This window comes from Primulina eburnea, chromosome 5 (assembly GCF_022965805.1).
Source record: "Primulina eburnea isolate SZY01 chromosome 5, ASM2296580v1, whole genome shotgun sequence".
Lineage (NCBI taxonomy): Eukaryota > Viridiplantae > Streptophyta > Magnoliopsida > Lamiales > Gesneriaceae > Primulina > Primulina eburnea.
In genome coordinates this window covers 12,870,137-12,942,225 of record NC_133105.1, presented here as the reverse complement: position 1 = coordinate 12,942,225, position 72,089 = coordinate 12,870,137, and the positions used below count along the sequence as shown (strand labels likewise).

Genomic DNA, 72,089 nt, shown 5'->3' with positions numbered 1-72,089 from the left:
ACGCACATCCAGTCCTGCCGACTCAGAGTTTTGCACCTCCAGTCCCTTCAAAAACATGCTCACCTGCATCACACACGCCTAGTGAGTCTAAAGACTCAACACACCTGTCCCAGAAATAAAAGTACGTATACATAGCACACAGCAGTGAAAACATACTGTAATCAACATATCTTTCATGCATTTAAAAAAGCGTAAATGTAGACATGCCATATGAAATCATTACATGTCAAAACAGCTCATCATTATCATCATTCATCATTACACATAATTTTATATGGCTGAATTCAGTTAATTAGTTGTGACTGCCATACATCATTCATCATTTACGACGATGGATCCATCATACATAGAACCGCGGTACCCGACGACTGTCGGACATCAGTGACAGTATTACCCACCCACTGTGCCTAGGCCTCATCATCATCATTTACATATACGTCTTAAGCATTTACATATACTTCGATAGCAACAACTAATTCACTTCTTTCAAAAAATCATCATTTTCATCACTTATCAAAATCATGCACATGCGTAACTTTTCTTAAAACCAAGCATGCAACGCATTTTTCATACATTCAGAAAAATCATGATAATGATGCATAAAAATTTTAAAAAAAAAACAAGATAAATTGTTCTCAGGGCGCTGCTAGTAGGGATGTAAACGTTCCAAACCAAACCAAACAGTATCAGGCTTGAGCTTGGTTTGTTTAAGATTGTTTGATGCTCAAGCTCGATTCGAGCTTCTATTATCAGGCTCGAGCTCGGTTTGTATTGAAATTACTGAGCTCGAATCGTTAAAAGCTCGTTAAGCATGTTAATCAGGCCATACTCGAGCTTGATTCATTAATAGCTCGTTTAGCATGTTTAACAAGCCTGGCTTGAGCTCGTCTCGTTTTCGAGCTCGATAAGCATTGAATTGAGCTCGAGTTTGAGTTTGAATCGAGCTTGTTAAAAATTAAATATATCTATAAACTAATTTTAAATCAGGCATAAAAATGTAAATTCATTTATAAATAACCAAAACGACATAAATAAGAGCTAAAAAACATAAAACAGTATATTATTGAACATTCCAAAATCTTGTTTGCGAGCCACCTAAACGAGCCGAGCTCGAGCTCGAGTACGAGCCACCTAAACGAGTCGAGCTCCAACTCTAGCTCGCGAGCCTATTATCAAACATGTTTGCGAGCTCACGAGCCGAATATCCTTAGGCTTGAGCTTGGTTTGATTAAATTTTCGAGCTCAAAATCGAGATTGAGTTTGGTTTGATATGATTAACAAACAAACTCAAACGAGCTTTTTATCGAGCTGAGCTTCGAATAGCTCGCAAACAGTTTGGTTCATTTACATCCCTAGCTGCCAGGACAAATATCTCGACTCGGGTGCAAAATGACCTTTTTGCCCCTGGAAACCCAAAAAGACCATTTTACCCCCGGACCTCTAAATTTCGACTCAAAGCTTACCATACTCTTTAAATCATCCCAAAATTTTTTAAAAAAATGTTTCTTAGACGTAAACTAGAGCCCGTTCCAAAACTTAAACGATTCATTTTAAAATTTGGACCGGGGTCCCTGTTTTAATCCGAATCAACCCGAATCTTAACCCAATTTTTCCCAACTCAACTCATATCTTAAATCTACTAGATCAGCCCCCAAAACCTCAATTTTAGACCTCGCAAGAACCCCCAAATCCTTGCTGAAAGTTGCTGGAAAATTTGCAAGTCTACCACTCGAAACCCTAGACGCACAACTTCCCGTATTTTCAATCCTAGCCTTCACCTAACGGGACCAGCCCCTAACCAACCTAACTTAACCACCCTAGGCTCCATCTGGACCTGCTGAACCCACGGCTACACTCCCATGCAAGCAGCAACTCGCCCCCAATCACTAATCCCCAATAGAACTCAACCGGCAGCCAACCCCATAGATCACGATCGATCGGCTTCAGGGGTGACTCTAGTAACGTTCGAGCCCTCCTCATCCTTGTCTCAAACCCATCATGGTCTGATCTAAGCCTTGGATTGGCCCTTGCATTGTCGGCTCCACTCCCTTCACTCGATCTCCTCAAAACCGAGATAAGCACAACCCTACCCTCATTGCTTCAAGCGTACAACACCACAACTCAACTCCAGCCTATTGACATCTTACCTGTAGAGCCCAAAATCAGTACACGTAAAACCCATGCATTTATTTATATTGTTACTTATTTAATTAATTTTAAAATGATTTTTAGTGACGCGTGATTTATGAAATTACATTATTTTGAATTATTACAAGTTTATGTGATGCGTGTTAAAATATTTTTTCGAGTTTCATGTTTCATGCGAATATTCGATGCGGAATCGAGGAAAGGAGACCGGCGATGATTTAGAAGATTTGTAAAATGTGGTGTTTTATTTCAAGTCAAGAAAGTGTCATTTTAAATGATTTATGAAGTTTTAAGTATTTTAAAGCCTAATTTAATCATTATATGATTTTTAAGATTTAAAGTTTCAAAGTATTCACTTGAGTATTTTATTCTAAATTATGGGATTTTTAGTAAAAATTAATATTGGGTTAGTATTCTTAATTAACAAGTTAATTAGTTATTAAACCCTTAATACCCCACTAACCCACCAACCATTAACACACACACACACGTTACACACACACATGCACTACACACACACACACACACATCTCTTGCACCATTTCATTTTTTTTAGAGAGAATTTGAGGGTTCTTAGGCTCTTTCTTCAGCAGCCCCATCTCCACCTTTCTCCTTCAAAATTTCAGCAACCACACGTAGAATTTAGTAGAAAAATCGTGCCTCAAGTCGCCCGGATCGCTTCCCGCACCGCGTCGTTTCGTTATTCGCCGTATCGTGAGTTTTAAAGATCAAAGGCATGTATATTCTTTTGTTTTTACATTGATCTTGTCATAGTAATTATTTTAATGTATATCGTATGAAAAACATATTCATGTTATGCAAAAGTTTGTGCAAAAATGTTTGAAACGATTTTGGATCAAAATTTTGGATCTCAAAAACCGAGTCTTCTGTATTTTCGAATACTGGGAATTTTAGGTCGATTTTATGGAAAAACGTTCAACATATAAAATGTTTGACTTTGTGATACCTTTAATTTGACAGTAAATTCGTAATTTTTGGATAAGAAAAAAGTGAGTTATGATTATTTTCGTGGGACTGCACAAGCTGTGAAATTTCTGTGTCATAAAATATGTCACCCTATGTTATTTCTAATTCTGCGACTTATATGGTGGTTTTCTGGAAATTTTTCAACATATAATTTGTAGTACATCGTGTTATCTTCGATTTGTCAGTAAATTCGTATTTTTCTGTTAAGAAATGAGGGAGATATGATTTTTACCGTGGCATCGCTCAAGCTACGAAAATTTGTGCATGTTCTTCTCGTTTTCTCAAGTTTTGGTTGCAGGCTTCATTGGGATCTTCTGAATCTTTGCTGCTTTAGTTAGGGCAACATGTCCAGGGCATTACAACGAAGCCATCGACGTTTTTAAGTATGTTCTACGTGCAAAAGAAAATGTTTACCATCGATGTTTTTAAGTCTGTTCGACGTGAAAAAGAAAATGTTTTATTTTTGAGGTATGCTAAATGACTTGTGACCAAATATGAACGGGTTGGAAATCGGTGAACTTCGCCGAGGACCTCTCCCCCCCCCCCCCCCCCCCCCCCCGGTAAAGTATGACCAGGTTTGATCAGGATTAGATGCGGTAAATTATGACCAGGGACCAATCCACCCTGTAAAGTATGACCGGGGATCTTATGTATGTGGTAGTGGACATCCCTGCCAGCCCAGTACTGTGATTTAGTCCGATCAGGCGCATTTGTATTTGAGTCACTTGCTTTGAAACATATATGTACGCAAAATGATGTTAGTTGGTCTTCAACTGAACTGACAAAGTTTTCAACTGGTCATTCAGTTGCTGATCTAACTGATCTTCTCCGATAAGTTAACTAATAAATCGAATAATATTCTATATTAAATGATGTGACTGTTTGTCGAATCACTAATTGATGTCTTTCAAAGAATAGTATTTTGGAACGTGGATCCACGTAATCCATAAATACTCTACACACATTTTTACCGCATGTACACACGTTTTAATTCAAATTTTCTTGGACTGACACATGTCCAATAATTTGAAGAGTTACTTACATTAGTATTATACCTGCTCCAATTCAGTTCTTCTCCTTACGCTTACCTCAAATTTACAAACAAATTCAAGTTTTCTTTCTCACAGAAAAACATTCATTCAAATGGCAAATCCGATCCCAACTCATTTCATGAACGCAATGCAATCAATTTTGACTCAGTTATGACTGTATCAGATGAAGTTGTGAAGAACATCTTCATCAAACTGGAATCAGCTAGATTGAAACAATTTTTGGGATTATCTTCCCAAGAAATCTATACTAAAGAGATTCAGGAACTCTATGCCAATAGCTATTTCACTACAACTGGCAGTATTGCATCTACTGTAAATGGTCAGCTGATGATCATTAACGAGGAGTTCTTCTGCAACCTACTTCAACTTCTTACTGATGGGCTAGTTAATCTCTCTGAAGTAAAAGCATCTGATGTTGAGGAGATGCAAACCATTCTATCTGCTGATGGTCGGAAAATCAAAGTTTCCGATCTCAAGAAGGAGCTGAAGCTAGAGGTGTAACTGCTGGCAGATATAGTAGCCAAAGAGCTTTTAACAAAGGCTGGATCCTTTGCTGCACTTACTCTTGAAAAATTTCAGGCTATGACTGCTATCATGGCTGGTCGGAAACTAAACTGGAAGAACATAATTTTCAACATTCTGAGGAAAATATTTCAATCGTCCAAGTAATCAAATGGTTATGCAGTGCAGCTCAGCTATTTGCTGAAAGTCAAAGAACTGGTGACTGATGATTCTGAAAAATCATCAAAAATGAAAATCTTCAATGAGAAGAATTTCCAGCCACCGAAGAAGAAACTGGACATATCTCCTGAGCAGTTCTTGAAGGTAAAGAAGGAGATTGGGACACAAGAGGCTCCCAAGACAGTTCAGAAAAATAAGACTCTTCAGAAAAAGACAATCAAGCGCAAGTTGATTGTTAGTGAAACTGCTCTGAGAAGACTCCAGCTCCCAAGGTCATCAAGAAGCCAAGAACCTTGAAGACAAAACCTGATGCTGAAGTTAGGACCATCCCAACTGAAAGACTGATGCAGTTGGGGGCTCAACAGCCTACCAAGGCTATCCCTCTGAAAGCTATTCCAACTGAATCCTCAACTGAGTATCAGTTACCTCTGTCTGCTGTTCTACCAAAGAAGAAGGTCACCGAATCAGGTGAAAAGAAGAAACTTGCTGGAGATAAGGCTCCATTGATCACTATCTCTGGCTATACCTCTCTACCTCTTGCCAGACCAAAGGGGTTAGTGATCAGAGAACAAATTGATGCGACTACTTCAGGGTTGAGCATCCCTTATGTCCCTGACTGACTCAAAAGGCAAGGGCAAAATGCAAGAAGACCCCAGGCCAACCAATGCAATTCAAACGCACATTGATCTCATTTGGCAGGAGATCAATGAATTTTCAGAAAACAAGCTCAAGGATTATAATGAATGGGTAAAATATCAGAAAAAGTCAAAACTGAAGAAATTTGTTGATTTGGAGAACATTGTTATGAAGGTAGTCAAGGCATCAACCATTGTTCAAGCTCTAGAGCAAAAAAACTATTTCTTCAATCAACTGAGAGCAAAGAAGCTACAACAGATAGTTACTCAACTTCAACTGAACTATGATCCTACCAGTCCAACTGCATACAATGATTCGTTCATGACCAGCTGGACACGGATCTTCTGTCGTTGCAAATGGAGATCAAAAATTGGGAAATGGATCAAGATCTGATCATTCCAGCAACCTCCCAAGATTTTTCATCAGAAGAGCCAGCTGAACAATCAGTTCAAGAGCCTTCCACATTAGTTGCTCAACCACCTCCCTCTTCAACTGCTGATCCAAAGTTTTATTCTGAAGCTGAATTATCATTGGCCAATCTTGATGAGGTCATAAAATCAGTCACTTCTGATATTCAGCTGGAAACATCAAAATCAGTTGAAGATGTTGTCTTGACTGAGGAACCAGCAGATCAGCCTATCGATACTGTAGAACCAATAGATCCTATTGAAAAACCAGCTGATCAAGCTGTTATTTTTGAAAAACCAGCCGAAAAGGCTATTTTTAGACAAACTAAAGAGCCAATTCAGTCAGTTGTTATGACTGAATAAGCAGTTTTTGAACAAACTAAAGAGGCTCAGCTGCACTCAGTTACAACTGAAGAAGTGTCAGCTGAAGAGCCAGTTAATCAACCAACTGAAGAATCAGTTTTGGAATCAACTGAAGAACTTTATACTACTTTTGTTCTTCCAACTGTCTCTTCTCCTCCCCATCCTCAACAGGAACTTACAACTGAAAATATTTCAGAAATAATGACGCATTAAACCGAAGCAACTGATGGCACTATGGTTGTCTTTACTCAACAGAAAAGGGTGCAGATTCCAGAAACTTCTGGAGCCATGTCTCCTGGTATTTGAGATACCGATGCCCTATTTGAAGAAATTCAGACTGTTCAGTCCAACCTCATCAGTATGATGAATGCTATTTCTGAAATACAGTCAACCCAGCTTGCACACTCATTGAAGCTTAACTCTAACAATGAGTTTAATTCGAACAAACTAAATCAAATCAATCAGAGAGTGACTTCTCTCTTTCTCTAGATGGAATAAATCAAGAAATATAGATTGTCGACTGAATCTCATTTCCAAACTCAAGCATTAGTCCGGCAGACGCTTTTATTTTCTTGAGAGTACAGTCAGCAAAAGGATTGATATGCTGCAAAACATTGTGATAAATGTTGTATCAGATATCACAGCAGATGTTCGAATTTTATCCAAGAAAGTTGATGTGCTTAACAAAAAGGGGAAAATTAGAGAGATAGAAGAGTTAAAAGAAGACAAAGGAAAGAAGAAGAAATGAAGATCAACTGACTTTAGTTATTGGTTGAAGACTATGGCAGAAAATCTTTAATATTTTATTCTTTGTACGAATCTGTACATATATTAGTTCCCACTTTTCTTTCTTTGTGCGAATATGTACATTAAAAGAATTATTTTATCTACAATGAGTTTGAAGAATATTTTTGAGTTCAGTTGATCAGTTCATACTTTACAAGTTTTGTCAAACATCAAAAAATGGCAAATTGTTGGAAACTTAATTTCGGTTGTTTTACAAACTAAGTGTTTAATTTATTGGACTAAACTGATCAAGTAGCTTGAAGTAACTGAACTACATAAATCAAATGACAGTTGCCTAACTGGATATTAATGCGCAGTTTATCAAAGGCAATTGAAACCAACTAAATTGAACTTACGAAGACAACTGACTGATCAGTTGATATATTCAGTTGTGAGCCTACCAGCAATTGCTTATCAGCTGATCATTCAGCTGTACACGTCATCAGTTGTCGAAAAGGACATTCAACCGACAACAATACAAAGCAGATTGCAACTCATAGTGGAACGTCGCATTTCATAACTTATAGTGTACGAATGTCAGAGGAATATTGACATGGAAATCAATGGGTATAAAGATTCAAATTATATTTAATGTTACCGTTGAATAGAAGCCTATAAATAGTTGAGAAGAGCAGTTGAGGAAAATATCGATCTATCTATTCTCTTAAGCTTGTTTTTACCCTGCTGAAATTATCGCTCTTACTCAAGAATCAAAAAGCTCACACTTATCAGATTTATTTGTAGCATTTGAGGTTACTTTTCGAGCATATAAGAAAAAACTATTTTGTTCTTCATTGGAGCTTTAACTAGATCAGTTGTACTAAGTTCAGTCGAAGAACTATGAGATATTTTGTAAACTAAGAGTTTCAGTTTTGGCAGTGTTAAGTTCAAACTGAAGTGGGTCTATACAAGTTTTGTATCGATCAAAGTCTTTTAGTGCATATCATATCCTTATATATAATGGGTGACGTAGGAGTAATTAAAATCTCTGAACATCCATAAATCTTTGTGTGTTCTTACTTCAGTTATTTATTCTATCTTTCAGTCAGTTTATTTTTGCAACTGTTCTCAGTTAAACTGATTGTCATTGACTGACAAGATTCCTAGTTTCATTTTGTCACAAAACTGACAGTTTATTCGAAAAGATTCTAATATCGTGAGTATTTATTCAACCCCCATTTCTAAACACATCTCAACCAATCAACCGATCCTAACAGAAATTTTTGAAATTCATTAAGAAACTTGGGATTAAGTGGATATGTGTGTTGGAATTATGTTATCTAAGACTATTGTGTAAATTTGAATTACAAGTTTATGATATAAGTGTTTATATGAAAAATTTTGGGTAAAATAAAAACAAAAAGAAATTAGTTGTGTTCGACATAGGTTACCAATGAACAGTTATGAAGATTTTTATCGAGTAAGTAATCTAAAATCTTGATATGTGGGTTTTAGAATTCTACGGATTATAAGTGAAGTCGAATTATTAGAGCTAGTCTAACATTAACATGGGATAACTTATTAATTTTTATAAGCTAGTGTAATTAAGCATCAAGGATACGCCAGAATACGATGGCCGTTCCATTGAGTAAAGTCCAAGTGTCTTAGATATCTACTAAATTGTAACTGGGAAGAAAATAGTTTAAGCATGTTATCAATGCTAGAAGTGGGTTTTATTATATAGATAGAAGATCGATATTGGATATTTTGGGTTTATGGATTTACTCGAAATTTAAGATTTGCAACAATTTTATATTTGGTATGCACTTGTAAATAGTTAAATTACTTTAGTTTGGTGCCGTGAGATAAATGTTCGATTCAAGGATCTTAGACTAATATTATTATGCGGTTGAGATAAGGTTTAATTATTAAGCGTATTACCCAGAATAGAAGTCGATTAGTAAATTCTAACACTGAGATCTCTTAAGTCGAACTGCATAAATGCTAATATGATATGACGATGAACATATTGGGTATAGTATAAGGAAAGTAAGATACGATAAGGTTGGATCTCCATTTCAAACACTAGGAATTGTGAGAAAAGTTATATTTCAAGGTCATAGTAAAATAGAACAAATCATCATAGGTCGTTTTAAGTTGTGATTCGCAAAAGAGGATTTTGAAGGCAAATATAATTAGGAATTATGAGACATAAGGACAGCCTAAAACTTAGGTTATCATATGGCGCAACGGAAACGTGGATTAATGAGACACTAGAATTAAGAGTCTAAACTTTTTTATTATCGAGGTTAAGCGAATTTTGGGGACAAAATTCAATTTAAAAGGGATAGATTGTAACGTCTCGAAAATTTGAAGGTTCATGTGAACCACATGCATGCAAGGTATCAAATTTCTTATGTATTTTAAATAATTTATTTTAATTGCATTAATTAAATATGGTTGGCATGTTAAGGGTGTCTAAGGGCCACAGTTAAGGGCTGCACATGTAGGGCAAAATATTGAACAAAAATTGAGTTTTAAATAAACTAAGGTTTTCAAATTTGGGTGCTAGAAGGGCAAGGCTGTGTGCTCCAGATGGGTCGCATCTAGAAGCCTTAGGAGGAGTGTATGATGGTCCTAGAGGGGTTAAAGGGGTGCTGATGCAAGGGAGAGGGTGTGGGCATGAGGTTTTGGGGGGCTGTGGATTTTAGGCGTCTCAAGATCGGTCCAGTAGGGTCTCTATGGGTCAGTCATGGTCCTAGGATGGTCAGCTAGGGTTTGGACATGGTGATTAGGGGATCGAGTCGAAGGGACTAAGGGTTGTTGCAAACTAGGACTTGGTTCGAATGAGCAGAGTTTTCCAGCAGCTTCCTAGGCTGTTATATGGGTTTTAATTGGCTTGATTCGGGATGAAAAAAATTAGTTATGTTTTAAAAGCTATGGTTCAAGTTTGGTTAAGTTTCGAGTCTATACAGGTTAAAACCGATATGTACGTCTAAGATTTAAAAACGAATTGGAAAATTAGTGGAGAAGCTTAAGTTTACATCTAATAAATATTTATGGGTGTATTTTAAGGTGTCATGTTAAGTTTGGATGGATTTGGGTCGCCGTTTTAAGTTCTAAGGATAAATTGAGAAAGTTAGGGTTTTAAGGGCAAAACGATCATTTTAAACATTAAAAAGGTTAGACATCCCAGCATTGCCTTGAATATTGTAATAAATGTTATTTTCAAATGTTTATGGAATTTTATGATGAAACGTTAATAGTAAAAAACATGTTGCATGCTTGGTTTAAAATAAATATTATATATAAATGCATGAACTTCTATAAGTGATGGAAATATGAAAAGTAGAATGAGGTTAATTAATTGTGATTAATATGATGATACGATGATATGTAAGGTTAAGGCTCAGTTGATGGGTGAGATTGTCGTTGATGTCCTTTTTGCCCGGTACCGTGGTTATAGGTATATGGATCCATCGGCCTACAGCTGAAACGAAAGTCACAATTAAGGATCTGAATTCAATAGAAATGGAATCGTATACGTATATGATGAAAGGAAATGTTTATCATGAAATGTTTAAAGTTACGCATATTCATTAAAATCTATTTTGATTAAAATTATTTTCACTGTTGCTTGTGAATATATACGTATTACTTGCTATCATAGTTAAGGTTTGCTGAGTCAATAGACTAAGTGTGATTGATGCAGGTGAACATGATTTTTATAGAGGACTTGATGGTTGAACTAGCTGGACTGAAGGTGAACACAACCCGAGGAACGTCGCTATTTTTCCACAATTATTTTTATGATTTACGTTTACTTTAAGGATTTTATGATTTATGATGCTTTTGAGAGGTTTTTGAGATATTAAAATGCTTATGCTTTATTTTGAAAAATGCTAAATTTAGGTTTGGTTGACGATTTACGTTTACATGTTTTGAAATGTGTTTTTGGGGATTTTCAAATAATTAGTTGGTGAGTTTATTTTTAAGCGGTGCAAAATAATTCTATATATATGTGTGTGGTTCGGCCAAATGAGTTAGGAAAAAAAATTAGTATATTTTAAAAAAAAAACGAGTAATTCAAAATTACTCGAGAGTCACATACGTGTGTGATATGTCAATGTTCATTTTTCCAATCGAATGCTCAAATAGATTCACAACACCTACTTGCCTTATAAACTCAAGAAATATTCAGCTCAGTTCAACCCACACTTTATTAAGATAAAAATTCACTTACCCAGACCACAAAAGACTTTCATGGTGATTATTTGGCTCATAGGATATTCAACACAAGTACACAAAAAATTTTGATGTCAAACAATGAGATGCTTACATGCAAATGATTAAAACCTATATTTGCTAACCATATTTCGCAAGTATCCATAAACTTGATTTGAACAACTTTTCTCCACTAGTATGTTGGATAAATGAGACACGGTTAATAGGTCTTGTAGGCTTATAACATTAGGCTACGACTTATGGCTACTATAAAGGGTATGAAAATTAAAATCTGAAAGAAATATTTGAATTTCATTATTTTCACTCATTTTCACTCTCATTTCATTTACCATCCACTTATTGTTTTCTCAGTATTCACTTCTTGCATTTCCCATTTTTTTTTCTTTCTTCACCACTTTTGATTCATTCTTTTCATTGTTTTTCTTCTTTTTGTTTCTTTTTCAACTCCTTTATACACATTTATTTTTTTCTTTTTCAAGGAGTGGTTGAATCATTTCAACACCAATAAACTTATTTCTCTCAAATTTAGGTTGGATAGTAATTGTATAATCTTCATTTGGTAGTTGTTGTGGGTATATAATAGATACAAGTGGGCGCTAATTGTATGTCATTGACGCACTCCACTTGATTTTTAGTTTGCTCAAAATGGGATACTAAGGATATTCATCTTCGTTTGGTAGGCTCGAAGGTTCAAACGGTTAAAAAGATTGCTAAATCATTCATATGTCACGTATTATCTGTATTTCGACTCAAAAAGTGCTCAAGCAAGTTCTAGATTACCCTCCATCCATTAGTTATCTAATACAAACCAATCACATGCAATGTTCAACCAAAATGGTATCTGATGTAGATATACACAAAAAATCAAGCATCTCACACAACTTGAGACTCAATTGGCTAAAAATCGATAATAGATAATGAAAACAAGTCCAAAGATATTGAAAAAATTGCCTATATCATCTTTGTGTTTGCAAAAGTGTTAGTCAATGTCATGCGAGCATCACTAAAAATCAAGATCTCCATTTTCTATTTAGCATCACATGTATGTAAATTGTCTCTAAGCATCGATAGCATCAACAAACATGATAGTGCAAAAGATGTGACTCACAAGTTATCATGAACATGTATATGCTTCAGAACCACAACTTCATTCTCATTATCGGCCACACAATGATTTATCCATGAATATTGTCTAACAAATCTGGCATGCAAGCATTAAAATGACTTTTTTTCTTTTTCCTTCTCTTTTTTTTACCAACACGACTCGACTAACTCTCTACGAAATTAAAATACTTTAACTATTGTGCAGGAAATAACTAATCATGTAGTCCTCAAAACGAATTTTAACTCAAACAAGCAACGCAAATTCACAATCCCACAAACTTAAGTACATGCATCGTCCCCAATGTACAATAATAAACTAAGAAAAACATGGGATCACGTACCTCGTACAACGAGCATCAGGACTCGCTATCCTCGCCTGACAACTTGACCTCCTCATCCTCATCATACTCGTCATCATCCTCGATGGATCGATGTGAAAAATCTTGCAGAGTACGGAATGGCTCGTCGGAGGTGCTAGTCGCAAGGAATCACTGTGCAAGCACATGAGTGAAATCGTGCATATAATCCATGTGCTCGCGAGTGATCCGCCAATGTATCCATATCATGCACTCTAGATCATCAAGACGCTCGTGCGTTGTCTGTCCCCTCTCTGTACCTGTCTGTCGTGTATGTGGTGCCCGTGGGGCGGGCTGCAGCTATGCTCCACTCCCTGAAGCCTCGCCCGGACCACTAGCAATCTGCCTCCGTCTCTTGTCTCTCGGGAGGTCTTCAACCAATAAGATATTACCTTTAGTCCGCAACACTCCCTCACTCTCATCACATATAACCCCCTCTAGGTGACAGAGATCCATGATGGTCGAAGAATGGGGCATGCTAACTGTGAAAGTGCCTGGGCAGCCTGCAATATCGAACTCATAATCACTCGACCCACATCCACTGTCTTGCCGGTAGTGATATAGTAAACCAACGCTACATTAGTCGTTGTCACATCCGAAACATGACCGGATGGCATCAACCGTGAGGCTCAAAATGATATCAGTTATATGCCTCGCTCTTCATGGATGTCACTGAGAATGTGACCCGGACTCGTTCATTATTGAGCTTCCAAACTATGCCCGACTCACAAAGTGTAGTACTGATCGCCTCATTGGGGTAGGCCTCTCTCATAAACGTCATGTACTTGTCGGTGAAATAGTTTGGCATCGAGTACAACGAGTTGATCGTCTCACTGTCGAAGGCAACCATTCACCCCCTGATCTTCACATAATAGTCCTCTTGCTTTACCTTCAAATTTGCGTAGAATTCCCAAACAGGGGACATCACAACATCTGCAGGTGGCTTCACAAATGCGTCCCAATCCAACTGATGGGCAAGAACCAATGTGTCACAATTTGGGTAGCTCTGATCTATTCCCCTCTCCCGCTGCATATTATTTTCTTGCAATTTCGTATAATTCTCGGCGACAACAGCATCCCAGAACCGTCGTCTATCAAAACTACCCGAAGACGACTCACCATCCCAGATTCACCACGTTTACTCTTCTTGTTCGGCGGCTTGCTTCAACTCAAACAACAACTCCACTCGATAACAATTGTCCCTACAACCACGCCTCACAACAATGATGTATCAACAATATAGCACCACAATATCAAAATATTCTATCGAGCACTAGTTCCTCCACAATATGCAATCTCCAGTCCAACAATCCTCAAGAACAAACTCACTTAGGCAAATTATCAAATATCTAATATGCATAAACCTAAGAACCCAATTCCATTGAATTCAAACATGAAATTCGAGGTTCAAAACACCAAAATCGATTACCTTGTTGTAGCGGACAAAAATTTGCGTCCGGGGTTGACTCATTTTTAAAACTCTCGTTGAAATTATTAGGCACAAGGAAGCCTTGAAAATGAGATATGAAGATGAATTTGGCTTGAGAGTGATTTGTGTTGTGTATCGTGTTTTTTTGAAGAGTAAAATTGTGAAGGAAGAGGGATTTTTTGGTGGTGGAGAAGCGACTGCCGCAGCCCTGCTGTTAGGTTTATGGTAGAAGTGTTTCTCGAAGCCCTCTTTTTATTTTATATAAGTACCGAACTAGTGCCGCGGTGCTAGTTAAGTAGCGCTGCGGCGCTTGCTCTTCGACCCTAGGAGCGCCACGTTACTTAATTTCCAGTGCCTAGGCGTTGAGTCCTGCGCATGGTTTGCGCCGCGACACTTCATGTATGGCTCCTAGGCTCTTGGTCTTCGCAAAAATGGAGCCGAGGCGCTGATTGATGGTGCCTAGGCACTTGTACGTCCGAGAATACGAATACTCAAGCTCCTTTCCACACCTCGTTTCAACTATTATCTACATAATAAAACACGTATCGATTTCTAATATTTACATGCATAATCCATTAACATGAAAATTCAAAACAATTAAACTATTGAAAATAAATAAAAAAACAAAAGAATTAAAATACACTGATTTGGTTACCTCCCTATAAGCATTTGGTTTAACGTCTTCAGCCTGACTATCACCAGCTTGTTCAAGTTGGGTCATGTGATCTCTTGGATGCCTTGATTTCTACCATTTTTCCTTCAACCTCCATGGTCGAACTTCCTTGTTTCAAGTCAATGACTTCTCTAGCAGTAGCCAAGAATGGTCGTCCTTGAATGATACGAACGTTTTGACTATTCTCCATGTCAAGCAAAATGAAATCTGTTGGAAGCCTCAGTTTATCGATTAGAACTTCAACATCTTCCACAAAACCCAACGGTACCTTGACAGATTCATCCCCCACCTGGAAGATTAGTTTTGTGGGCTTTATCCTGCTTAGTCCAAGTTTCTCGTAAAGAGAACTTGGCATTACATCCACGCTCACTCCTGAATCATATATAGTGTAACGTACCGTACTTTTACTACTCAAAATTTTGCGGAAAAATTAAAAATTTTCTTAAATAAACGTGAACATTCAAAATTTGATAAAAGAAATAAACTGTATGTCTCACAAGTTGTTGCAACAACAGCTCTGAAATTTTAAAATTTGACAAAAGTCTTCAATAATTTCATAAAACTTAAAACATGGCGGTCCTCGGGTTTAGCCTCCCGCTCATTCCAAGCATGCTCATCGGTCCCCACCTTCAGTCTCCTCATAAACATCGTCACCTACATCGATCAAGTATAGTGATTCTAAAGACTCAACACGTATAAACTGGAAGTAACGAGTAGTACGTAATAAAATCACATGCAACTTCAAAATAGCGAGTACATACTTGAAACTTGAACTTGTCATTTACTTTAACATACATACATAACATAGACATGCCATAACATGAAACTTTTCTTAAACATGCTTGCATACTTGTACATACTTGAACATACATAAACTTCATAATTTTGCGTAGAGGCATGTTTCAAAGCAAGTGACCCATAACATAAATCACCTGATCAGACTAAACCACAGTACTAGACTGACAGGGAAGAATTCACTGCCACATACATGAGATCCCCATTAATGCTTTAACGGGTGGATTGGTCACCGTTCATGCTTTAATGCTTTCCAATCCTGATCTAAACCCATTCATGATTTAACGGGGTCGATTGGTCCACGTTCATGCTTTAACGCTTTCCAATCTCATACATAAATTTGGTCACAAGACATTTAGCATACCTCAAAAACTTGAAATATTTTCTTTGTACGTCAACATACTTACTTGGTGCTGAGAGATTCATTGGATCTCACTTGAGGCCGCTACTACACATACTAACATGAATTTAAATACTTGACTTGCATGTCTTAGACGTAGGTACTCGAGCTCACCACCAAAGTGAATAAGTAGCTTATGACATTCTAGTTCGCTCCGGACTTGACCTCGTTTAATAATCGTATTAAACCATGACATAAAACCCCAAAACAAATCCTATATTTTTACATAATTAAATTTTAACCATCGTATTAAACCATGATATAGAACCCCAAAGTAAATCTTAAAAAAAAAATCATTTTTTTACGGGTCCAGGTAGGCACTGGAATTTAGTAATTTTGAAGGAAAAAGGACACGCACTCCGTGCCGGGGTCCCGGTACCGTCTGTAGTTGTAAATTAACGAAAATTCACTAACTTAATCATTCACCCTTTCAATCCAAGCCTAAGGACCATGAACCAACGCCTCGAGACTCATCCTAGGATGTTATTACATTGATTCAAACTCGTACAAACACCCCAAACGTCCCTAAGCATCGACAAGTAAATTCAATACAACAATAACCCGTAATTCGGCATCGTTTTGCGCGATTTCTATTACATCCCAAGCCAATCTCGACCCAAACGAACCACCAAATAACACCTAAATACCTTCCACAACATATCTAAATGCAGTAGCACAAGCCCGACGATGCCCAACGAAGCCTGCAACAAATAACTTCAAGAACACATTTTCATAAAATTCGCAGTTTGAGCAGTCCCACAAAAACAATCATAACTCATTCATTTCTTATCCAAATATTTCAAATTTACTGTCAAATCAAGGTAACAAAAGTTCTACAATTTTCATGTTGAAAGTTTTCTCAAAATCACGACCGAAAAATCTCAGTTTTAAAAATGACAGCAAAATCGAGATTTGTGATCTAAAAATTTCTTCAAAACACATCCAATGAATTTTCTGCTCAAACGACTACATAACATACTCATGTTTTCACTCAAATACATTAAATTACTACTATGACAAGATCGACGCAAGAAAAACAGAATATACGTGCCTTTAAATCTTTAACGTTACCAAAACGACGATACCGAAGCAGGGAAAGATGCGAGGTTGATCCGAGACGAACGTGACACTATTTTCTTTGAAGAAAACACAACAAAACCTTGCTGAAAAATCAGAGGGATAGGGGCGGCTGCTGAAAGTGGAAGAGTCCTAGGCTTTGCTCTCTCAAAAATAAAAATCTGAATTGAAAATATGTGTGTGTGTTGTGTCGATGATTAGTGTGTGTAGAAGTGTGTGTGTGTGAGTTAGGTAGTAATTTAGGGAGTGAAAATTGCTTAATTAAAATTTAACCACTAATTTAAAGTTAATCAAACACTAACTCATTCAATTTCCTTAATTGAAATAAAATATACACTAATTTTATAACATTCTCCTTTAATAAAATAAAATCCACAAAATTGCTAATTTTAAAAGTTTTAAACTCTTAAATCCACTAAATAAATAAGTGAGGATTTTAAATGCTAAACTTAATAATTATTTAAAAATGCCCCAACCTCAACTTAAAATAAAACACCACAATTTAGATTACCAAAACCGTCACCGGTCTTTTCCTCGATCCCGCTTCAAATAATCGCCTGAAACATGAAACTCGAAAAACATTTTAACGTGCATCACACAGGCATAGTTAATTTAGAATACTGTATTTAAATAAATCATGCACCACTAAGACTCATTTTAAAATTAAATAAATACTTTAATAATTAAATAAATGCATGGGTTATACGTGTACTGACTTTGGGCACTACAAATAGCTTTTCCTACTATTTGGCATCATATGGCACATGGTACAACGAATTCCCCAAGGTCTTGCAGCTTCTATGAAAGATTTCTTTGTATCCCCTGATCGCATCTGTAAAGGCCCTATAAAAACTTCTTGCTTGAAAATTTGCGGAAAATTAAAAATTTTCTTTTTAAAAGAACTTAAATGGCCTCATTCATAAAATCACTGATGAATCAGTTTAATGTTTCCAAAATATTGCAGCGGAAGAAAATAAAGTTGCCAAAAATAACAATTTTAAAATTTATCCAACGACTGATAAAATGTTTGCGGAATAAAATAACAACTGCTGCACTGAGGTCCTCGGGTGCCACTACTGCCGACCCAAGCTGGCTCACTGGTCCCCGTCCTCGGCCCTGGCCTCATCAGTACCTACAACAATCAAGTCTAGTGAGCCTAAAGACTCAGCATGCATATATCGCAGGTAACGAGTAAAATCTGAAGTAAAATATGCATGGGATAAAATTTCATGTCATGAGACATACTGAAAATAATCTGTACTAAGCAATTATAATACGTGCATAACTGAACTGATAATCACAGTAAAAATATTTGCTCCTTGGAGCCCTGTACTGAAATAACTGATAAAATTTTCTGTTGAGATTATGTTTTACGCCTGTGGCCACTGCACTAAGCTGAAACTGATCGGTAACTGGCTACCGGGGAGGCTGAAACTGAACTAATCTGGCCGGTCACTGGCGACCGTATAAAATAACACTCCCACATAGTGAATGAACCACAAGCCATATCGCATAAATCTCAAAAATAATCATTTTCTGTTTTCATGCACGTAATATAATTTAACTGGCATAATTAAAAATCCTGTGTATTTTACCAACTGGATTGGATTGGATCGTCCCCAGGCTCGCTGCAACCTAACTGTGCCATGAAAAATATTCAATAGCCTAAACTTGACCAACTATGCAATTTACGTTCAAAAGATGCGACTATGATGCCTAATGACTTCGTATTTAATCATGACTCCGAGCCAACCTGAACCGACACTGAACCGACATATAGTCATGATTAAAATACGCTGAAAAATCATAAAATAATGCTCCTAAAATGATAGGGTCGAAATCTAGGTGCAATGGAGGCCAAAACATGAAACGCTCTTTCGAGAGTTAATTTGGCACATCACACCGTAAATTCTCGTACGACCTCAAAAATGATCCGAATAACGAACGGTCAAAAACACAACCTTCCCAACTCAAAGGGGCACTGTCCAGTCCGAGGCCATAGGCTAAAAACCAACCAAGAACTCAAACGAGCCTTCTAAACGACACAGCAACCTGCTGTAATTTCCAGCAGCTGCGCAACTACAAGACTTGCGTTGGTTTTGAGCCTATCGGCCATTAGGGGCGTGAACCACCAACCAGAGACTCTTACCAACATCCCAAAGAGTGATTTGAACCATGGCTAAGGGCTTTTGGCCAGCCACAATTCGAACCATACCAGAAACAAAACCGAAACTCCAACCGAGAACCAACGTGCATGCGTGTGTAGTGTTTAGCTTTGATCGATGTTTTGCGTCGTTCCAGTGGCCATTTGATTGACCATGGCACGATCTAAACATCTAGGGGCATGGTATGAACCGTGGCTAAGGGCCATAGGCCAAACAAGATCCACACAAAACCAACCAAACCCGAAGCACAAGTGCTGTCCAACCGAAGGGGCGAGAAGGGGAGGGGGCTGTTTTGATGTTTTGCGTAAAAACCGATGAGCCATGGACCAAGCCACAAAAAGGGCAACTTGGTCACGTCTTAGACATGCTAGGGAAGTGATCTAACTATGGCTATAAGCCCTTGGGGCAGCCAAGATCAGATCCTTTCTCCTTGACATACAAACTGAAATTTTCGAACACAAAAGGGGCGAGGGGGAAGGTTGCTGTCAAAATTGAATTCTATCATGAATGGGGCTTGTTTGAATGGACCATCACGGTCTTGACACACCCTACTATGTGTCTAGATGTTGCCTTGGGAGCCTGGAGTCGAGCCATCCACATGAAACCACAACACAAAAAAAAAGGAAACCGTAACTGCACAAGAAAGGCCGAAATCTGCACTTGTTTCTTTCCTGAAAATTTTATGTATTTCGGTTCTTGCTCATTAAAAACATGATCATGCACTGAAAAATAATTGGTAATATGACTTGATTGAGGTTTTGAAAGAAATAAATACATGCCTGGATTCGTTTGAAATAGAAACGAAAAGAAGAGACGAGACGGCGCGGAGGAGAGGAACGTTTCTCTTGATTCTTGCTCTCGGTTTCTCTCTACTCCTAGGCTACGAACTCACGACTTCTACACTGAAAATGGATCTGAATGATGAGGTTATTCGGTGGTGAGGGAGGGGAGATAAGTGGTTATGGGAGTGAGGAGGATAGGTGCAAGATATTAGGATCATATCAAGACCAAGTCTTCATGCATTTGAATTTTGAATTCTAGTTTACTATCAGCCCTTTGTTGGATGCTTCTAGGAGGGGTGGCCGATTATTCCCTTGATTTTTAGGCTAGGATAAGTCCATTAATTAATTAAATGGTGCTCCCAAAATTCTAGAATTATCCTACAACTTACATGCAAAGAAATGGTCAAAAGGTTGATGAGTTGGCAATTGAATTGCCTAGCAACTATGGGGGCCGAAATTTAATAATAAAAGGTAGGGGAATTATTTCCTAACTAGTAAATTTATAATCCTTAAAAGCTTTACTTATCCCTTAATTAATTTAGTGAATAAAATCCTTAATTAAGTAACTTAAATGAACTAATTTTCTACTCACCTCAAATAATTAAAATAAATCCTCAAACCTCCTTTTTAACTTAAATTAACTTATTTGCTAGCTAAATTAAATCCTGGAAATATTTTCTGAAATCTTAAATTTATCTCTAAACTCCAACTCCGGTCCGGCCTCACTGAAATAACTGAAATGCTAAAAATCAAACTACTGAACTGAAATAATAAAATAATTAACTTCAAGAAATGCATTTAAAATAATCATGTAATGAAGTCAATTTAAATTTAAAAATCTAGAATTATGCATGGCTTATACGTAGACTGATTTACGGGTTCTACAGCATCCTTTGGTGAGTGCCACTTCCTCCTGATCTGCAGACTGAATTTTAATGTGTTGGTTCTTGAGATCTTCAAGATCTTTTTTCTTTTGAAACTCAGCATTCAATTGTATAAATTTTTGGGTGTATGGAAGTAAAGAAATATCAATGCACTAATCCAAATCGTAACTCTTACCTTTCTTACCTCGGATTCCTTTGCTTGGTGTTGACTTTTCTTCCCGAATGGGTGCGAGATCAATTTTTTTTTATCTTTCCATCTACCATTCCGATCTCTTCATGCTGTATGAAAATTGCGTTCACATCTCTTAGATTTTGGTTTGCAGTCTTTGGTACTGCGCCTGACAGTTGAGATATGAGTTGCCTCGTTATCTGCCCAACTTGTGACTCGAGGATTTTTAAAGAAGCACTAATATTCGCCATACGTGTCTCTAGGTTGTCAAGCCTAGACTCATTCCTGACTATCTTCTTACCAGGTTCAACAACAAATGTCCCAATGTGATTATTTGCATATGAAAAATATCTTATTTTTCAAAAAATAAGATGTGAGGGTTATGGAATACATTCTTATTATTTTCATATGAAAAATTTATTATGGTTTCTTAAACCAAGATGATAAGTATTAGAGGAGGGTTACCTCGATATCCTCTATAGCCACAAAAATTCTTGTTGTTGATGTATTGAGCTTCTTCTTGAAGATGTGATTCTTCAACAAGAACCGGTGCACCTTCACCCTCTGCTGTGCTCACCCTATTCATAGCTACAATATGCGTAGTCAATGCTGAAACTTGGGCAGTGAGTGATGTAATAGGATCCACAGCATAAACTCCAGCTGTCCTCTTTACTCCTGACCTCTCAGACGGCCACTGGTAGCTATTAATAGTCATATGTTCAAGCAAATCATATGATTGATCAGGTGATTTGGCAAAGATCGTGCCACCAGTCGCTGCATCCATAGTTCTCATGTCTGCCCATTCAGACCATTGTAGAATAATTTAATATGCACCCAGTCTTCAAAACCATGGTTTGGGCACCTCCTTAGCAATTCTTTATACCGTTCACACGCCTCTTACAACTGCTCAAAGTCAGCATGCCTAAAAGTACTAATCTCAATCTGCAACTATGCAGACTTCACTGGGGGAAATACATAGCAAGGAACTTCATTGACAGCTCCTGCCATGTCGTGATACTCCCCAAGGGAAGCGACTAAAGCCATCCTCTTGCATGGTCCCTGAGAGAAAACGAAAACAAACACAGTCTAATAATATCATTAGGTACATTAATAATCTTTGTCGTGTCTGTGATATCCGAGATAGTTCTCAAATGAACGTGAGGATCTGAAGTGGCAGTTCCTGCAAATTGGTAAATGCTGAATCATATTTATCAGTACAGGCTTCATCAAGAAATTGTTTGCATTTATGGTCCCCCGATCATTACCAAAATAATGTGTGTTGATCACTGATCTGAAGTGATCTCTGATAGGTATAGCTTCCGGCGGGTTACGCTAGTGTTTTCAATCATTGCTTGGATCTTTTCTCTTCTCGCTTTCCTTAATCTTCGTGTAGTTCTTTCGATATCAGGATCAAAGATAATCAAGTCAAGACTTTGCGATCTTTGCATGCACTGTCAAACAGAGAAAATGAATATATCAGTTATTATAAAATAAATTAAAAACAACTCTAAATTAAAATCTAGAATAATTGGTAACAATACGGATATAAATTTAAATTTGACACTCCCCAGCAATGGCTTCAAAAACTTATTGCGTATTTTCTGCTCCCAAGCATACGGTTGTCAAGTTTTAATATAAAAGAGTAAAGTATCGTTACCACTAGACGTGTATAAATAAAAGTTTATCAGTGTCTGTAATTAAAATAGTCGTGACTTTATATAGAATAGTCAATAAAAGGTTTGGTTTACTGAAAATGAATTAATTGCAAATAAATATTAATCTAATCATCGAATTGAGAAAATTTCAAGGAGAGAAAATATCTAGATAAGTGATTTCACTTAGTTTCCATTATAACTATTCCCGGTTGCTTTTATATTCATGAATTCCAGTCGTTTAATGGCCAAGAACACTTAATTATTTTATTCTACATTTCCCAAGTGACGAATAAATTGTATCATTCAGACTTCGATTCAAACATTCCTAGTAAGAATCTGAGTTCAAATGATATATGCAAACGATGATCTTACCTAGGCCCGGCTAAATTTATACGCCTTCCGAACAATATAAATATTTAACAATGTGTTTCTAATGATCCATAACTCTAATTCCTCTCCCGAGTTGTAGGATTAATAAGATAACAAACAATTTATGGCCAATAAATTGAAAGCGATAAGAATTAGAAAAAAAAATTAAACCAAAAGATGATTCAATCATATAAACCAGATAGTCAAAATTATTGTGTCAACAAAGCTACGTCATCTTCTAGAATGTAAAAGTTCACGATGAAATCTAAAAAAAACAACACATGTTTGAAGGTTTAAACATATCAGGACAAGAAATAAAAAATGAAAGATTAAATAGAAAATCAGAAGTGGCATTTTTGTCCCCAGATTCTTCGTTCTTCATCATTGCGATCAATCCTTGCACTCCAGATCGTATCAAAGCATGTGCTCTCGTCTCTCACGTTTTTCCTCTACAAAAACAGATGCCCTTCATCAGAAACACTATTCCTTTTTTTTTTTTTTTCATCTAGGCCTGTGAGTTGAAGCCCATTTGTTGATCATACAGGCACTAGCGCCGCGGTGCTGCTTGGGCAGTACCTAGGTGCCCGTTGGTTCGAGAGATAGCATCGTGGCGCCGACAGTGTAGGCCTAGGCGCTTGTTGCTCAGTGATCCAGGCGTCATGGCTGTAGAACCCGTAACTTAAACTACGTATAAGCCATGCATAATCTAGTATTTAAATTTAAAATGATTTTATTACATGAGTATTTAAATTTAATTATTTTATTATCTCATGCAACAGTTTGATTTTATCATTTCAGTTATTTCAGTGAGGCCGGACTGGAATTGGAGTTTAGAGATAAAAATTAAGATTTAGAAAACACTTCCAGAATTTATTTTAGCTAGCAAGTAAGTGATTTAAGTTAAAAAGGAAGTTTAAGGAATTATTTAAGTTACTTGATGTGACTAGAAAATAAGTTCATTTAAGTTCCATTAATTAAAGGATTAATTCACTAAATTAATTAAAGGATTAGTGAGGCTTTTAAGTGTTATTAATTTACTAGATAATCAACATTCCTCCCTTCATTTTTTTTTTTTGAGGAATTCGGCCACCCCTCTTGGTATCTAGCCAATTCCTTGCCAACTCATCACCCTTTGACCCATTCTTTGTTAAAGTTTAGCATGCAAGCCTTTTTAATTATTAACCATCCTTAATTAATTAATTAATTCATAACCATTATCCTAGTCTAGATAGCATGAGGGTTCGGTCACTACATTCTAGAATCACCCAACAAATCATTTGATGTCCAACAAGAATTCAAATTCAAAATGAGGGAGACTTGGTCTTGATTTGTCCCTTATATTTTGCACCATTCTCCTCACTCTTTTAACCACTATCATCCCCTCCCGATGTCCGAAAATTAGAGAGCATTTCAGTGATAAAATTGTGGGTTTCATAGCTAGGAAGAGGAGAGAAAAAAAATCGAGAGCTAGCAAGGTAGACAAGAAAGCGCTCCACCTCCTCCGCGCCGGATCGTCTCGTTCTTTCGTTTTCTTTCAAAACGAAACCAGACATGCATATATTCTTCCTTGACTCTTCAATCAAGTCCTATTATCATTATTTTTACATTTCATGATCATCACTTTCATGCTAAAACCGAAATGTACCAACAATTTTCAGAAAATTAAACATGCAGAATTTTCGGTTCCATGACAAGCTTCACGTTTTCTTTGGTTTCCATGGTTTCAGGTATTGGTTCGGTTCCAGGATCCCAAAGCTGATCCTAGGCATGTATTAGGACATGTTAAGAACACATTTGTCCAGTGGGTTGAGCCCCATGTCAGCCAAGACCAAGAAAATGACAGCAACTCCATTTGTATCCATATGTGTGTCTCGAAAATTCAGTTTCTGTCCAAGGGTAAGGATCTGATCATGGCTGCCCTAGGGGCCTATAGCTATGGTTAGATCACTTCCCTAGCATGTCTAAGACGTGACTAAGTCTCCCTTTTGGTGGCTTGGTCCATGGTGCATCGGTTTTTAAATCAAACGCAAGAACAGCCCCTCCCCTTTCTCGGCCCCTTTGATTTTCCAGCAAGTGTAGTTGAGTCGTATGGTGTTAGTGTGGATCTTGGTTGGCTCTTTAGCCATTAGCCACGGTTCACATCATGCCCCATAAAGTCTAGATCATACCATAGGTCAATCAAATGACCACTGGGACGATCCATGATAGTAAACGAAGCAAAAACACCTCACGCATACAAAGGTGTTCTCGGTTGGATCCTTCGGTTGAGTTATGGTGTGATGCAAATTGTGGCTGGCCTAGGGCCCTTAGCCATGGTTCAAATCATTCCTTGGGATGTTGGTAAGAGCCTCTGGTCGGTGGTTCAAGCCCCAATGGCCGGTAGTCTCGAAAACGACATAAGGAAACCAAAGCAAGCTGCTGTATTTTGTGGACAGCAACTTGCTGTGACGGTTCGGAGGCTCGTTTGAGTTCATGTTGGCTTTTAGCCCATGGCCTTGGACTGGACAGTGCCTCATTGAGTTGGGAAGATCATGTTTTTGTCCGTTTGTCATTCGGATCATTTTTGAGGTCGTACGAGAATTTACGATGCGAGGTGCCAAATTGACTCTCGAAAGAGCGTTTCATGTTTTGGCCTCCATTCACCTAAGATTCGACATGCATCATTTGAGGAGCATTAATTCATCATTTTAATCGTATTTTAATCATGAATATATGATGGTTCAGTGTTGGTTCGGGTTGGTTCGGAGTCATGATTAAATACGAAGTCGGTAGGCATAATTGTCACATTTTTTGAAGGTTTTTGCATAGTTTGGTCCCATAAATCTATTGCATATTTTTCATGGCATATTTAGGTTGCAGCAAGCCTGGGAGCGATCCAATCCAATCAGTAAAATGGGTACAGGATATTTAATTCAGTTATTTAATTATATTACGTGCAAAAATACAAATTTTGAGATTTATGCGATATTGCTTGTGGTCACTTTACTATCAGTATTAAATCCGGTCCCCAGTATCGGTCCGATCACCAGTTACCGGTTAGTTCAGTTGTTTCACCCAGTACTGTGGCAGTAGTCTGATCAGACGTAAATCCGATCCCCAGTATCGGTCAGCTCAGTTCAGTTCAGTTCAGGGACCACTTGCGTAGAACATAATCTCACCAGAAAATTATTAAAAGCTATTTCAGAACAGGGCTCTAAGGAGCAAACAGTTTCACTATGATTTTCAGTTCAGCTATGCACGTATTATAATTAATCTTGACACGATACTTTACATTATGCCTCATGACATGATATTTTTACTCCCATGAAATTTTACTATATTTACTTGTTATTTACGATATATGCATGTTGAGTCTTTAGACTCACTAGACTTGATTGTTGTAAGTACTGATGATGTCGGGATCGAGGGCGGGGACCAGTGAGCTAGCTTGGGTCGGCAGTAGTGGCACCCGAGTACCTCAGTTTCAGCACTCGCCATTTTTTTTTATGCTCAAACATTTTATCAGTTGTTGAACATTTTAACTTGTTATTTTTTGCAAGTAATAATTTCTTCCGCTGCTATTTTGAACGTTTAAACATTTTATCAGTTTTTTGTATGAATGAGGCACTCCATTTATTTTAAAAGAAAAATTTTAAATTTCCCGCAAATTTTCAAAGTAAAGATTTTTAGGCCTTTATAATGGCACTAGTTTACAGAACCTAGGCGCTTAGGCTTCTGCCATCCTGGCACTGAGGCGCTATTCCTTGGTGATGTGGCTCAAGTTCATCAATAGTTCAACATCCAAAAATGCTCCTAATCGCCATCAATCATCCAATAGTCGTTTCTCTCATGCACGACACAAAAACAACAAATACTAAGCATAATTATGTCTGAAACTAACATAATTCAAATGGATTAGCATATAAATTAAGTGCAATTCTTGCACTTATCAAAGGAATTCTAGCATCTATTGTTTCGGACAGAAATCTGAGGTTCACATCGTTCTTTGGAAGAGTTTACATTCAGCTATGGGGACGAAGCAATTTTTCAGTAGTTCGTTTCATCCTCAGATCGATGGTCGGTCCCAAAAGATGATTCAAATTTATGAGGATCTACTCCGAGCTTGTGGGATCGACTTCCAAGGCAGCTGGGAACCGAAGTTACATCTAGTAGAGTTCATCTATAATAATAGATACCAATCGACTATAGGTATGGCTCCTTACGAGGCACTTTGTGGGAGGAAATTTAGATCACCGATACATTAGGACGAGGTTTGTGAAAGAGGATAGTTAGACACGGACTTGATCAAGCAGACAGCAGAGCTAGTAGTCAAAATCCGAGATAGGATGAAGACTGCTCAAAGCCTCCAGAAAAGCTATGCTGATAAGCGGCGAAGGGAGCTAGATGTTTACAGTAAGTGACCACGTGTTTGTGAAAGTAGCACCTATGAAGGAGGTTATGAGATTTTGCAAGAAAGGCAATCTAAGTCCGAGGTTCATAGGACCGTTTGAGGTTCTGGAGAGGATTGGAACATTAACTTATAGAGTGGCGTTGACACCGATGTTGGCTGGAGTGCATAATGTGTTTCATATCTCGATGCTGTGAAATAACATATTGAATCCTTCACATGTGCTGAATTGTGAACCTCTACAGTTGACTCTGAATATGTCATACAAGGAAAGACCTACGCAGATTCTGTATAGACAAGAAAGAAGGCTTCGGAATAAGGTCATTCATATTTTCAAAGTCAAGTGACTAAATCATTCGGAGTAGGAAGCTACTTAAGAAACTGAGACTAATATGAGGGTCGCTACCCGGAGTTATTCGGTGAGTCTTAATTTCGAGGACAAAATTTCATTTAAGATAGGGAGGAATTGTAAGGTCCAAAATGCGATAACATAATCCAACTGCATGCAAATCTAGGAAAAATAGGAAATGCATAATTAAATTATTTTAATTCATTATATTGATTAAATGTGGTATGCATGTTTACATGTATAAAATGTGGTTTTCTATCAGAATGTATAAAACTGTGTTTTAAAGGTTATTCGGCACGCGATCGAGGAACAAAGACTCGGGACTGTGAAGGGAAAATATTTTTATTAAATGATTATTTTTAATTATTTAGTATTTGACATATTTAATAAGTGATTTTCGAAAATGGTGTTTTTGAGGTGTTTTTACACGCCGAGTCATATTTTAAACTGTTAATCGATATTTTACGAAAATAAGGAATTTTTGGGAACTCGACTAATATTTTCGATAACTTTCTTAAACAAAATATTTTTCCTACATTCTAATGGGCCTATTATACTAAGATTATTGGGCATAGCTTCTACCGAATTATTTATATAAAAAACTTGAATTTAACAAGTCCTAAACCTACACAAACTCATGCCTCAAATCAGTAAGAGAGCTCGGGTTTCTCTTCCATCAGCACACACACACGCACACTTTCAAGGCAATTCACGTCACTTTTGAGGAAGAAAATACATCGAGGCTCCCCCGTCTCTCCACCAACGTTCTCTACGTCAAGAATTGAATTTCATCTGTGAAATAGCAAAGGCACGCTTTAATCCTTTTTTACTCATCGTTCATATCATATTATGTGGAATATACATGTTTGCATGAAAAATAAGTCCCCTTATTTATTTTTGTTTTTAGGCAGAAACACATGAAAAACTCGATTTTTCTTGCACAATTCTTGATGTTCTTGATGCACAAAAGGGCTGCCTGGTTAGGGCCATTAGAAGGGACGTTTTTCATAGGTTTTAAGGGTCCTTAGATGCATGATGAAGGCCTGGACAGAAAGGGAAGAGTGGTGAGTGAAACCTAGGGTTCTTTATGGAACTAGGGCTCGCGTTCGATTTCCTTGAGGGGTGCGGCTTGGGCGGCTGGGGCTGGGTCTAGTTTTCCTAAGAGGGCTGTGGAGTGGTCCTAGATGGGTTAAGGGGTGTTGGGTTCAAGGAGAAGGGCTGTAGGCGTGAGGCTTGAGCACACAAGTCTTGTAGGGCGCGGGTTTGGGGGCTGTGCATGCATGTCTCACTAGGCTCGGTCCATTAGAGTCCTAAGGGTTTAATTTTTGGTTCTAGAAAGGTTGCATAGGGTCTGAAATTGGTTGTTAGGGGCTAAGGTCGAAGAACATGAGGGTTGGTGGAAGCTAGGGTTCAGTGTTTTTGTGTAGAAAATTTCAGTAGGTCTCTAGGCTTTTTCAAGGGTTCTAAATAGCTTGACATGGGTTAAAAAATTGTTGTTTAAATGTTAGTAAGCTATGGTGAAAGTTCGGTTAAGTTTCAAATTGATTCGAGATAAAACTGAGACTTCGATTCAAGTTTTAAAACGAATTATAAAATTTAGTCGAGGCCTAAGTTTACGTTTAAGAAATATTTATTAGTATATTTTAAGATTTTATGGTAAGTTCGGATGGATTCGGGTCCTCGTTTTAAGGTCCAAGGGTAAAATGGGAAATCTAGGGTTGGGGCAAAACAGTCATTTTACACCTGGAAAATATTACGAGTCCTGATAGTGTCCGGAATGCTGTAATGATTGTTAAAATATTTATTTTGAAAAGCTATGGAATTTTCTGATGAAAATTCCAAAATGTTAAAAAATAAATTGTATGCTTAGTTTCAAGAAAATGTTATATGCATAAATTCCTATAAGTGATGGATATGATAAAATGTGTTCAATGAGGTGATTTGATTGTGACTAATACGAATACGAATACAAAATGACACGATGACATGTAAGGTCAAAGCTCAGTTGACGGATGAGAGTTTCGCTAATGTCCCCACCACTTGGTACCACGGTAATATGTAAGATTAATCAATCAACAACATCTGATACAAATGTCACAATTAATGATTTGAATTCATCTAAGGGTAAAGCGTATATGTATACGTACATTTATGATAAAATAAAAGGTTTAAATTTATGCATGTTCATGAAAAAGCTATTTTTATTAAAAATATTTTTACTGTTGCATGTACATGTATATGTATTACTTGTTACTATGGTTAAGACTTGCTGAGTCAATAGACTCCCTAAGTATGAATCATGCATGTGAGAATTTTGATGTTGAGGCAGGAATGTTGAATGATTGAACTTCCTGGACGGATGATGTACTAACCCAAGGTTATATATATATAGTAGCATTACAAAAATGGTACTTACATAGAAGTAATTAGAAAAGTTGTGTAAAAACAAGTCAAACCAAGATGATTATCATATGGTACTCTTTCTGGGTATAATATAGCGAAGAAATATAGTGAAGAAATATAGATATGAGATATATAACAGATATTAACCAAGTTGCCAAAACCTTTCAACATGGGCGGGATAAGGAACTGCAGGATGTTGAATGTCAATGGTGATGGCTGTCGATGGGAATCAAATGCACGCTGATGTTGATCTGTTTATATAAAATTATACCTTTGAAGCAACAAGAACAGGGGCAGTATTGCCATGATTGACATAAAATAATCACGCAATAAAATGTGAATGTTGTGTCAATTTGATTTTCTCTTCTTGTTCGTTTTGGAACCTCCTTTTTCTTGCTTATTTCTTTTCCTCTCATTCAGCTTCTCAATCTTACTTTTACTTGATTTTACACTAAAAAGACCACCCGACAGAGCCTTTCCACCGCCATTTTGCAAGGCATTCTCGAAATCAACTTCTTTGTCTACAATCGCGTACCGTTGTAGATGGTCAGGGTTCAGCATATCATCCGCCTTTGCTTTCATCTCATGCTGGATACGGTAAGAGGTAAGACCACAACATAAATGTGAAAAAAAAGAAGCAAATTGAAGAATCGCAACAAGGTCCACAAACCTCAACTTGTTTCGCTGCAGCATTGAGTTCTTCTTCCAAGGAAACTGGATGAGGTTCCATGGCAATCTGAAAACTAACACGCATCAGCAACAAGGAAAGTTCTTTCTTGCAAACAGTAGTTTAGTAGAAAACTTACATCTCTCAAGTGAGGAACACTAGAATGAATCTCGTTCGATGCCAAATCACGCAAGAATTTGTAAAACTTCTTCATTACTTTCATGTACAACGACATTATTTGCTGCCTCTCTAACTTCATCTCAGCCTATAAACCAAAATGAGTAACAAAAAGGGTAATCAGATAATCATCTCTCCAAGATTAAAAAATTTTGGAGGTCAAAATGTTGCTGAACCACAGAGCTTCATGTCAACTACATACTTTAGAACCGGATGTTCCGCCTACATCAACATATCTTTTGGCACTAATAAAATCGTGGGGATGCTAGGGAAATATAAGCATTCAAAAAACATATTGAGAAAGCCACTAGCCTTTGGCTGAAGTGGCATGTTGTGTCTCAAATATTGAGATGTCTCGAGTTCGAGACTTACCACCCCCACCCCATTTGTGATGAAAAAAAAAATTGAGAAATGATAAAGTATACCTCAACGCAGGAAATATCTTTTCCCTGCAACCCGATGCAGAGCAAAACAGAAGCCTGGGCATATGACAAAGTGGTTGGTATCTTCCGGCAGAAGTAAGCACGGGCAAGATCGTCTACAAATGCTGCAGTCTGCGATATGCATCAGAATAGGCAAATGACACTAGCAACTCAGAAGGCAACAACATTATATAGGGACACAGACTCCTAAGTGAAGGGAAACCACATAAAATATCGACAGCGGTTTTATATTCAAATATTCACCCAGAGAATAAAGTGGTAATTAAAAATTGTGATAACTCTGAAAATATAAAAGGTGCAAAAAGATTCCATCATGGAAAAAACTAAGAAAAACAACTGATTTTGATGATTGAAAGACAGATTAACTCCTTGAAACAAGATAATAAAATTTCATAAAAGCAAAAGCACATTTGTAAACTTTTTTCTTGAAGTGACCATGTGAAAATTGTTATAGAATTCAATGTGAAAGTCAAAACACAGTATGCTGTATACATTATTATTATTAATTATTCATAAGATAATTAAGAAAGGTTCTAAGAGAAGCCATTGGGAAAATACAATCACATAAATAAAATTTCCACAATACAAATACTATACTCCTTCAATCATTGAAACAAGATCCTACCATGCGATAGTCTACAAGATTATTAGTGTATGCTTCCAGTCGTTCCATAGCAAGGGGTGATAGGATTCCACTAATTGAATTTAAAAATCCACTGGAAGAGGACAAATCCACCTCTGAGAAGTTTATCTTCGGGTCCAAGATACTGGCAAATAATCCAGCAGTGTTAGAATACTGAATTACGATTTAGAAGAAAGCCAGAACCATACCTCATGGCAAGCTTGTATTCCATTTGAAAAAATGTACGAGCCAACAATTTAGTGAAGTCCTTCCTGAATTCTGAGAACAATTAAAAATGATCATTATTCCGGTCCAAACAAATTGACCCCTAATTTGAAATAAAAGGGGTCGTCTTCAAAAAAGCAACAGAGTAGACCTTCAGAAAATGGACTGAAAAAGCCCAAAGTATCAGATCCACTAGTTTCAATGTCATCATTGTTTAATGGTTTCAGAACCATGCAAGAGTGTTCACCGGTCACATTACTCTGTTGAAGAAGTGTCAGAGAACACGCTAGTCTCTTAGAACATTCAGAAAGTAATAATAACAAAACAAAAATTGAGAGTTGGTCCATTATAGAGAAGTTACAGTCTTACCGAAACTGGGCTAATGTAGAATGGAGCAAAATTATGTTTCCTCCAAAAGCGAAAAAGGTCCAGAGTAAGCCCAAAAGAGACACCAAGATAATGGAGCTTTTCTGGCCGTCGCTCACGGAGAGGTACAAGCAGTGGAGGAAGGTCAGTTCTTGGGTATATATTTTCTTCCAGCAACGAGGCCTGCAGTCAATATGATTTGTAGAAATTTCAACAAAGACAATAAAAGAAATATTCCAGCCATAAATTCAACGAGACTTAGTGAACAAATGAAATATACTCAACAGCACCACTTCATATTACACAGAAGGCATTGATATAATTAACAGTTTCTGCAGTACTTGAGTTGCAATTCTCATGCTTCTCTCTTTCCCTCGTTAGAAATTTGTTGTGTCAACTAAACAATATCATCTCAGTAATAAGAGCATGGAGACTGTAATTATCCTCGTCTTTGGTATCACGTTGAAAAAACAAGAGGCCTACTATCATAGCAAAACAGCAAAACAATCACAATCCCGCAAAGACATAAATGATCAAATGTACAAGATCCTCAACAGAAAAAAAAACAAAAAGAATTCAAGGTCAAATAAGTACATTATAAAAAGGACCAAGCAACTAATGAGAACTGTGAAAGAGACCTTCTTTGCAGCATCAATGACTCTGACTGGGGAATTCTCTGTGTGTTCGTCAACTTCTAACTCAGATATTGGAGTCAACTGGCCCTCAAAATACCTATAAGCAGTAAATATGTAATCCTTGCATCCACTATCGAGGTAATTGAATCATTACATACAATTGGCAGCTCATTCTTCAATGTTTGTGTGAGGGGTAATCCTTGCACTTAATTTCGATATAATAAAATTTTGTAAAATAAAAGGCAAGAAGAAAAATTAAAATCAACAAAAACCAATATCCTTCTGTTTTCTTTAAAACATATAGGTAGTTTGGCATGTTCAAAGCTACAAATAATAACCCTCAAACGTTATGATTACCAAGATGGCTAACATCACCATAAAGGTGCCTCCTTTCTACACTGGCGTAAATCAGCAAATCATGTATGGAAATTTTACCTCAGTTGTTGCTATTTAGACAAAGAAAAACACTAGAGATAAGTTTAAAGTAGCTGCATCAGAAGTTTGGAGGTTCCTATGCAGATATATTGACCAGAGAGGTCAGAGCCATGACATAATTATATGCCATCATAACATCGGTTTCAGGAATTTTGTTGCGGCCAGTCGATAATTGCAAGAGATAAACTAGAAAGCGAATAAATTTTTTTAGACTTCACAAAACCTAGAGGACTCAACAGAACATTTTAGACGTTCTATTTATATTGATTTCATTACGAGCTGTTGGCTGTCACAAACTGCATATTCTCCTAAATCGCCGTACATGAAAATGCAAAACACAACCCAGAACTTCAATCTTCATCAAAGAAACCAAACAAAGCAATCAACCAAATAGAAAATGAAAGAACATCAGTATGATGAATTAATATTCTTTCTTAGGGGCTCAAGAATCTTTATCATTAAAAAAAGAGTGGCAGTAAGTGAATACTTTTAATAACATGCATGCAGATTCAATATGGACTACTAAACTTAAAAAGATATGCATCCAGTACAAAGTAATTATAAAGACCTAAATGGGTAGATTAATAGCTTTAGAAGAATATGAACATACCTAACTAGAAGTTCAACAGCAGCAGAGCCATATCCAAGCTGCAATAATTGAAATATGTTATTGATGAAGAGGGTACAAAATTACTTCATATGTGTCGGATTGCTCTAGAATTACCCTCATTGCACTTGGATGTGTGGCAATGCGTACAATACGAGCGCCTGAAAGACTGGGAAAATCTGTGTTCCGAAACTGCTCACAAAATTTCCAAGGAATCTGATCTCCAAAGGGCTGACGACCCTCACTTAAGCTTTTAACCGCAGATTTACGAGAAATTTGTCCCTCAAGGCAGACCTACAGATTTTATTAACAAGCAAATACTTTACCACCAGCATAAACAAGACAATCATTGTTTTATAAAAAGTAGATATATTCGTAATCGTACCGTTACCAGGTGTCTTTAATCATCTATGGTATGATATAAAAAATGAAAAACTGAATCTTAGGATTACTATTACTCATTGAATAGTGATGCGCTATATATAAAAGAAGATGGCTAGTAGATAGCGTGCAACGAACGGAATTTTCAGAATCAAGAAAAGAATGCATTTTGGTAATCAAATTGCAACAATCAGGCCAAAGACTGGGATCAAAGAAAAGCCAGGTTCCAAACCTGTCCTTCTGCTAGAATTCTATAAACCATCACAAAAACTTGAAGAAGCACAGAAGAAGTCTATTTTGGGAAGAAGAATGAAATAGCATACCGTATAGTCACCAAAGACAACAGAATCAACGGAACCATGAAAATAATTAGCAATAGAGGACAACTAATGCTATAACATTCACAAAACATGACCATATCAGGCTTGCGACATTTCTTAATAAAACAAACTTCATAATTAAATAAGAGCATCTATACCTAGAGGGCATGAAACACATTTTTTAATGTTGTAGCATATGAAGGAATTCAAACCTGGATGACACACAGAATATCAGGAAGATGGTTTTGGGACTCATCAACGGGACCTGCAAATATGATCAGTAAATATACAGCTGGAAGTTAGTTGGTAATACAAAAAAATTACCAAGTAGCACAAACAAGTGGTGTGCAGGAGCATCAGCCATCAATTGCAAATCATTGGGAGAATTTTTGTAGTGTGAAGCAACATACAGAGCCATCATTCGCTGCATAAATTGTCATAAAACGAACTTAACCGCCAGATTGATAAATACATAAAAAAGGAACTCGTTAGGATCATCATGCTTAAATATAAGCACCTGCAAAAATAATTCACTGTCCTTGTGATAGGAGAACAATGTATCTCGATTGACATAGTAGAGATCGCATTCGCCAGGCGGGGGTAGCCTGATGAAGAAAGAAGAGACCTCAGTGGAGATCTAATGTTTAGTATCTCTTTTAAATAAAATATCTAAATTAAAATGGCAACCTGTTAATATTAGGGATGGATTTTGTCGCATCAAGACATAGTAAACCATGAAGCCATGATTCAATTGGATCACTGGAAGCATATCTGATAGATTCACTCAATTCTATCTTTTTGAAAAGCCGACCTAATGATGAAGTTACTGGAACTTTAGCAAATTCACTAAGCAAAGCCTTACAACAAAAATTCATAAAATAAATACATCACCAAGGCTCCTCAACATAGAAAGGATAAAATGTTGGAATGGATATATAAAAACTAATATCGTTACAGCATTCTAGAATCTATCCAATGAAGAAAACCAACAAAGCTCTGAACAGTGATGAAGCTGGTTTGATTGTATGTTTCTGGAAGTCAATAAGGTAACATTTGTTAAAAAAGTAGAGAATAGCACCACAAGCTGCCTTCCAGAGTTATTTGGAATAAAAATAACCAAAGCAGGAAAGTAATTTACTTCAAAGACTAAACAGGCACCAGTATCCAATACACACACACACATATATATAAAGACCAAAACTCAAATCTCAGATGCAGACTTTAGTACTCAGACACAACTATCTCATATTCCTCAAGCTGAAAATCAGACTACTACAAAATGCAAGCATTCCGTGTCTAAAGAAAGAAATGTATATACAAATAAATAAAATTTAAATAACTACAAACTTAAAGTAACAATTAACAAAAGGCTTCATTATAATATTGGCCTGCACCCCAATTACTTTAAACAAGACCAGCAGGAAAAAGAAATAAGAACAGGGGAGGGGAGGGGTGGGGAGGCGATATCAGAGAAAGAATAGTTGAGTACGAAGATGCCTCTGGAAAACATCATTGAGGTATCACTTTGTGTATTAATATTTATATTATTTTTACATAGTCATAAAAAACTGATAACATGGTCATCCTCATGCTCAGATTTAATATTTATCCCATGTTTCTATATCATACCCAATAACGCTATAGCCTATAAGTACACATTCACATATAAGCCTCTACATTGACCTTATTTATCTAGAAGTGACACAAGTTCTTTCACATGCACTGACAGATTTGACTTTAGCATGGACTTAAGCACTAGGTTCTGGGATTAAAGTATGGAATGTTCTTTCACATGCTAGCACCAAATTTGACTTAAAGCTGGGAATTCAACCTTTATGATGCAAAAAATTTCATATGCACATATCTATGAGCATATATCACATGCAAGATGCAGACTTGCAGTTTTTCTTATTCTCCGATGTTGAGTAGAATTGAGCGGGTTTACATACACCATATAGGAATGTTTTTACTTCCGTTCGGATGACAATTGACGAAAACACTTGATAAACAAAGTGCTATGTTATGAGAGAGGAATTTGATACATGTGAAACTTTCGGTTCCAAATATTTCTCAATCTCAAAAAGGGAATATTCCCAAGGATTACTTCTCTTTTACAGACAACTTACCACAATGCATTCACATCTTGAGTAAAGTTGGGTTATAGTGAGGTAATTCAATCGCTTTGATGCATGTAAGAGCTAGCAAAAATGTAAACTATATGGTTTAGCTATGTTTACAAAGCCAGCAACTTAAGTTAATGGGTCAAAATATGCCAGGCAGTAAAATTGTTTCATATTACATCAATGCTTTATACTTCTTTCTAACTACAACTCATATAAATTTGTACATGCATGTTTACCATCATTAGTCAGTATTAAAAAGAAAGAACATCATATGACACAAAATAAATAACTACGACTAGTAAAACTCCAAATGCAAGTATCTCTTTTATGCTAGAAAAGAAAATGAGAACTTAAAACACCTGAGATACCAGACTCCGTGCTCTTATTTGATATCCGACTTCGCTCCTCCAGTTGCTGAAGAAGTTTTAGAGATAATGACCGTCCTGTACCTTCATAACTTAAAAAGAAGGAAATCGGAAGAAAACATCAACAAGTGGCAGCATTTAGTTATGAAAATAATGATTCCTTCAAGAAATCTACAATTTCCATCACTGAGGGCACTCATTTTATAGAGTATTAACTATTAACAGAACCTACAAAAGAGCATCTTTTACCCATTGACAGTAGATGAAAGGAATACAAGATATGGACCAAGCAAAGACTTCACAACTGGCAATGGGATAGCTGCTGCTTCATCAACCACCAACAATTCAACTTGGGAGAGCTTCTCATGTTCATGTGGTTGTATATACTGCACAGACATCGGGATGCAACTTATTTTTCCAAGTTTTTTCACTCAGAAGTAGACGATGTCATTCTTAAACTATCATTTCAATTATTTTCTACAAAGAATAGCCTCAAAGAACCTCTAACCAATGATCTAATCCACTTTAAAGCATCTTTCATGTTCTTTTTTGAGTAGGCAACAAAAGAGCAAAAAGTTTTTCTTATTCCCTCCATATGAAGTACTTTATTCAGCCAACGGAGAGATCTTACTCTTACACCTAGCATTCCTCGATAAATGAAGAGTTGGTTAATGACAAAAAAAGCTATATCACTCCTCTCTTTTTCCTCTTACATAACGCCCAAAGGCATAAAAAACTCCACACTCACACTTCTTCTCAGCTCAAAGTCCTTTAACAATCTAACACTTCCATCGTCACTAAATGTCACAGAAAAAATTGAGGAAGGCTTAAACCTAGAGGGCGTTTGATGTTTATTAGTTATTACTGATCATGAATGACCGTAAATTTTCTTAGTCACGCACAATAGAAATGAAATCCTGAAAATAATATTATATCGCCCAGAAAAAAACATGCATAGCAAAGTAACTGCAGCAAAAAAAAGTTTGTGAGAAAAGTCCTTGATGTATGGTTAATACTTAATATCCTTGTCCGTAAAGAAGAAAAGTAGAAAACCACTACAAATCTACTAACCTGAATTGTCTGTCTGTGTTGTTTGTAGATATTGATTCGCACAGTGGCTTTTTTAAAATCAGGATTTGCACTTTTCACCACATCATAATCTAAGTGCTCCTACAAATGAGGAACTATATGTTTCAGCCAAATAATAAATACTGTTCTGCAACTTACAATAATAAGAGAAAACTCTATAAGACTATATTTGATTTAAAATATTCTTACAACACTCAATACTAAAAAACACTACTCTCAATCCTAAAAATCACTACTTCTCACACAAAATCTCTAAATACTGTTGAAAATTCAATAACACAAAAGTCTTTAGTGTCAATAATCTCGGCAATATCTTTTAATATCAGGAATTTATTTGATTAGAATAAGTTTGGTCAGATAGAATACATTTTACAGATTTAGTGGGATACGATTTTATGATTTTTTATATTTATAAATTGTATCAAACGGTGAACCTCAATATACAAAAAAATAGAGGAATTGTTCTTCCTTCTTTATTCCATTGTTCCCTCATTTTTCTGCATGGTATCAGAAACCGGAGATCAGTCATGAATTCCAAGACAGCTATGGTCAGTGCTGATGCTGGCACAACCACCGCTTTCAGCCCGGCCAGGGCTATAGTCAAGGACAATCTGGTCAAACTCTTTTCACCAGAATGTCTTAACACAAACAAGATTTCTGTACTAATTGTTTATCATCATTGTTTATGTTGATGATACAATTGTGACAGGAGATTACATAGAAGAAGTGAACAAACTGAAGAAAGCTTGGCAACTGAATTTGAGATGAAATATTTGGGACAATTGAAATACTTTATTGGAATGGAGGTGGCAAGGTCCAAGAAAGGAATCATGGGGTCCCAAAGGAAGTATGTCCTGGATCACCCTCCGGAAACCGGGATGAGTGATTGTGGCCCATAAGATACTCCTATGAAGGCAAATGCTAAGCTAGGAGACATCCAGGATGGCATTCCAGTAGATACCGGGAGATAACAAAGACTAGATGGAAAACTGATATACCTATATTTTTTTTTTTGATAGGAAACAATATTATAAATTAATTGTTAAAAATGATTACAACTGTAGAACCCGTAAATCAGTCTACGTATAAGCCATGCATAATTCTAGATTTTTAAAATTAAATTGACTTCATTGCATGATTATTTTAATACATTTCTTTGAAGTTAATTATTTTATTGTTTCATGCAGTAGTTTGATTTTTCAGTTATTTCAGTGAGGTCGGACTGGAGTTGGAGTTTTGAGATAGAATTTAAGATTTGAGAAATATTTCCAGAAGTTAATTTAGCCAGCAAGTAAGTTCATTTAAGTTAAAGAAGTTTGAGGATGTATTTAAGTTGCTTGAGGTGATTAAGAAATAAGCTCATTTAAGTTGCATAATTAATGGTTTTATTCACTAAATTATTTAAGGGATTAGTGAGACTTTTAAGAGTTATTAATTTAGTAATTAAACATCACTCCCCATTCATTTTTAGAAGTGAATTTCGGCCCCTAAGTTGATAACCTATCCCTTGCCAACTCATCACCCTTTTGACCCATTCTTGGTTGAATTAGCATAATGATCTTTTTATTCTTGGTCCACCTTAATTAAGCAAATATTTAGCATTATCCTAGTCTAATAAACTCAAGATTTCGGCCACTACATTCTAGAAGCACCCAAGTGATCATTTGATAGCAAACTAGAATTCAAATTCAAAATTTAAATGCATGGAGACTTGGTCTTGGATCTTCCCTATTTTGTGCCCCCTTCTCCTCACCTTCTTAACCACTTATTTCCCCCTCCATTATTTCGAAATTCTGAGTGTATCCAGTAGAAAAAACGTGAGCCTTAGCTAGAGGAAAAGAGAGAAAAATCGAGAGCCAAGGGAATCAAGAGAAAGCGCTCCACCTCCTCCGTGCCGCGACGTCGTCGTTTCGTTCATTTCCTTTCGAAACGAAACCAGGCATGTCTAGATTTCTTTCAAACCTCAATCAAGTCATATACTGAATTTTTAATATCACATGTGCATGATTTTTTTATCATGAAAACCGAAATATGCATAGCAAATTCTTAAAACTTTCTGCACAGATTTTTCGAGTGCTTTAATGCTTCACGATTTGGTATGTTTGTTCGATTTCAGGGATGGCTCGTTCCAGGGGCTCGAGGCTGCATATGGACATGTACTAGGACATGTTAGGGCCATGTTAGAACGTTTGTTTCAGTCCCATGCTTGCTGGAAAAACCGAAATGACAGCAAGCCCCATAGGTGCAGAAAATGGTGTTCGAAAATTTCAGTTTCCTGTCATGAGGGTTTGATCTGATCTTGGCTGCCCTAAGGGCTCTTAGCCATGGTTAGATCACTCCCCTAGCATGTCTAAGACGTGACTAAGTCGCCCTTTTGGTGGCTTGGTCCATGGTGCATCGGTTTTAATCAAATCAACAAGAACAGCCCCTTTCCCCATTCGGCTTCTTCATTGGTTCAGCATATGGTTTCGGTTTTTGGTTGCTTGGTATGGATCTTGGTTGGCCTATGGCCCATAGCCACGGTTCATACCATGCCCCTATATGTCTAGATCGTGTCATGGTCAATCAAATGGCCACTGGAACGACGCAAGACATCGATCTAAGCAAAACACTACACACGCATGCACGTTGGTTCTCGGTTGGAGTTTCGGTTGAGTTATGGTGTGATGCGGATTGTGGCTGGCCTAGGGCCCTTAGCCATGGTTCAAATCACTCCTTGGGATGTTGGTAAGAGTCTCTGGTCGGTGGTTCACGCCCCCAATGGCCGGTAGTCTCGAAAACAATACAAGTTACGCGATGGTACAGCTGCTGGAATTTACAGCAAGTTGCTGTGTCGGTTCGGAGGCTCGTTCGAGTTCTCGGTCGGCTTTTAGCCTATGGCCTTGGACTGGACAGTGCCCCTTTGAGTTGGGAAGGTCAGGTTTTCGACCGTTCGTGATTCGGATCATTTTTGAGGTCGTACGAGAATTTACGGTGCGATGTGCCAAATTGACTCTCGAAAGAGCGTTTCTTGTTTTGGCCTCCATTTCACCTAGATTTCGACCCTCATCATTTTAGGAGCATTAGTTCATAATTTTAAGCGTATTTTAATCATGACTATACGTCGATTCAGTGTTGGTTCGGGTTGGTTCGGGTTCATGATTAAATACGAAGTCGGTAGACGTAATTGTCGCATTTTCAAACTTAATGGCATAGTTTGGTCAAGAAAAATCTATTGCATATTTTTCACGACGCATTTAGGTCGCAGCGAGCCTGGGAACGATCCAATCCAGTTGGTAAAATGATACAGGATATTTAATTCAGTCATTTAATTTATTACGTGCATAAAATAGAAAATACTTATTTTTGAGATTTATGCGATATTGCTTGTGGTCAATTCACTATGATGGGAGCATTATTTTATACGGTCGCCAGTGACCGATCAGTTCAATTTGGTACCACCCGGTCGCCAGTGATTGGCCAGCTCAGTTCAGTTTTATACTCCCCGGTAGCCAGTTACCGACCAGTTCAGCTTAGTACAGGGGCCACAGGCGTAGACCATAATCTCAACAGAAAATTTTACCAGTTATTTCAGTACAGGGCTCCAAGGAGCAAATATTTTTACTGTGATTTTCAGTTCAGTTATGCACGTATTATAATTGCTCTGTATAGATTATTTTCAGCATGCCTCATGACATGACATTTTATCCCATGCATATTCTACTTCAGATTTTACTCGTTACCTGCGATATATGCATGCTGAGTCTTTAGGCTCACTAAACTTGATTGTTGTAGGTACTGATGAGGCCAGAGCCGAGGGCGGGGACCTCGGGGACCAGTGAGCCAGCTTGGGTCGGCAGTAGTGGCACCCGAGGACCTCAGTCCAGCATTTGTTATTTTATTCCGCAAACAATTTTATCAGTCGTCGGATATTTTAAAATTGTTATTTTTGGCAAACATTATTTTTTTCCACTGCTATTATTTTAAACACTGAATTTGATTCATCAGTCGATTTTATGAATGAGGCCATTTAAGTTCTTTTAAAAAAAAATTAATTTTCCGCAATTTTTCAAACAAGAGTTTTAGGGCTTTTTCAACAACAGTCATCGATTAAGCAGATGACCTTCCTAATTTAGCATTTTATCGCAATAATGATTTAGTGATACACATAATCCCACGGTCTTATCAAATCAAAAACCGAAACATTCTTGAACTCTTTGAGAATTCCAATCCACGTGGCGACATTAAGCTTGATTTTCTCCCAGCATTTATCGACATCCGTTTCTCTTTCTTCGAAGATTCTCTGGTTTCTTTCCAACCAAACCGTCCAGCATATACATTGAACCACAACTTGCCAAAATTTTCCTCCTCTCTTGCCCGTGGTCCGACCCAAATCCATGATGAATAAGTCTTTGGTTGATTTAGGCGTCACCCAAAACAACCGCAGCTCCTGCAAAGCTTTAATCCATAAAGAAAACGAGAATGGACAATGGATGAAAATGTGGTCCTGAGACTCTGAATCATTTCTGCATAGAACACACCAATTGGGACACAACGCAAGTCCGGGGCATCTTTTTTGAATCATCTCCGATGTCGGTAGCTTACCCAGAGTTGTTGACCAAGAAAAAAACTGAATCTTACTAGGAACAGGAACTCTCCAGATAGCATCGAAGAGTAGAAATTTTGGATAAAGATTAGATGAGAAAAAAGGGTCGTAGAAAGAACTAACAGAAAACAAACCCGACGTATCCCCGCTCCACTGAATAAAATCGTCCACCCCCTCGACTAATCTAACCGGCTCTAAAACTTCTAATAACCCTGTGAGCTGATCAATCTCCACATCTCTCACTCCCCTCTTAAAATGAAAATCCCAAGAGTGGTCGCAAGTTGCACTATCATAATGAGCAAAATTTGAAATAGACAAATTGTGACAAGATGAAAGCTGAAATAAAGCTGGAAAACAGACCTTGAAAGAACAGTCGCCCAACCAATTATCCTCCCAAAATCTAACCTTATTCCCTCCTCTCACCTTAATTAAAATCATGTTTTTAAAAGATGGGTATATCCGGGAAATAAATTTCCAAGGGCATCGGTATGTTACATTTCTTGCCAATCCCGCATCCCAACCGTTTTCTTGTAATCCATATTTGCTCACAATAATTTTTTTCCACAGTGTGCCCTCTTCTCGGAAAAATCTCCACCACCACTTCCCAAACAATGCTGTATTTTTTAAGCTGATTTTTGAAATCCCCAATCCACCTCTTTCCTTTGGTTTGCACACTTGATCCCATGCGACCAAATGTAAATGGCTCACTCCATCCATTCCGTCCCATAAAAAATCCCTTGATATCTTATCCAACGATTCCTCAACACTTTTTGGAACCTTGAATAATGACATGTAATAAATCGGCATGGTATTCAAAACCGAAAGTATCAATGTTAATCTACCCCCTTTAGACAAAAATGCTTTCTTCCATGTGGCCAATTTTCTGGACATTTTAGCAACCACCGGCTGCCAGAATGCTTCTTTCAAAGGATTGCCTCCCAAAGGTACACCCAAATATGTAATAGGCCATGACTCTTTACCACATCCCACGCGTCTTGCCAACCTGTCAACTTGTTCAATTTCACGGTTAATTCCCAACAGTGCACTCTTTTCCCAATTGATTTTTAAACCCGACATATCACAAAATGAGCGCACCACTTGAACCAAGAATGTTATGTGTTCGTCATTCTTTGCGAAAAAAAGCGTGTCATCCGCAAACTGGATATGAGATATCTCAATCATTTCTTTGCCAACCTCTATTCCCTTTAAAAGTTCTGATTCCTTAGCTTTGTCTATCAATCTTCCCAACACATCAACGACCAAGTTGAATAGAAAGGGAGACAATGGATCTCCTTGACGAAGACCTTTGAAAGCCCTGAATTTTCCTCTCGGTCTCCCATTGATCAGAACTGAAAATGATACCTTCGATACACAACCTCTCATCCATGATCTCCATTCGCAGTACGCTTGGTTAGTCAATTTATGCACTCACCATGTACATAACATCTTGAGGCATTTTATTGAATCTTGAGATATCTCACAGGAACTCCGGGAAAATGACTTCTCTTTGAAAAGAGTGAGAAGAAAGAGATAGAAGTTTACACTGATGCATGCTAGACTGGATCAGCCACTAGGGGTGTTCATCGGTCGGTTCGGTTTTAATTTATCTAATTTCGGTTCGGTTTTTCGGTTTTCGGTTTTTGAATAATGTAATCCGAAACCGAACAATTGTAATTCGGTTCGGTTTCGGTTTGGTAATATAATGGACCGGTTTATACGGTTCGGTTTGTTCGGTTTAATTAATAATATATCATAAAGTGAAAAAAAACATAAATCTTTTCAAACATTTAATTTAAATTCATAAACACATATATTCAAAATTCAAATCATAGCAATGCTTGATGATGGTGTCGCAATTCATAAATACATATATTCAAAATTCAAAATTCAAATCATATTCAAAAACAATAAAAAGCTACTGAAGATAAAGCTTGACATGCCCACAAAAAAAAAACACCTAAACTACAAATCTTGACAAACGTACAACCAACACACACAAGGAATATCATCCACTTCAATATCCCAAAAAAAAGAAACATAAAAATTCGAAAAATCATAAAAGTCCCTGAAAACTGCAAATCAACGAACACCGAACAACACCGTCAAAACTCAAGAGAAGAGGAAGAAAGCGCTGATTTTCTGTGCAAAAGATTAGCTACTGCTAGGGCCGGCTAAGTTTTAATTTTTATAAATGTTAGATATGTAAATAAATTATAATATAAATACTAAAAGGTTTGGACTAAAACCTATAAAAGCTGGAAACAGTAGGGACTAAATAATAATATATCATAAAATGCGGTCGGTTCGGTTATTTCGGATTTCAGTACACAAAAACCGAAACCGAACCGGAAAACCGAATATTTCAAAAACTAAATCCAAAACCGAACCGAAAACCGAAAAACCGATTCAAAAAAACCGAATTAAAAAATTCGGTCGGTTTTTTCGGTTATATCCGAATAATGAACACCCCTATCAGCCACTGATGGGCGATCCACTTCAGGTTACTGCACATTCGTATAGGGCAACTTGGTAACTTGGAGAAGTGAAAAAACAAGCGTTGTCATCAGAAGCAATGCAGAGGCTGAATTTAGGTCTATGGCTCAAGGATTGTGTGAAGTGTTGTGCCTAAAAAATGTTATGGAGGATCTAAACAAGAGGATGAACTTTCCTACGAAGCTATATTTGATAACAAAGCAGCGATTAGTATTGTCACAATCCTGTTATACGTGACAGAACCAAGCACATTGCAATCGACAAACATTTCATAAAAGAGAAGCTTAAAGAAGGGGTAATCTGCCCTCCAAATGTTCCTAGAGCATGGCAAGTAGCAGACGTCTTAACCAAGGGCCTATCAAGGCAAGCCTTTGAAGAACAAGTAGCAAGTTAAACATGATGAATATCTTCGCACCAACTTGAGGGGGAGCGTCAATAATTTTGACAATATTATTAAATATTAAGAGTTTATTTAATTAGAATAAGTAAGCTAGAATATATTTTACAGATTTAGTGGGGTATGATTTTATGGTTTTTTACCGATCTAAATTTTATTAAACGGAATTTTATTAAACGGTGAACCTCAATATACAAAAAAAAAGAGGAATTGTTCTTCCTTCTTTATTTTGTTGTTCCCTTATTTTTCTGCAGTTGACACAAATTTTTAATATGAATGCATGAAAAGCATGCATAAAGAGACTAGCTTTAATAGAAAATAATGGCATGAATCCAAAAAGCTGATAGGAAATTTCCAGTACGTAAAAAATAACCAGGAAATAGTCAAACGCAACAACGAAATTGTGTCGCATAACCGCGTTATCAAAAAAAAACTGATTTGTTTTCACTTGCCTCGTACAAGAGGAGGTACACACCATACCTTGTAATCGAGTAAATCAAATCCTTTGCAAATAAACTCAAACAACGTTTTCACGTTCTCTGGGCTTGGTGCAGTTACATAAATATTTGAATACCTATGATGGAAATTATTTAATTAGCGAGCAGAGAAGCTAACGGAATAGATGAATAGGTTAAAGCATGCAAACGACAATGTCCTGCATTACCCAGTAGCAACTGCTCCAGCAATTGCCAGACCAAGAGCAGCGGACTTCCCACGGCCACGAGCAGCAAGCAAAGCTACTGTTCTTCGAAGGCTCTTGTCCAAAATTGCATCAAGGAAGGTAATTACAGCTCTTCCCTAAGAAAACAAGCAGAGTTCATAACAATCAGAACATGAAAAAATAATAGTCCGTTCTACCAAGCAACAAACCTTTACCTGATCCAATGTGCAGCATTTTCTAATCAGAGGACCCACAGGGAAATCATCATTGAGCTCTTCCTTCAAATTCTTCAATTCTTTTTCAGATTCTGAAAGCCCCTCGGAATCCTTGCAAAGTCAACAGAAAATAGCCAATCATGCATAAAGCATTGTCCCAGACATATTTTGGTTCACTAACAATGAAAAAAATATAATCCACTAAGCAGAAGCCCCGTAGCTCAGGAAGGATTTGCAGTAAGGGTGGAACTTACTTCAAGTGTATACATTATCTACAAACAGTAGTTCTCCCTCCAGTATTCTACACACTAAAAAATATTGTATTTTGAAATTGGGAAAACTGAGAGATGCTGATTAGCTCCATTGTAAGTGATAAACATGATGTAATACTACTCCACCAGGTAGAACTCAAGCAACCCTAGAAATGAAGCTCACCTCTCTAACTATAACTGGCGCAATTATTTTCATATGCGAAGAAACTGGTAGAATGTTGAGTTCATCATCCATGACAACACAAGCTTTGCACGAAGCGACTGAAAGCAAGAAACGTTCATTAAAGCGCCCAGCAGCCTGATTATGAGATTCTGTACGAAATCTCTCGTGAACATCCTGAGAAAATAAAGCCCAATGAGCACAAAAGACAAGATTATATGGAAAAAAGTCATCTTATCTACTCTTCAAAGCAAAATTTGTATCATCAGAATTTACAATTATACTCCTATTGAAATTATCATATGATATAATTGGAAAGTGACTTGGCATTACCATAACCATAGTGTACAAACTAGTGAGTGACGAAAGGGAGCGCAGCAACAATACTATCAATCCACCACCTTCAACAGTTTCAATAGTCCTTGCTAGAAGATTTGGTGTCAAAGCTTCAAAATCCTTAAGAACAAAAAGAGTGAGAAGTAAATACTCCAGAAGGGGGAATCAATGCTCATAGCAATTGTTGTAAAACTGACGAGTATTAGGCAATAAAAAAATTCATGTTTTACCTGCAATATACACATGCCAAAAGTGTTCCCCAGAATTCTCTCAGAATCTCTGTACAAGCAAAAGGTAATTTCTCCAGTTTCAAGAAAAAGCACGAAAGGATCAACTTTCTCAGGATCCAGCTGCCCCCTTTGCACTAACTTCTTTGTTTGCTTGACTCGCTTTTTTTTGTGGCTACAGTGCCAAATATCATATGGTATTGAATCAAATATCTCTTCTCAGTAAAACAATAGACTATCAAAGATTCAGAATTGTGCAAAATAAAAAATAATAAAAGAAAACATCATGAAATATATGGAGAGGCTTTAAGTAAAATAGAGCAATGGGATTATAATTTTTATGATTCTTTATGGAAAAAAATATTCTCCTTTCCATATCCACTAATCTACACAAAATGGATGGAAGCATGCAACTTAGTAACTGTGTGACACATAGAAAGTTGACATCATCAACAATGTAAACTTTTAAGTGATGTTTGGGTAAAATAATAAGTGACTGAAATTCAAAGTTCATCCTATATCATAAAGACATTAGACATAAGTTGAATTTCAAATGCATAAATTCTGATTTTCATATTGCTAATACTTGAAAAAAAAGAGGAAAGGAAATTAGAGAACCCGCTGAGCTCGAGCTTGTCCTTGTAGCACCACAAAACACTCGGTCTCGACTTAACCACTGATTTGCTCAGCATCTGATGCAAATGCAATATCTGTTTCAAGAAAAAAAAAAATTGATGATAAATTTCAAATCATCTTCACCAACAATGATCAAATTATTTATTACTAAGCAATGCATGAATATGTCTACATAAAAAATACGTGAATATGTGTTCATAAGCATATATATACGTTTCCATACCTGGTCAAGAGACTTGTCACCAATTATGACAAGCATGGAGCGATGGCGGGACTTGACTCCATTTTCTATCAAAGTTCTGATACGTTCGTCAACTTTTTTCCTCATCTTTACTTGATTTCTGTTTCTTTGTCCTGTCTGAAAACACTAGCAGCAGTAAACGAAGGGGAAAAATAAAAAGAAAGAGAATAACATTCAAATTTGATGTTTCGTGAAGTGCCTTCTTCGGAGCAAGTCGGTCCGTGACACTATGAAACGTCATATTTGAGTTGATAGGTTTCAGTTACCTCAGTACAGTGAGCAAACCACCACGGCGGCGGCGTCAGCCGGACGCAGTGAGGAATGGAGCGGGGAGCTTGCTTTCTGAATAGCGTGCTCACTTGTCGGTTCTCCCTTCGAGGTCAATATGGATTCGGCTTTTTATTGCTTAGTCCGACTTACCAAATGTTATGGGCTTTCATGAAGAGCAATTAGGCCCAAAATTGTGGCCCGCCAACTAACCGATCAGTGATCACTTTACATCTTTTTTTTTATGTAAATTCTAAATAAATCTCTAAACCTATTTTCAATTATGATTCAGTCCCCATATCAACTTTTTAGTAAGGGCTCCTTGATGTTATTTTTTTTAGTCTTCACTCCCTATGAAAAATATCATAAATATCTCAACTTTGCTCTCACATTTTTAATCTTATGCACAAAAGTATTCGTCTCATTTTTCTTTCCAACAAGGAAACTTGCATCACAAACTGATTCTTTCACTTGATTAATGGATTTTGTTAGTTGTCTTACATCAGTTAGATAAATATCTGAGAGTTTCATATATATACTTAGACAATTCTCTCCTCTTAAACTAAGCTTTTGGGTTGAGCTTGAAAATTTATCATCATAGCTTGTAAATCAAATACATGTTTGTTTTTTGTTCTTCTCGATCTTGCCTCCTAAAATCATATTTTAGTTGACCAAAATATGCATTAAATTTCAGTTGGGTTACAGTCATGTTCGATTTCTCGTGATAATAAGAGGGTGTGCTCCGATTTTTCATCATGACAATAGGTTTGGAAGTTGAAAGAGGCGTAGATGGAATAATTGTATGGATTGAAGTCTTTTTAAGTTTGAAACTTTTAAATTATGTTGGTTTATGGCTTTCATTTGTATTTTGATTTATCACATTGTATACTTAAATCTTAAACTTCAATTACGACATTATATTTTATTGTTGGGCATTTAAATTGGACTTGTATGTTCGGATATTTTATGGTATTGTTAAATGTTCAATTTTTAATTTATATTTTTTGTTTCATTGATTTGTTGTATTTTTGGATCGATCAATTTTTTGAGTATCATTTTAAATTTTTTCAGTTTTATCTCTTTGTAATATATTGTTTAAATAGGTATAATGTATGTTGCATGGTTAATTTTTTATGCAAATTCCGGGTACCCAAGAAAACCAAACACGAACTAAACTCAATCGCACACTCGATTCTATAAACAACAAGATTTCTTTAACCCCCGATCTTTAATCTTTGAAAACAAGTAAATGTATTCGCTCCTAAATCACGTGGTTTAGTAACAAATAACATAAATAGATAATCGAACTCAAACAAACATTTAAAGAACCCGTCTTTTACCATCTGAGTGAAGAACAATCGACAAACGTTACAATATATTAAACTTTGATAAGTTTAATTTGATAAAACACACAAAATCATGCACAAAGCCGAAGCTTTCTTGTTGAGAGAAAAACTCACAAATTCATTCAATAATGATCAATAATCTATAAAATAATGTTTTTACAACTTTTTAAAATAAAAAATGGTAAAAATACACCAAAAATCATAAGTTTAGGTTTCCATGTTGGATTCTACACTGTGGCGGGTGTCTTCGGGCATTGAGGCACGCTGTTCTAACACAGAGGCGTGCTCGGGCGGCTCTTTTTAACCGCCGGAGTACGCCTGTTTCGGCCCGAGGCACTGTGGCGGGCGAAAATGGCAGCTGGAGCGCACAGCTATTTCGGTCTGGTCTTTCAATACTTGAATGACATTATAATGGCCTCAAACTTGAGTGTCCTGCCCTTAATAGCTCGTAATAAGTCCTTGAGGAGCTTCCTTGAGCTTCTTTCCAGTAGTGAGCTCGTAACATTCGGTCAGACTCGTATCATACTCTCCTTCTTCAAAAAGATTTGTGCTCAGATCTTTGCTACTTGCAAAAAAAGAAGCAAGTTAGTAATAAAAAGAAATATATTATCAACATACTTACCTTTCAACTCTAGTTTGTAGGTGTTATCATCCACTCACTCCATCAGTCCTAGAAATCCAAACTCCACGATTGCCTTTTTCACAACTTCGTCAATTACACCAGATGATAAACAACGTATGACACCAAATGACAATAATAAAATCTCATTAAGCATCACATAAACTAAGTTCATCCCCTTCTTAGTTCTAGTTTGCACCAAAATAAAATTAATACAAGTGTACGGCCATAGTTAACTAAGAATAAGAATTAGCTCATGCCATATAATAAGAATCAATCCTAGATGTCCTTTTCCTATATGCAGTGCATGTTTCACTATCTCACTCATTATACTTCTTCATATACAACCAACACATATAATCATGCATTATATCAATGATCACATAACAACTATGTGTCTTACTAACACATAACTCATGCAATGAATATGAAATGAATTTATTCTCTTTAAAACAATATTCATCATGAACAAAAAAAACTCACATATTCAACCATGTATTCTTCATAACCATCACCAATCAAATGACAATCATGCAAATAGGACATACTAAATGTACTATCTATGTAATCTCTTGACACATCACAAGAATTTAATCCTGATGCATACAAGTCATTGTGGTAATCACATTCCACCAATTTGTCACCTTGCAAGGAATTAAAAATCATAATATGTACATGTAATTTATCAATACCCTCAAACCCATAAAGTAATAGAATAAAGCTAAATTTACATTTGGTCCCTCAACTACCACATTTGCAACGTGTTCTCCAAATTATTTGAAATAAAACAACATAGAATCAAGGTAAGGAAGAAGTATATATTTTTTCATCGTTGTTTGAGCAACTACCCTTGACTCACCTTGATTTCCCTTGAATTCATGTGGCTCAACCCATTGGATTCTTCATCAACAAGACTTTTTTTTATCTCCTTTGTCATGACACTTCCAAAGTCCTGCACAGAAGAAATAATAATTGTCGTGATTTAACTAACTATATCATTGCAATATGAATAAACTTAGTTGTACAAAGGTACTTTAAGGGGTTTATACAATATCAAGTCTCTCTCATTTTCATTCTTTTGGACCATCAATTTATTTTTTTCTTCTTTTTCTTTGGCCTCTGTTTTTTCTTTCATCTCATATTTTTCATCTTTTTTCTTTATATGGTCACCTCACTCTTTCTTTCTGTCATTCCACATTTCTTTCCACTCACTTTAATAAATTTCAATTGTTTCTCAAGAACTTCTTTTGGAGTCAATTGAGCAAATGAAAATTTTTGTTCCTCCATACATATATGCAACAAAATCTCACTTTGTCTACTCTCATAGTAGACTTAATAGGAACATTTCCATCACCTATTGATCCAACTCCTACCGCATACTGCTCAACACTCGCATCAACAACCGGTGGAGTATCATCATTCTCTACTTACTCAATATCAAATTTAGATTCATGTTTACTAACAACTTTGGATTCAAGCACTCTTTGAGAATCCATTACCATCACCGTATCATTTGGACATCGGCTAATATCTTGCTCTATCTCGAATTTTGAAGTGCCTCTTTGTTTCATCTTCACACCTCATGTATCTATAGGGTATCGCCACATCATCTCCTACCCAACTATAATTTATCCCACCAAGTAGCAGCATTGTCGATAAATTGGCTACAAGCTCGTTTTACATGCATAGCTTCCATATAATTTTGACTCTCAAACATATGCTCCACTTTCTCTTCCTACTCAATGTACGTCTTTGAATCGACTCTCCCATAGAAAGATGGAATTCTTATCTTAGCCCCACGAAACTATACTCTTTCCGGCTTCTATGTCTATGATTCTCATCATGTCACCTATCATCATTCATGATTCTATTAGAAAAATGAGTTTTGTACTCATTTAGAATCGATAAAATAATTCGAACGAGCTACGTAGAGAACGAAAATATTTCTCGATTACCAATTAGGGTGAATGAGAAATTAATTGAGTTCAAATTTTATCGAATTAAAAGATTGAATCGGAAAGATTATATATATATATATATATATATATAATATATATATATATATATATTATAATATTATATAATTTATAATTAATAAAAAAAATTGAAATCACACGACCAATGGCCGTGTGATTTCATGAAATGTGGTTTTGAATTGGCCGAAAGGCCATGTGAATTGGCTATGTCCTTTTGGTTTCAATTTATGAAGTGGTGCATCATTTCATGGAGGCTTGTTATTTTCTATAAATAGCACATCCCTCATTTCATTTATTGCACCATTTCTCTTCTTCTCCTTTTCTCTCAAGTTTAATTCTTTATGCGAATTTTTAAGCACTAGCGCTTAAAGTTTAAATTTTCAAGATATAAAATCTTGAGTTTAAATTTTTTAAGTTTATACGCTGAAATCGAACTTTGGGATTAAATTTGAGAGTTGTCTTCTAGTTTTGAGTTTTTTAAGCATTTGCGCTTAAATCCAAGTTTTGCAAGATTTAAACTCTTGGAATTGGATTTTTAATTTTAACGCTTAGAATTCGAAATTTAGAAAGTTTGCATGCCATATTAATAGCGTTCTAAACATCTCAAGTTCGTGTGACTTTAAAATTTGTAGTGCTACTATTTTAAAGCCGTAGTCGTTGTATCTTGGGAAACGAATTGCAAACAACCGTGAGCATCGGGTCTAGGCAATATCGTTTTAAGGAAAAAGAGTCAAACTCTTGCCTCAACTATTTTTCTCCTAGCTATTTGGTTCACCCATATCTATCCCCAGATTTCCCAAGTCAAAAGAATATCATACCAACAATCTTAAAACGATATTAGAACCAAAATGGTCTCAACAAATACAACGACTCCAACTGTCCATCATGGAGAAAAACCTGAAAAGTTCCATGGTACTGATTTCAAGTGGTGGCAACAAAAAATGCTTTTCTACTTGACCACCTTGGCTTTGGCAAAATTCCTAAAGAAGATCCGCCTACTGTTGACGAAGAAGAAAAAGATACTCAAAAGAGGGCAGCCGTTGTTGCATGGAATCATAGCGAATTTCTATGCAAAAAATATATCTTGAATGGACTAGACAATGCATTCTACAACGTGTATTGTCAAGTGCAAACGGAAAAGGAATTATGGGAGTCACTTGACAAAAAATATAGATCTGAGGATGCCGGCTTGAAGAAATTCATTTTCGGACGATTTTTGGATTTCAAGATGATTGATTCCAAACCGATTATGGCCCAAGTGCAAGAGTTACAAGTAATTCTGCAAGAAATTCATTCGGAAGGAATGTACCTTAGTGATTCATTCCAAGTGGCGGCCAGGATTGAAAAGTTGCCTCCTATGTGGAAAGATTTTAAGAATTATCTCAAGCATAAACGCAAAGAGATGAATCTTGAAGACTTGATTGTGCGCCTAAGAATTGAGGAGGACAACAGGGCATCCGAAAGGAAGGTCGGAAAGAGAAATTTTGAGGCGAGAGCAAATTTGGTGGAACCAAACTCTAGCAAGAATAGAAAGCACCAAGGAAATGATCCAAAGAAAGGAAAGGCCAAAAAGTTTAAAGGAAATTTCTATAATTGTGGCAAACCTAACCATTTGGCACGAGATTTCAGAGAAAGGAAAGGTAATCAAAAGAAGCAAGAGACAAAGTGAACATCACCGAAGATGAGAAATTGTCAAATGACATGTCGGATCTCATGCTTTTCGCTATTGTGTTTGAAGCCAATCTAGTGGACAATCAAAAAGAATGGTTCATCGACGCAGGAGCAACAAGGCAAGTTTGCGTCGAAAATGAAATGTTCTCTACCTATACCCCGATTAGTGGACGACAACTCTTCATGGGTAAATCTACTACGTCAAAAATCGTGGGACTTGGAAAGGTGGTGCTCAAGATGACATCCGGCAAGGATTAACTCTTATTGATGTGCTACATGTTCCAGACATTCAAAAGAATCTTGTTTCGGGATCAGCACTTGTCAAGGCTGGATTTAGGCCAGTGTTTCATTCTAGCAAATTTGTACTATCTAAGAATGATATGTTTGTAGGAAAAGGCTATCTAGAAAAGAGAATTTTCAAACTGAATGCGATGAATGTACTTCGTAACATTGAATGCAATAAAAGTACCAATTCTATTTACTTGGTTGAGTCGTGTGCTTTATGGCATGATCGTTTGGACCATGTAAGTTATAATTCACTACGTAAGCTAGTAAATTTAACTTTATTGCCTTCAATTGACGTAAACAAAAAACACAAATGTTAGATTTGTGTAGAGGCAAAATTTACAAAGGCCTCGTTCCCATCCGTGGAAAGAAACACAACACCTCTAGAGTTAATTCACACTGATTTATGTGATTTGAAGTTTGTGCAAACTAGAGGAGGAAAAAAGTATTTCATTACTTTCATTGATGATTGCACAAGGTATTGTCATGTTTATTTGCTACGTAGCAAAGATGAGGCTCTCGATGTAGCGCCCTTACCCGAGCCACTACTAAACAGACTAATAAACATGCAACATTAAACTTAATAACAACAATTAAACAGCGGAAACCAAATACTTAATCATCTTACAACCCAAATGAAAACAAAACAATAACAGCAGTCTTAAACATTAATACAACCATAACGAAAACATGATTCTGAACGAGAAAACGATAAACCACAGAAAACCTCTACTGGATCACCATCGAAAACCCAACTGCTCTAGCCATTGCCCTGGTCGTCCGAACCGTCCAACCTAAGACTTGCCCCGTGGAATGGGGTGCTCAAGATGAAAATAAGGACGTGAGCGACAATCGCCCAATACGAGAATGTACGAGTATACAAACTGATATGATGCATGCAAAATTCAATATGCTCGAATATCAAGGATCAAGTCAAGAATCTCATGCTCAGTCTAGAGGCGCCTGAGTGTGTAGTCTCTGATCTGCCCTAGGCATGTTTTGGCTCCCACAATCATCATCAAGACGTGAACCTGCAATGTCCAGGACATCAGAGCCCGCGGGTCCCATCGGACACTGTAGCTTTCGATGCCCCATCGTCCACAATACAGAATAGGCCTGAGCGGCCCCAACAGACGAGGTATATCTCAAATGATATCAGGCTCAACATGATATGTCATGCACAATATGCCAAAGCAGTAAGACATGTATCATGCAACAGATAAATATGCAGCATATAAGTGTGTATACTACGCTTGGATATCTCAGTCAGTACATCACGTACCTCACTAAAACAATCTGACAGAAAGCTCTGAACCTAGACAATACCAACATAATGAAATCACTAACAAACCAGATCAAACATGTTACAAAGATCTCCCTAATGATCCTTAAATCACTATCTAAGGATTTAGGATTATACCTGCGTCCGTCGTCAGTCCGCTTATGATGTCTCGATCTCAGTTCACCGACCCTCCTCGAGCTAGCTCCGAAACTTCCCGACACCAAAGTGCCCTAGAAACTGGCTAGAAAACCTAAGGTACAACTAGAACTCTCTCTGAAGAATGCGGTGAAGGAAAAAAAGAATCAGCTTCCATTTATAGGGTGCATCCGCACTATTTCAGAAAATCCGAACCAATCTAATCTGCCACGTGTCAGAATCTCATTTGTCTAGTTGGATTTCTCGAGATAATGTAATCCGAAGTAGATCGGTTTATCCCTTTTTAAATTCGGTGGATACCAACAACTTGATCCCGATTTATCAATTTCTTAAAAACTTAATTAACAACTCATTAATTATCTATTAATTAATACTTCATTCAAAACAAAGATTCGGGTTATTACACTCGAAGTGTTTAAACAGTATAAGAATGAAGTTGAAAACAAATTGACTAAACGAATAAAAATTATTCGCAGTGATAGAGGTGGAGAATATGGAGCACCATTTGACGATTTTTTTTGCGAAAGTGGCATTATTCATCAAACTACACCGCCATATTCACCACAATCAAATGGTATTGCTGAAAGGAAAAATCGCACTCTCAAAGAAATGATGAACGCAATGTTATTGAGTTCAGGATTACCCCAAAACTTATGGGGGGAAGCAATCCTTTTAGCCAACTACATTCTTAATAAAATTCCACACAAAGTTAAGGACGAAACTCCTTACGAATTATGGAAAGGCCACAAGCCTTCCTACAAATATTTAAAAGTGCGGGGGTGTTTAGCAAAAGTTGAAGTGCCAAAACCAAAACAAGTAAAAATTGGACCTAAGACAATAGATTGCATATTTATTGGATATGCAAATAGTAGAAGTGCATATCGATTTTTGGTACATAAATCTGAAACAAGCGATGTGCACGAAGGGACAATTATTGAATCAAGGAATGTTGTCTTCTTTGAAACAACATTTCCTTGTAAAGAAAATAAAAAATAAGTTCTCGAAAAAGGACTTATGAAATTACGAGCGGTGGAATTCAAGAAGAACAACAAGAACCATGACGTAGTAAGAGGGATAAAACAACAAAGACTTTTGGCCCTGATTTTCTAACTTATATGTTGGAAAATGAACCAAGGACAGTTAGTGAAGCACTATCAAGTCCTGAAGCCCCTTTTTGGAAGGAGGCAATGAACAATGAGATAGAATCTATCTTGCAAAATCATACATGGGAATTGGTTGATCTCCCTCCGGGAAATAAACCATTAGGATGCAATTGGATTCTTAAAAGAAAATACAAGACCGATGGATCTATTGAAAAATATAAGGCTAGATTAGTAGCCAAAGGATATAGACAAATGGAAGGTCTTGATTACTTTGATACATACTCGCTATTGACGAGAATAACATCTATTCGTGTATTGATTGCAATTGCAGCATTATACAATCTAGAAATACATCAAATGGATGTGAAAACGGCATTCCTCAATGGAAAACTTGAGGAAGAAATATATATGGAACAACCCGAATGATATATGGTTCCTGGACAAGAGAAAAAAGTGTGTAGACTCGTTAAGTCATTATATGGGCTGAAACAAGCGCCAAAACAGTGGCATGAAAAATTCGACAAAACTATGTTGTCAAATGACTTCAAAATTAACGAGTGTGATAAATGTATTTACATCAAAGGCACACCTGAAGCATATGTGATGGTATGCTTGTACGTCGATGATATGTTAATTGTGGGAAACAATATCAATATCATCAAGAATACTAAGAAGATGTTAATGAAAAACTTCGGTATGAAAGATATGGGAGAAGTAGATGTCATTTTGGGAATAAAAGTCACCAAAACATCGGAAGGACGTGTTTTGTCGCCATCGCACTATATTGAGAAAATATTGGAAATATATAATGCGAATGATAAGTCCTTGATCAAAACACCTGTAGATCCAAGTTTGCATCTTTCCAAAAATAAAGGTGAACCCATATCTCAATTAGAGTATTCGAAGATCATAGGCAGTCTGATGTATCCCATAAACTGCACTCGTCCAGATATTGCTTATGCTGTAAACAAACTCAGCAGATTCACAAGTAATCCTAGCAATGATCATTGGAAGGTATTAATAAGGGTACTTAAATATTTAAGATACACCTTAAACTATGGATTACAATATACGAGATATCCGCGGTCCTAGAAGGTTATAGTGACGCAAATTGGATATCTGACACAAATGATTCAAAATCCACAAGTGGTTACGTATTTACCATTGGTGATGGGGCTATATCATGGAAGTCTTCTAAGCAAACTTGCATTGCTCGATCCAAAATGGAATCGGAATTTATAGCTTTAGACAAAGCTGGAGAAGAAGCCGAGTGGCTTCGAATTTTTTTAGAAGAAATCCCTTGTTGGAATAAGCCAGTGTCCTCAATAATAATTCATTGTGATAGTCAATCAGCAATTGGAAGGACACAAAACACTATATATAATGGTAAGTCTCGACACATCCGTCGTAGACATAATACCATACGACAATTAATTTCTAATGGCATTATCTCCATTGATTATGTAAAATCAAAGGAGAATCTAGCGGATCCACTTACAAAAGGTATACCGAGAGATCAAATGAATTGTCTATCAAGAGGAATGGGATTAAAACCTCAAAATTAAATCTTGTAGTTGATACCCAACCTAGTTGACTGAAGATCCCAAGATCTAGGTTCAAAAGGGACAACTAAATTACAAGATTGGTAGAAACACCTTGGAGAAATCTCCTACCTATTCCTATGATAAGAGGTGTTGCCCACAAAGGGGTATGAGGCTAGGTTTTACCTTTAATGATTCCTAAGATATACTAATACGTATGTTGGAGTATAGTGGGATACTCTCCTAGGAGATCACCAGCGTAAGTGCGAAGTGTGGCCGCTTAAATATGAAAAGCACTCGCAAAACCAAGAGGTGTCCATGGCCGAAATGGACCCAACAGTGAGAACATAATGAAATGTTAGAAATGTTATTGTGTGAATATAATTGTCTTGGTTGACACAAAACGACGAATAGTTCAAGGCATCACGTCCACTAATTGCCAAGTAAATCCGATTATATCTTACTAAGGAAGGTTCAAAGCCAAAAACTACCTATCCTGATGCAATAATATTTTGGTAGAACGCTATTTGTCGAGTCAGCATAGTCACATGCATTAATTTTCATTCATGTGGGGGATTGTTAGACAAATGAGTTTTGTACTCATTTAGAATTGATAAATAATTCGAACGAGCTACGTGGTGAACGAAAATATTTCTCGATTACCAATTAGGGTGAATGAGAAATTAATTGAGTTCAAATTTTATCGATTTAAAAGATTGAATCGAAAGGATTATATATATATAATATTATTATATTGTAATATTATATAATATATATAATTAATAAAAAAATTGAAATCACGCTACCAATGGCCATGTGATTTCATGAAATGTGGTCTTGAATTGGCCGAAAGGCCATGTGATTTGGCCATGTCCTTTTGAGATTCAATTTATGAAGTGGTGCATCAATTCATGGAGGCTTTTTATTTTTTATAAATAGCACATCCCTCGTTTCATTCATTGCACCATTTCTCTTCTTCTCCTTTTCTCTCAAGTTTAATTCTTTAAGCGAATTTTTAAGCACTAACGCTTAAAGTTCAAATTTTCAAGATATAAAATCTTGAGTTTGAATTTTCTAAGCTTATAAGCTTAATTCGAACTTTGGGATTAAATTTGAGAGTGTCTTCTAGTTTTGAGTTTTTTAAGCATCTGCGCTTAAATCCATGTTTTGCAAGATTTAACCTCTTGGAATTGGATTTTTAAGTTTAACACTTAGAATTCGAAATTTAGAAAGTTTGCATACCATATTGATAACGTTCTAAACATCTCAAGTTCGTGTGGCTTTAAAATGTGTAGTGCTACTATTTTAAAGCCGTAGTCGTTGTATCTTGGGAAACAAATTGCCAACAACCGTGAGCATCGGGACGTGGCAATATCGTTTTAAGAAAAAAGAGTCAAACTCTTGCCTCGACTATTTTTCTCCTACCCATTTGGTTCATCCATATCTATCCCCAGATTTCCGAAGTCAAAAGAATACCATACCAACAGATTCCACTGCGACACACTATTCTCCTAGAATCTTTTTGCTCTCCTAGACTCTTTTCGCTCTATTATCCCCCTCAACTTGCCTATACTTCTCACATAAGTGCTTAAACTCATTTTTAATATGACTCATTACCACATCGGTTGAAAACCCCTTCTGCTTTTTCCATTAAAAAAAGTAGTTTTCCTATGCGGTAATAACGTCTTGAAGTGAAGCGGATGCATTATTGAAAGAAAGAGACGACAGATAGGTCAATTGCATTAGGTAGGGTCTTAATCGTAAGTACATTCGATTTCATCTTCAATCCCACCAATTAAGAAGTTTGTATCTCTTCTTTACTTTTAAGTGCAAAAGGGGTGACAAAGGGTATACTTTCATATATATATATATATATATATATATATATATATGGTGTGAATATAATTTTTTATAAAATAATAATTTAAAAATTAATTGAAAATAATAATAAAAATTTTAAAAATAATTTTTCGTCAAAAAATTTAATTTAATTTATTAAAAAATACTATTAATTTCAATTATATGTTTAGGTTTATTTTATAAATTTTTCCTTAATTTTATTAATACATTGATGTATTTTTAAAAATTTACAAACATACATACAAACCCACATATATACATATATACATGTAATGATTAAATGATTTAAATTTTAAATAATTAATTTATTTACTAATACAAATTTTTAAAAACTATTTCAAACTTAATTTTTTACTATGTCAATTAATTATCAGTTTAAATAAATTAATAAAAAATAATACGTTATAAATAAGTACAAAATCATTAAATTCTATACAAAAAATTTATAAAAATTTTATAAAAATCTTGTAAAAAAGATCGATATGAATTCACATATAACTATTTTTAAAAAAATTCTATACAAAATTCTAAATTAGATACACACAACTTAGAAAGTGATGACAAACAGAGTAACTGGCTCGAGAGTTCAAATTAACCTTTGCTGCCCTATTTTTTTCCCTCAATTCCAAATAACCTTGAAAAAATTGTATTACCAGATTACCCTTCGATCGCGATGGTACTACCAATTTACCCTTACTGTTTGACCATAAACCCCTCGTTAAGAGCCAAAACCCTAAATCCCTTTTCTTCTAGACCCTTCTCCTCAGCGCAGACTTGAAAACCCTCAAGAAAAAAGGATATCAAACAAAGCTTGTGCTGGATTTTCTCTGTAAAATATTAAGCCCCACATAACAGATTTTAGTTAATTCCTCTTTCAGTCTTCAAATTTCTCGCCCAAGACTGAAACATGTATCGTTTCGCAGCAAATCTAGCATCCAATGCCAGGTATACACGAACCCATCTGTTAGAATCTTCAGACTTAAACATTTTGTTATGAATTTCTTTGAGTTTTTGTTTATCTGAGGCGCTCATTATTGTGTATTATTTAGGGTTGCAAGAAGTAGCAGGCAGCAGGTTCTTTATCGACCAAAAGACTTGTTTATTTTATTGATTTGGAGTTGAAATGCTTCTGGTTTACCATTATTGATCATTGTTCTCGTGGGTTTTATTTCTGTAGTTTGGAGACAGAGTAGGTTGGATCAGAAACTATGCCGCAAAAGACATTAGATTTGGAGTGGACGCGAGGTCTCTTATGCTTAAAGGTGTAGAAGATCTCGCCGATGCAGTTCAAGTCACGATGGGACCGAAGGTATTCTAATGCTACTGCTTTTTTCATTGATTAATTTTTATTAGTAGAAATAGGCTCTGTTTGCAGTTGCCTCCATTACTTATTATACGCACTTTGAAGGAAATGATAGAGGTGGAAGAAGAGAAGAATATGATGGTTTTGACTTGTTGATCTGTTGAATTTGTTTTTGTGTTTAAGTGGTATGATGGGAGAAAAGTGACCAAATGGACATTAGATTTCTAAATTATTCCCCTTCTATGAAATTTATGGAAATGCTTGAAATAGTTCTAGTTATCTGTTCTTGTTGCTAGAGAGAAATGCAGTTAATTTTGCTATATCATGTCATGATTACTCTGTAGCTTGAGTGCATAGTTTGATCAAGATTGTGGACAGAAACAGCCTCCTAGAGTTGTTATTTAGTGGGTGTTAGAATGTGTTACATTCTTGACTGTGTTCTTTCATATTTGCTGCGTTGTTTAGCCCAGTTTTTTATGGTATAGTTTTTGTAAGTTTATATTGATGTTTTGTATTTTTTTCTTCACCATATTTTCAGAGTTTTCTTCCAGATGAAATTTTGGTTCTGGAATCTTCTAATTTGGTGGCTGATTGATGTTATTGTAGGGGCGTAATGTGGTGATTGAACAAAGTTGGGGTGCCCCTAAAGTGACTAAGGATGGTGTGACAGTTGCGAAGAGCATTGAATTTAAGGACAAAGTTAAGAATATTGGGGCAAGCCTTGTAAAACAGGTTGCAAATGCTACAAATGAAGTGGCTGGAGATGGTATGTTGTAAATCAGTGAAGCATTTTGATAATAGATTTGCTGAATCTATGGACACATATGTAGATAGGTGTGCTAGTCATGAAGATTGTTTATTCATATTAATAATATGTTTATTTTGAAATTTTAGGGACTACTTGTGCTACTGTTCTCACCCGTGCAATATTTGCCGAAGGGTGCAAATCAGTAGCAGCAGGTATGAATGCCATGGATCTAAGGCGCGGAATTTCCATGGCGGTTGATGATGTGGTCACAAACTTGAAAAGCAGAGCGAGAATGATAAGCACATCGGAGGAGATTGCTCAGGTTTTTCCTTGCTCTCTTACTTTGTTGAACTAGTGTAGGATGCCTAAAATCTGTATTGGTTGTTGCCATTATGAGCTTACAAATTCAAAGCTAATGTTTTAATCTAAAGTAGGTGGCTACAAAAGGTAATAGATCAAAAGAATAAGTGGAGTTTTATCTATGTTTAGTGATCGTCATATGGTGCTCGATGAAATGGTGATTTTCTTTTCAATTAATCAGTTGCAATATTACTTTTGTAGGTTGGGACAATCTCTGCTAACGGAGAAAGAGAAATAGGTGAGCTGATTGCAAAAGCTATGGAAAAAGTTGGTAAAGAAGGTGTCATTACAATACAAGTGAGACACTATCCTTGCATATATGAGTGCTAGTGGTCCCAGTAAATGGTGTGGATATGTTGTTTTTTAGCACATGGTTGTTGGATTTGATTTTTTCGAACTTCATTTCTTTAATATCTCCTAAATCTAGTTATCTTCTGTAGGATGGAAAGACATTGTTCAATGAATTGGAAGTTGTGGAAGGAATGAAGTTGGATAGAGGTTATATTTCTCCATATTTCATAACAAATCAGAAGAACCAGAAATGCGTAAGTGTACTAGTTGTCAGCAGCCAATATAGACTGGAATAATATTTGTAATCGTTCACTTTCTAAATTCGGTTATCATTCACAATTTCTTTCATCACTGATAGGAAATGGATGATGCCCTCATTCTTATTCACGAGAAGAAAATATCAACTTTAAATGGGATTGTGAAAGTTCTAGAGCTGGCTTTAAAGGTTAATCCTTTGATTCTTATAATCAGCTTAAGGCCATATTATCTCTTCATTCCAATTATATTTCGCATTTGTGCAGAGGCAAAGGCCACTACTGATAGTTGCTGAAGATGTGGAAAGTGAGGCACTTGCAACTCTTATACTGAACAAGATTCGTGCAGGACTCAAGGTGTGTTTGCTATATTTTTTAATTTTGAAGTATTTTGATCTTCTGGACAATGACAATCATATTGCTTTTGTTGTGGTTTGCCTCATCATTTTAAAAATTAATGTTACAGGTATGTGCTATTAAAGCTCCTGGTTTTGGGGAGAACAGGAAATCTGGTTTGCAAGATCTTGCTGTTTTAACGGGAGGCCAGGTAAATGTTTTGTTGTGTCATTGTTACTTCCATAGTATAGTACATGGCTATATGTTTGAATTTGGAGCTGTCTTTTGTAGGTGTTAACTGAAGAACTGGGATTGTACCTCGATGAAGTGAATTTGGATATGCTGGGCTCATGTAAAAAGGTACAAGCCAGTTGTAGATTCTCTCCTAGATGTTTTCCTCTAACTTATTTTTGTTATTACTTATAAATTGGATGGATTTAGCTTACAGTTCTTCTTTTAGGTTTCTATATCCAAGGATGACACCGTTATACTTCATGGGGCTGGTGAAAAGAAATTCATAGAAGAAAGATCTGAGCAGGTTCTTTTTGTTTTGTTGCACTAGTTTTAAACTTTTTGTGGAATGCTTCCTTAATTGTTAGTACATGTGAGAATTAACTAGAATCAATGTGCTGGCTAATTCGAATCTGGGGTAAAATGCGAGAATAAAATGTAAATATAATGATGTATGCTCGATATTGGTGGAAATATTAAAAAAAGTACTGTTCTAGTTGAACAAAGGCATAGACACACACTGATGTTTGAACCTGGAACATGTACTTGTTTAGTCGATTTTCTGACATGACCTGCTTATACTGGCAGATTAGGTCTGCAATTGAATTGAGTACCTCTGACTATGACAAGGAGAAATTGCAAGAGAGGCTAGCAAAACTTTCTGGTGGTGTAGCTGTTCTTAAGGTCTGTCATCCTTCTCCTAGATGTTCAAGCGTCTAGGTTTAGATTAATTATGAGTGATGGATGTGTTCCAGTTGATTTTAGTAAATGGTTTTGCCTCACAGATCGGAGGAGCCAGTGAAGCAGAGGTTAGTGAGAAAAAAGATAGGGTGACAGATGCTCTAAATGCCACGAAGGCAGCTGTGGAAGAAGGAATTGTGCCTGGTATGTTCCAATTTCCATCTGTTGTCTGGCAGGAAAGACTATTGAGAATTCACTGCTGAAGGCGTTAAAAAATTGTACAGGTGGTGGGGTTGCTCTACTTTATGCATCGAAGGAATTGGATAAATTGTCAACTGCAAACTTTGATCAGAAGATTGGTGTTCAAATTATTCAGAATGCATTGAAGGTCATTCAAACTCTCTCTATCTATGTATAATCTGTGTTTGTCAAATTAAGAATTTTGAATCATGAGAATTCAACGTCCCTTAGCGAGCTACTTGTTTTAGCCACGTGGGATACAAACATACAGCATTTATTTACATTTTTTCACCTTTTTGTAGATGCCAGTACATATTATTGCCAAAAATGCCGGAGTAGAAGGTGCTGTCGTCGTTGGTAAATTATTGGAACAAGACAATCCTGATCTTGGATACGATGCAGCTAAAGGTATGCTAAGGCTTTTGTGTTTATTTTATGTGTGGAGAGTATTCGTAATCATGCAAATATTTTTTGTTCAAACAGGTGAATACGTTGACATGGTTAAGGCCGGAGTGATTGATCCGTTAAAAGTTATCAGAACAGCTCTTGTTGACGCTGCTAGGTAAGCTGAGACTTGATCATACCCCAGTGCGTTGGTTATATTTCCAACATGAATACCACATGATCAAACGATAACCAATGTACTCGGTGTTCCTTTCTCACTGTGTTGTAAAACAAGTCTAATGATAATCTAAATGGTTCAATGTCCTGCAGCGTCTCTTCTTTAATGACCACCACAGAAGCCATCATCGTTGAACAACCTACTGAGGAGAAGCCATCACCGGCAATGGGTGGTGGCATGGGTGGAATGGGTGGCATGGATTACTAAGAGACGATCTGATATATGCTCTGTTTTGAAACAAATAATCGACGAGTGGGGTCTTTAGCCGTTTTGGTGAGTTTAGATGCAGGATCTAAATCCATGTTTCTGTTATCTATGGAGAGGTGAAAACATTAAATGTTGATCATGTAGGAGTGATTGATTAGAGACTAATTGTTACAAAGTTACCATTGGGAAATTGGAGGTTTTGTTCTGTCACTAATCTTTAGTTTGGGTGGTTTTTAGTTTTGTAAAACTCAATCGATTCAAGTATTTATTTCAAACCAAAATCAAACCGAATATAAATAAATTATTCTAAATTTGCCTAATAGATGTTTGGTTTTTGTTTAGAAGATGGCATTTTTGCCATTTTTTTACTATTTTTCTTTACTTTTAAGTCAAAAGTTCTTAAAATGTAAATTTTTACAGTGTAAAAATTAAATAAAAATATTTTGGATCTAAATATGTTTAAAGAGAATAAAAATTATTTTAAACGATTTTGCAATTCAAGCGGTGTTAGGAGTTCGAGTTAATTTTGATTAGTTTATGTACTTTGAGCAACTAAAATAGTTTAAAAGTGCGAAATCATCTCTATACAGGTCAAGAATTGAAATACACAAGATTTAAAATAAATATAAAAGGTTTAAAATTAAACTAATAAATGACAGAAAATAAAAGACATCAAGAGTTTGTTTATATAAGTTTAAAGAAAAAAACTTATTAGGTCTCTCTTTATTATGTTTTCAGAAATATTTCACGGCAGGAAATGTCACTTTTGTACAAACTCAGTTTAGTTCGGTTCAACAACTTTTTTTGAGCTGAAACTCCTAGCAATTATAAAACAATTTCAGTCTATTTATAAATAAGTTTATGACGTTTACAAACTTCGCACTGTACAATTCAACTTGAGTATATAAAAAATAAGTGATAATGAAACAGGTGCACAAATGGATCCTTAATCAATCTGATAGGAATATAATGTATGCAGATCAACTTAGTCTGATACCTCTTTTAAAGATGCTGGTGAACTTTCTGAGAATGTGTCTTGATTTCAAACATTCTGTTGTAGATGCTATGATACATTTTTATATATATAGATGAAGATTCCAATGTTAATAAATTTGAACGGTACTCACGATTGTACTGAATAGAAGACAAATATGTAAAGAGAGTCAAATATCCTTGTCATTTTCCGAAAATAGTATTCAAATAATTAATATCATTTAATTACCTTCGAAACTAGCTAGTTAATCTAGCCAACGATTCTATAATTCTATCGCAGACAAAATGAGATGTCATTTCAACATTAAACTCTGAAATGACTGGTTGTAATATGGAGAATGTCCAATCAGATCAGTTAGTGTATAGCTAGATTGATCTTAGATGATATAGAAAATCGGATCGAAACCGATCTGTTTCTAATGCTCATCAGTCCAAACTGATTCAATACACTTTGATATAATTGCTTAACCGATTTGCTTCCTTTATTAGATCGGTTATGTAGTTTTGTGTTCATCAATTCAATACTCACAATCAGATCAGTTTAATACCATTATTAGATCAATTCGTTATCATCAAAATTTAAGTCAAATTTTTATCTTAACAATTTCTCATTTTTTGTGATGACAAAACTAAGTGGAAAGCATACTGTTAGGATTGGTTAATATGTGTAAAGTGTTTAGAATGAGGGTTGAATAAATACTTAGGCTTATTAAACTCTTTTTCGAATATGAATCAATTTTTCGAAGAACTGATTCTGAAATCTTGTATGTCTATATCGATCCGTTAACTACAATAATGCAGAATTAAACTGAGTGATAAATTTGAATATTTTGGCTAGGGTATTGTGATAACTGAATAAATAAAAATAATACATACGAGGATTTTTAGGATGTTCAAAGATTTCAAATGCTCCTAAGTCACCCCTTCTATCTCAATGATATCTGTTCACTAAAAGACTTTGATTAATTACAACGAATGTAATAACCCACTTCATTTTTAGATTTAAACAATGTCAAACTGAAACTCTTAGTTTTTCTTACAAACTATATCAGTTGGAAACTGAGTAGCTCAAATGAGCAATGACTTGTGATTTTGAAATAGCGATTTGCAAACGGAATATGAACTTGAAAATAAATCGCAACTGAATGAATATGTTGATTCTTCTGGTTGTTCATTACTCACTATTTGTTCAAGATCGTTAACCTATTTCACAACTGAACTAATCAGCTATATACAATCTTTGATTCCAACGATCATATTGAATGCAATTTGAAATGTCCATTACTCGTTTTACTTAAAAATGTTGCTAGAATTTTTTCCCCCTCATAAATATTTCGGCAAAATGGAAACACGTACACTTAAAATATTTTTGACACCATTTTGAAAATAAACAACCAACTATATTTAAAAATCCAAAGGAAATAATTTAAATAATAAAATCGTTAATCGTTTGCAAACCCTAACTTAGCAAAATCACTAAAACTAACAACCTCGCAAACCACTCAAAATCATAATCAAAGTCATAAAAATATCTTTAACATAATCCAAAACATCATAATTCATAATCATAAGTATAGTGCAGAAAACTAGCGCTGATCATCAGGTTATGTGCCCCTTCAGTCTAGCAAAGTCAACCATCAAGACCTCCATTATCATTATTATCATAATCACCTGTATCAATTATACCTGGTGAGTTTAAAGACTCAGCAGACCATAATTTTGATAACAAATAATACATATATAGATCACATGTAACAGTGAAAATACTTTTACGTGAAATAACATTTTCATAATGATGCATAAACTTAAACATAAACATTTTTCATAAACATTTTCATATTGTCATAAACTTACTCATATCATCATAAACATATTCGTATTCATCATATTCATATACGTATTCATTTTCGTTGAAAATTCAGATCGTTAATCGTGACTTTCGTATTCGTATTGGGGCGATGAATCTATCTACATGTAACCACAGTACTGGACGACGGGGACATCAGCGTCACTCTCACCCGTCAACTGAGCCTTGGCCTACGTATTAACATATCATTGCATCAGCGTATTAGTCACAATTACTTCACTTCCTTCAACATTTCGTATTTTCATCACATAAAAAAAACATGCATATAAAGTTTTTCTTTTAAATCAATCATGCAACATGTCTTTTAACGTTATCATTTCATCATAAAATTCCATAAACATGTAAAATAATCATATTAGCATATAAAACAGCATTCAGAGCACTGCCATGACATTTACTAATTTTCAGGTATAAAATTACCGTTTTACCCTTAGACGTAAAATTTCATGTTTTTAACATTTTCTTAATTCTGTTGATTCTAAATCATCCCAAATAATTATTTAAGATTAAATAAATTTTCTCTTATTTTTATTTGACTTAAATTGATGGCTTTTTATTTATTCTTTAATTATAACATATTAATGCGTTTTAATCCCAAACTAAATCCAAATTTAATATAAAATTCCCAAACTTAAAATTTAGACTTTTAATAATTATTTTTCCCTCGTGAACCATGATTCGACCCCCATTGAACCACGGCTTGAACCTTAACCATAAAGACCTAACTTTCAAACCACCACCTAAACCCCACGAACCATTATGCGTTTTCACCGAGCCATGCTCGAACCACCCTGAGCCGATCCCTGACCAGCCCCTCCAGGAACCCTCCTGGACCCTTAGAACCCCTAGGACTCGAACCCAAGCCCCAACCGAAGCCAGAACATCAGAACATGCCATGGCCGAGAAACCCTCATGCGATAGGACTCTATGTTTACGCCTAGGACTCTAGCCACTGGACCAACCCCGATCCTAGACCCTTGTGAACCCTCTTAGGACCCTCAGGACCTAACCTAGCCCAGACCAAAGCCCCCTGGCCGAGCCACCAATCTTGCGCACGGTGCTGCACTTGCGTGCAGTGTGAGGCCCGGGGCCGAAGAGGGCGGGGGGTGATCGTCGGTGTCATCAGTAGCACAGACAATGAGCGGCTCCTGGCAGGCTTCTAGGTGGAGGAAATATGAATGAACCGACCCACACGAGAAAGAGAGGGATTTCGAGACTGTTCAATGTAATGAACTGTACAGTTGAAGAGGGCTTAAAAGATTTGATTTTTACTACTCATATCAAGAAGGTGCATCTTTTTTTCGGTAGCTCATCACATAAGAACTCCAAAGTTAAGCGTGCTTGACTTGGGGCAATTTTGTGATGGGTGACCTCCTGGGATGTTTCCTAGGGTGTGTGTGAATGAGGACATAAGCACGCTGGAAAGACCCGTCTTGATACAGTGAGGACAATCGTCGAATCTGGGGCGTTACATGCAGCCTCACGGGTCTTGCTAGGACTCCTTCCCAACCGTGTCTCTCGAGTCCTAGCATGGCTAGGACTCCTTCCCTGGCCCATACGTGATCCTAGCCTAGCCCTGGTTTAGCCAAAGACAATCCATGCATCAAGTTTCCCTCTAACCGATCACTTGACCCCAAAACCGCGATGATTGGTTCCAGCTTCTATCGTGCTCGTGTGCAGCATTTCATGCGTGAATTAGGACCCTATAACTCATGTAAAACATGACCCTTTTAATCCTAGAACATGGCAGCCCCTTCATGAATGAAATCGACAATTTTTGGATAAAAAAACATGCTTCAAGAAAACCCATGTTTATGCATAAAGAAAATACATAGAAGTTTCACTTGTTTTTCATAAAATTCATGAATAAATACATAATATGGTGTGATGATGAGTAAAGTAAATAATACGGCGTGCCTTTGTTTTTTCAACGCACGAATTATCGTTGACGAATCGAAGAACGACGACAAGAAGACCTTGGCTTGAAAACCCTTGGAAGAATTCTAAACTTTCCTCTTGTTTTCTAAGGTGTGTGCCATGAGTTTGAGAGAAAATAGTCCTAGTAATTTGTTGGGGGGTTGAGGGATGTGTGATATTGATAGGATCGAATACTAGGTTAAAGAGTGTTTAGAAGGAGAGGTTGAATAAACACTTCACCACTTATGTAAGTTTTTCGAAAGTTGAGTTCAGTTTAGTGATAAACTGATACTCGGAATCTTGTCAGTCAATATCAATCAGTTAACAATTAAGCACGGAATAAAAATGACTAATAGATAGAATAAAAACTGGGATAAGAACACGAGATTTTACAGATATTAGGAGATTTCAACACTCCTACGTCACCACCCCTTCTATCACAAGGATATGATATTCACTAAAAGGCTTTGATCAATACAAATGTTTGTCCAGACCCACTTCAGTTTGGAATTAACACTGCCAAAACTGATACACTTAGTTTACAAAATGCTTCACAGTATTCAATAGAATTTAGCACAACTGATCTCTTACAAGATCGAGTTTTACAATGATAAGAATGTGCTTGATAGCTCAAAAGTGTAGCCTTGATTGCTTCGAATATATGCGATAAGCGTGAGCTTTTCTTTCAGCAGAGTAATAGCGTATTTTTCAGAGAGTACACGAGTTTAGATGCTCAGAATTTTGATGCGTTATCTCTTTTTTCTCAGCTGCTCCTCTCTGCTATATATAGGCTTTTCTTCAGCAGTAACATTTAATATTTGAATCTTTTTGTCCGTTAGTTTGCCATGTCAATATTGTACTGACATTCGTACACTACAACTGAATTGCGGCGTTCCCACTATCTGTTGCAGTTTGCTTTTGTACTATTAGGGATGTAATCGAGTCGAGCCGAGCCGAACTCTTGAATGTTTGAGCTTGGTTCGTTTATAATCGAGCCGAGCTCGAGCTTTATT

At 36.4% G+C, this 72,089-nt stretch overlaps 2 protein-coding genes across 3 annotated transcripts; one reads left to right on the top strand and one right to left on the bottom strand.

Moving 5' to 3' along the window:
• Positions 1-30,343: 30,343 nt before the first annotated feature.
• On the bottom strand, positions 30,344-49,316 carry LOC140833032 (RNA cytidine acetyltransferase 1-like). 2 transcript variants are annotated; one of them, XM_073197408.1, is made up of 27 exons: positions 49,187-49,316; positions 48,903-49,037; positions 48,662-48,753; positions 48,047-48,218; positions 47,814-47,936; positions 47,484-47,657; positions 47,049-47,159; positions 46,837-46,970; positions 46,653-46,746; positions 38,680-38,778; positions 37,858-37,994; positions 37,603-37,700; positions 35,808-35,931; positions 35,638-35,725; positions 35,445-35,544; positions 35,333-35,385; positions 34,537-34,713; positions 34,423-34,460; positions 33,381-33,474; positions 32,746-32,925; positions 32,528-32,636; positions 32,361-32,430; positions 32,155-32,296; positions 31,512-31,640; positions 31,049-31,174; positions 30,913-30,978; positions 30,344-30,830 (listed from the first exon to the last, which is right to left on the bottom strand). In XM_073197408.1, the coding sequence occupies exons 2-27, from the start codon at positions 49,005-49,007 to the stop codon at positions 30,591-30,593; spliced, it is 3,075 nt and encodes a 1,024-aa protein (XP_073053509.1). In that variant the 5' UTR covers positions 49,008-49,037; positions 49,187-49,316; the 3' UTR covers positions 30,344-30,590. The 2 variants fall into 2 exon arrangements, with proteins under 2 accessions (XP_073053509.1, XP_073053511.1); XM_073197410.1 differs by having other exon boundaries at positions 48,903-49,033; positions 49,187-49,302.
• A 12,443-nt stretch (positions 49,317-61,759) lies between these two features.
• On the top strand, positions 61,760-66,509 carry LOC140833031 (chaperonin CPN60-2, mitochondrial-like). The gene is made up of 18 exons (XM_073197407.1): positions 61,760-61,971; positions 62,076-62,100; positions 62,204-62,335; positions 62,936-63,095; positions 63,224-63,399; positions 63,639-63,734; positions 63,878-63,982; positions 64,087-64,173; positions 64,250-64,339; positions 64,449-64,529; positions 64,610-64,678; positions 64,779-64,856; positions 65,138-65,233; positions 65,335-65,434; positions 65,515-65,618; positions 65,773-65,878; positions 65,954-66,032; positions 66,185-66,509. Exons 1-18 carry the CDS (start codon positions 61,934-61,936, stop codon positions 66,297-66,299), a joined length of 1,737 nt encoding a protein of 578 aa, XP_073053508.1. The 5' UTR covers positions 61,760-61,933; the 3' UTR covers positions 66,300-66,509.
• Positions 66,510-72,089: the final 5,580 nt, after the last annotated feature.

Coding starts and splice junctions, on each gene's coding strand:
- LOC140833032 (XM_073197408.1), bottom strand. CDS start 49,007: ATGAGGAAAAAAGTTGACGAACGTATCAGAACTTTGATAGAAAATGGA. Junction 34,461..34,536: donor CACATCCAAGTGCAATGAGG/GTAATTCTAGAG, acceptor CAATTATTGCAG/CTTGGATATGGCTCTGCTGC. Junction 32,297..32,360: donor GAATACAAGCTTGCCATGAG/GTATGGTTCTGG, acceptor ATTATTTGCCAG/TATCTTGGACCCGAAGATAA.
- LOC140833031 (XM_073197407.1), top strand. CDS start 61,934: ATGTATCGTTTCGCAGCAAATCTAGCATCCAATGCCAG. Junction 64,340..64,448: donor AGATTCGTGCAGGACTCAAG/GTGTGTTTGCTA, acceptor TTAATGTTACAG/GTATGTGCTATTAAAGCTCC. Junction 66,033..66,184: donor GCTCTTGTTGACGCTGCTAG/GTAAGCTGAGAC, acceptor AATGTCCTGCAG/CGTCTCTTCTTTAATGACCA.